Source organism: Cetorhinus maximus, chromosome 16 (assembly GCF_964194155.1).
Source record: "Cetorhinus maximus chromosome 16, sCetMax3.hap1.1, whole genome shotgun sequence".
Taxonomy (NCBI): domain Eukaryota; kingdom Metazoa; phylum Chordata; class Chondrichthyes; order Lamniformes; family Cetorhinidae; genus Cetorhinus; species Cetorhinus maximus.
In genome coordinates, this window is record NC_135894.1 from 43,004,148 (window position 1) to 43,076,236 (window position 72,089).

Below are 72,089 nucleotides of genomic sequence, written 5' to 3' on the forward strand. Positions count from 1 at the left end.
CACGCTATTGCATTCTTGGGCATGTCGGGTGCACGCCCACAAGCAGAGGTGAAAATCTTGCCCATGATATTTTTATTCTCAGGTAATGTGACGTCAAATGGGGTAACCCTCCTGCAGTTTCCATAGCCAACCCAGCTTGTATAATCCCAGTGAATTCTAGGTACTAGTAACATGTCTGATTGGAAGTTTACTATTTTTGGTGGAATGCAAAGATTGGGGTGGGGAAGGTAAGAAAACTTGAATGCTGTACAATTTATACCAAAAGTACCCAAATTATTCCTACATAAAATGTATACAAATAACCCACCATAAAATACAAAATTGCTGTTTCTATGTATCCATTTATTTTACTTTATGGCTACAAGTTGTCAAATATCTGTAAAGTGAAGCAACTGTTTTCAGTTCCATTCGAAACACATATTAAATTTTTTTTAAAAATTACTATTAATATTTACAAACTTCATTCAGTATTCATGACTATTCTTTCCATTGCAAATATTTACAAGATTCTGCTTTTGTCTTTGAAATAGTATATTTTCTCAACGTCTTTTTAAGAACATGTTCATAAATGCATCTCATCAACACCCAGTTAAGATGCCTTTGTCTCCAAGTATGCACACATTCCAGTAAAAATTTTAGTCACTTAAATTTATAATTTTCTTTTCTGATAATTACAGTATCACTGGAATTAACGTGCAAAATGTCAAAACCTTTATCCTTTGAAAATTGATTCATGTAATTTATTCTAACTTGTTGGCACAATCCTAGCCTCAAGTGAAAGGTTGCTGCTGTCAGCTTTCCCTTGTAGCAGAAGTAGGATAGGATACGAGGCATTTTACCCTGCTAAAATCCTGTTCAAGAGGCACTATCGGACAGGTAAGCTGAACTTAAGAAAATGTGATGACCTGCCAACAGCTCAACCATCAGGTTATTAGGTTTCGATACTGGTGTTGTTCTTGACATCCATGTTAGGTGTTTTGCATCTAGTATTTCTCTCTCACATACAAAGCAGATAAATTTGCTGTGATACCAAACAGTTTACCACAGAAATCCCCAAGATGAGCGATGAATCTTAAGTTTTGACGCAATTAATTATTTTCTGTAAAATGTCCCAAAGAAATAGGTATACTTAATTTACAAGACAATTAACTGTATTTTTTTGTCCTACTGACCAGCACATACTGAAGTTACAAAGTTTTTTGTGATTATTTTAGACCTTGCTTGCATGGGCTTTGAAGAACTTTGTCATGTTTGGCACTTATATGTTATAATAGGGCTTTCACATTTTAATGAGTATGCTAAACAGACTTTAACACAATATGAGACTCAAAAATCCCATTTCTATGTTGCTATCAAGGAACAATATAACAGCGCTTGACGTTAACAAACAAGTACACAAATTCATTTATTGTAAACGGTAAATATCCATTGAATGAGGTTTATTACATCTAAATCTACAGTGAATAATTTAGCAAGTTCTACATTTCCTATTCATTTATATGTGACAACTTTAGTGTGTGATTTATCAACATAGTGTTAACATTTGAAAAGGCAATTCAGCCCATTAAACATTTTCCTTCCAGCCAACTGTAAACCCTGCACTGTCATGGATTTTCCCCAAACAAGTTGTGTGATGAGAATAACAAGTAAGCCAACACCCACCCCTGAAAGGTCATCAATGGGGGCAAGACTAGGGTAAGAGTTGATGTAGTATTGGCACTAGAATGAGGAAAAGTGGGGCCCACCTGAGGCCCAAGTTCTCAAAGATTGGAAGGGATTTTTTTTTTAAAAAATGGGAAGCACATTTCTTATCTGCAGCCATGACTCACTGCTTCTTTTTCTGGAAGTATGCATGAATGGATGGGAAAGGAAAACGGGTTTAGCTTTCACATTGGAAAGTCTGCTGACTCTCACAGGCTCACATGTGAATAATGATCACTTTGGTAAGGTATCAGGGATGTCTCCTGCCTGTGGAATAACACCCCAGAAAGAGAATCAATTCCTTCAGAAAAGGGGAACTGGGAAAATTAGAATGAGAGAAAAATAAATTTGTTTAAAAATCTTGTGGCAGAATAGACCTACCCCTACTGAAAAAAAACACCAGTATTCCACAATGTACCTTGGTTAAGTTGTTAAGATAAGATCTAAGCATAGTTAAGCAGATGGCATTTAACTGCCTGGAAGATCATTTTGAGGATACCATAAAGCTTATGTTACTGGTTTTTTTCAAATGTTGCATTTGTGGATAAGAAACATTAATTTGTCTAGAATTTGAATTGAATTCTGATATTCAGATTTCAAAAATATGATATTGAGTAATAATCACTGTCATTCTCAGATCATGTTGGCTTTTTGCACCAAAACTCACGTAGCAACTTTTGCAGGAAATTCAGTTGGAGAACAATAGTTTAGAATTATGTACAATATTATATTTGTATGATATTCCTATGCCAACCATTCTAACCGCTTAAAATAAAGGATGAGGCTTCTGTTTCTGACAGTAGAAAGAGGATTATCACATTGCTATAATAACAAATAGTTTCAAGGTGAATGAGTTTTTCACTCAAAGAAACCATGTAATTTGCATTTTATAAATCGATCACAAATACAAATTGGGAAAATTTGCATTTGCTCTAAATTGACTGAGTGTGCAGAGAAGTGATTTTTTTTTTCTGTATTGCTGAAAAAAGACATTTTGTCAAAGCTTTTCATTTTACACTCATCGGGACAATCGCAAGAATACCAATGTCAGGGGAACAACTTTATACTATATGAGAAGCGAGTGCTGATTGGTTGGCAAGTGGACTCTGATTGGTAGATGTTGCCATGGAGAATGCACCAGTTAATGGTGACTGACAGTTAACTGCCAAGCATTGTTTGAAATTTAAACCAGGCAGCTTGACTCTGATTGGTCAAGGCATTGCCCTGAGGAATGAGTCAGCAAATGGCTATCATTTATTTTGTTTAGCTGAAACAGGCGCAATGTGTGTACATGTTCTTTCTGTCTGCAAAGAACAGAGCCCTGTGTATTAATATATGTAGCTTCCAGCATATGCAAATGTGTCACACTGCGAGCTTGACTAACAATCTTAAATTGGTTGTCAGCATAAAATTTAGCACATTGATGATTATTTAGCAAATGTTGTCCAATCACAGAATCACATCTAATGTTGGACACTGTGTTTTGAGTTCTGGAAGCACGGGCTGGTTGGGTACAGTCTGTACTTTGCCCGTTGCAAACAGCAGAAGGGACATGCTGTTTGATACGATCCGCCAGTCTTTGGGATTTACAGCCTCCAAACCTAGCATCACACTGGCACTGAAATTCATACACAACACTACTCACTTGTGTGATAGGCAGAGCATCTTTTTGCCTTGATGGCAGCATCTTGTTAGTGCCGTATACCACTTGTGTTGCTACTGCAACTGCAAAGACACACATCACAGCTGTTTCAGCTAAACAAAATAAGTGATAGCCATTTGCTGGTTCATTCCTCAGGGCAATGCCTTGACCAATCAGAGTCAAGCTGCCTAGTTTAAATTTGAAACAGTTCTTGGAAGTTAACTGTCAGTCACCATTAACTGGCATTCCCCATGGCAATGCTTCTACCAATCAGAGTCCACTTGCCAATCAATCAGCATTCTCTTCTCTTCAATATAAAGTTGTTGTTTCTCCTGACATCGGTATTCTTGTGATTGTCCTGATGAGTGCAAGATGAAAAGCTTCGACAACAGGTCTTTCTTCAGCAGCACTCAAGTTCTGTACTACCAAATGACAATTTTTTTCAATTCTGTTTGCCGTTCATCTCCAGTTCTACTTCAGTTATGCACACTCAAGGATCGATACAATAAAAAGCTAATGAGTCACAAGTAGCAACTGGAAGTGGCACTTCATTTAGGATTGTTAATACAGTAACCTTCACCCACTGGGGTTGCATATTGTCAAACTAAGGCTACGATCCTGTTTAATTTCCATTTATTAATACTAATGGAATTTGTAAAAATCATGCAACATACGCCTGCAATTTCCTACAATGTCCTCTGGGCAAGTAAGGCTTCATGCTGGGAATCTGCATTCGTTAAGTTTACTGTCAAGGTTCTCTGAAATGAATAGCAGATAGAACCTTAATCATCGCACCACAACTACCTTTCACAGGAATGATAAGCTGCAGAGCTCATCTAAAGATAAGCTTACAATTTATAGTGAGAACCGTATCCAAACAAAATGGATGCATACAAAGAAAATTCTGTGCATTGCCTATTGCACTCTGCAGGTTCTTCTAATCTTAAGATTTACTGGTAGGTTCAGCCCCCTGTTCATGGTCACTGGCATTGTTTGGTTCCAAGGCAGCCTTTTCTGCAGGTTCGGAAGTTTGGCGACAATAGCATATAAAACAAACAAAACGGACGCAAGCTAATAATCCTTCAGAAATGCTGGAGGTGAAAAGTTTTTTACATGGGTGGCAGAACTGGTAAAACACAAGCATAAAAAATATTGCAATACAATACCCTATTAACAACTGTATGACCAACAAAGGAGCACATACATAGGTATACACATCAGTTTTGTAGATGTACCATAAGAGAATAAGAGCAGCATTTTCAATGAATCTTAACATATAGTACACAGCTAGTCTGTACCAATTCTGGGATTTATTAATTAAATCAGGATCGTTTAGCTTGAGCTGAACTGCTGACCAACAGAACATATTAACGCCAGCATAAAGAAATGTAAGGCAACACAATACTATTGTTGTACCTACTCTGGTAAATGTTTTTTCTATGTTCTCAGGGAAAGGTGATTTACTATTCCAGAATAATATCCACGGATACAAAAAAAATGTTAAAAGGTTCAAGAGAACCACTGGAAGGATCCATATCTGCAACACAGAGCTGAAAAGGACCAAAACAACAACTCTGGTGGCAATCTCAAAGCTTCGCCATAGAAATATGCAGATGTAGGCCGCAGGCTTCACATGTACCTCGTATTCATCATACTTGATTTTGATAGCAAGGATATTGCACCGCAAGGCTCCATATACAATGGTAAGCAGAGAAATGACCATGAGTACTCCTGAAAATGAAACAGGGCTTGTAGTATTTTTTTATACAAGAAAGTAGTGTCAAAACAAAGCAAAAATGGTCATGATAATCAATGTTCATATAAATGCATTAAATTATAAACCAGTCACATAATTTAGTAGCCAAGTGAACGGTGGCATTGAATGGTAGAGTGGTATAAATGCGAGGAAAAATGCATTTAGGTTGTTTTTCTGAGATTCCCCCAGTCCTTCTTCAGAAGTTATGATGGACAATTAGGAGAATCGCTATGGAAATTCACCCCTAGATATAAAATAAAGTGTGGCAGCATGAATTGAAAATTCATTAAAGTTCAGAAAACAGAAATTAAAGGTGAATAGATTTTTTTTTGGACTGGATGGATATGTAAAGAGTGGCATCCTTCAGGGGTCAGCCCTTGTTCTTCTCCATATTTATCCTGGACTTGGGAGTGCAATATCAAAATTGACAGGTAACACAGAAATAGTGGATGCAGTAAACTGGGAAGAGGGCTGCATTGGTTTCAGGAGGACACAGACTAGCAGGACAACTAGTAGATAGTGTACATAGATATCAGATAAAAGTTAATGCAGAAAAATGTGAGATGGTACATTACCGAGTGAAGAATAACGTTAGGAAATATACTCTAAATGGTAATACTTAAATATAAAAAGTAACAGAAAGTCTTGGGGGTTCAGATACATCTTTCAAACTTGATCAAAATAAAAACATTCAGGATCCTAAGGTCAGTATAGAGAGGTGTCAAATGCAAAAGCAAAGAATTCATTCTAAAGCCTATACAAATTATTGATTAGACTACAGTTTGAATATTCTGTCCAATTTGGCTAAGGTGTCAAGGCCATGGAGGGGGAGGAGGGAAGGTTCACTAAGCTGATGCCAGGGCTGAGAAGCTTTAGTAATGAACCAAGAAACTGGAGCCGTTCTCATTAGACCAAATTAGAAGGGTTAAAAAAAGTTCTGAAATAGAGAGTTAGGCCGGGAATTTCCAGCCCTGCCGCGGGTGGGACTCACCGCGGGTGGGACTCACCGCGGGTGGGACTCACCACGGGTGAGGCAGCGCCCCAGCCAGAATTCCATTGACTTGTGGCCGGACCGGAAGATCCCGGCGGTGGGCGGGTGTGGAAAATCCCACCCTTAGAAGCCGTTTTGGCAAGGTAAATTGAACTGAGAAACCAGCATGTGCAAATGAATTTCTAGGCCTATGATCCTATTGTTGGGGTGTGGGCTGTCAGCAAGGGAGCAAGCTGAAATAAGGGGTATAATTAGGGCGACACTTTAACAAAATTAATATGAAACTGTTACAAAATAATAGCAATTAACCTGGGACAATGAATAAAAGATGCAAATAAATATTGCAAATGCAAAACACTGCAGATGCTGGAAATCTGAAATAAAAACAGAAAATACTGAAACGCTCAGCAAATCTGGCAACATTTGTGGAGAGAGAAACAGAGTTAACTCAGGTTGATGCTAAAGAGCCTCTGAAGTAGCTAGGATGTGGCCTTAATATGTGATACTGGACTAGCGCAAGATACCTTGGACAGGATTTTTGGGTCCTCGGGCGGGCGTGGTCGGCAGGCCCGGGAGCGGCCGGGAAACGGTCCGCCACCCGCAATCGGCCCCCAACCAGAGTGCAGGCCAATTAACAGGCAGCCAGCGTGAAAGGCGCGCTGAGAAGCTGAGTGCTGCTGGGGTGGGGGCGGGAGGACTGTGAGTGCTAAAGTCTGTGCATGCGCTGGGGAGCTGCCTCAGGGAGCTGAACAATTTTAAAATCAAAAATAAAGATTTTTAAAACCCGGAAAAAAATGTCCTGACATAGGACTCACAACACAAGCAGAATAAAATTCTGCCCAAAAATGTTTATTTTTTATTTAATTATGGAAACCTTATCCTGCCCATGGATGAGGTTTCCTAAAAAATCCAAAGGCTGCCTGGCCGATTCGCCTGCCTATTGAATGGGCAGCGAACAATAGCTTTTAATTAATACATTAATGGTCTTAATAAGCCTCTTTATTGTCGGCGGGTGCGCTGCCGACTCTCGCATACGCCTGCTGGCCGAAATATTGTGCGAGTGCACAATGATGTCGGGACGCTCGCCCAACGTCATCGCGCGCTATTTTACGTCCGATCAGGTCGGGCGTGGGACATAAAATCCTGCTCCTTGTTTAAGTAGCTGGAGTGAGGAACGACCACCTGGATCCTGGTTAAACAGCTGACTGTCACTTAAAATGATTGCTAGCACTCAGTAAGGAGCCAGCATGGTATTTTGATGGCTAGCACTTCAACTAACGCCTTCTCCTACGTGTTTTGGAGTAACTAAAGTGTTAATGTGTATTTCATGTGCTATTTAAGGGCTACATGCCATTTCACGTTATTTGCTGCTGAAGCTTTGAAGTGGATCTCTGAAACACAGCAGGAGACTTTTTGGGTATACTTTGTCAAGGCACCATTTTTTCTAGAAATCTTCACTTCAAAAGAGTAAGTGCTGTGCTACACCATCTTACTGGGCACCTTATAGAAGTCACCAGGAGAAAAGGAGTACTTGGTCATGGGCATCTTGCTAGGTGTTCCCCTTGGGCTGGGTGAGGAATGGGAGGAGGACATGGTGCCAGCAGAGCAGCGCCAGCTACTGCAGCAGAGAGGAACAGGAAGATGAGACAGGCAAAGTGGTGTTCTTCCCCTCTTTGAATACAGGGCATCCCTCCTCTCCTGGACGGAACCAGCAAGACCTCCAGTGCTGCAACCAAGAACCTGTGTGCCCTCTCCCTTCCCTCCTGAGCTATCCTGCAGTGTGCTGCTGTGTGCTAGCCACAGCACTCCACACTTTCAGTGGAAGTGAGTGTGAGGAATTCACATATATTACTGCGTGAAAATTGTGTCTAATCAGCACTTATGAGGGAAACTTGCAGGCTTGGGTGTAGCACCTCCAGGCAAGTTCAAATTAAGGTCATCAGCAATTAGGAGCAAAATTACAGGCTAAATCCAGATTTTCAAACCGGTTTGTCTTATTGGTACTGCACCCATTTTGCATCTGTTTACATCCTCTTGCAAAAATAACTCCTTTTTATTTATTTATAAGGAGATTATTCCAGTCACATAAATATTAAAAGAACTGCATTGGTTCTTTTGAGCACATTGGTGATGTTGCTATCCCTGATGATCAGAGTAATTCTTTGACAATAATAGACTATAGTGTCATTACAAAAATTAAAAGAAAAACTTAGCAGCAGATTCAACAGAAGTAATGCTGATGCCTGGATATAATGGTGATCTAATAATGGACCTTCATCCAATTAGTCTAGATTAACTCAAGCCCAGATCCCAATGATGTTGCACTCGCTTAAGTAACTTTAGGTAAACATACAATTCTAGCAGGACAAAAATACGTACCTCTACCTGGTGTTACAAGCTGTTCTTTTACACTAACATAGAGCTGGAGGGTAAGTTGCGGTGCAGAGCCTATGAAAGCCTGAATCACTGAAGTCCGGTTAAACGCAGATCTGTGCGTGAACATTTTGCCTTCTGCTTGACCCACTTCCTTCTCAATTTCTTCAGAGTAACCATTTTTTCGCATCTGCCTCTTTCTGGTAATACTGACATAAGGTTCTTCAACTCTACCAACATTTAGGTAAATGCACAATGCTTCAAGACACCTAAAGGTATTAAACAGAAAGGAGCATGAAATAAGTATTGTGAAATTTTGTTTAATTAGTGTATCACTTTAAGGTGCCAAATATGTTCTAATTAATACAAACAAAAAATGTTGGACATACTCCACAGGTCAGGTAGCTTCTGCAGAGACAAATAGAGTTAACGTTTTAGGTTGAGATGACTTTTCATCAGAACTGTTTTTGATGAGAGGCCATCGCAACATGAAACGTTAACTCTGTTTTACTCCTCAGATGCTGCCTGACCTGTTGAGCATTTCCAGCATTTTTTGTTTTTGTTTCAGATTTCCAGCATTACTGTTCTAATAAATACTGTGGCTGGCAGGAAGAAACCATTTCAAGCTCAGCTGCTGAATAATCAGTGATACTGAGTTCTGATACTCTTTCGAGTTATCAACAGTCACAGATTGCAACTCTTTTCGAGTACAATCACAGTTCTTGGTTTCCGGGAGTGGGACATGAACCCATAGCCCTCTGATTCAAAGGCGAGGGTGCTATGAACTGAGCCACAGCTGACCCCATTTCCTTACTGACCAAATGACTGTTTATAAAAGGGTGCTTTCTCCAGCAGACTGTCACAAGCCTTTTCATTCCTGCCACTCCGCTAACAATACAGCAGTTTCAAGAGCACTTACCAGTGTCACCTCTAATCCATTTTGTGTGTGCTGTCCCTGAAGGCTGCCCCAAGTACTCCATAAACACATTTTTAGCTGACAAGTGGGGACAAACACGACAACTGCCTCAAGAACATGACTGGTGCCCCCCTTGCACATTCCTATTACATTAAAATTGGTTTCTACCATCTTACTCTACTTCTCTTAGTTAATGTCTGTATACCAGCTGAAGAAATGTGTGAGTTCACTTTGTTAAATTAAGTTATGTATGTGAATGTCGGAATTGTGGGAATTAAAGGGGTGATTCTATGATCTTATGGTAACATGATCTTATCATGTTGATGATAAATCTACATGGTTATAGCCCCAATTCTCTGGCCAAGCTTTCTGCAAGTGAAGTGTCCTAATGGAAATGAGGGATCATGGGATCTCATCCATATATAGATATTTTTTCAGGTTATTCAATCTTAGATTATAAAGAGCCTTAAAACAATTTCAAAATAGAAGCATTACTAGAAATTAACTTGTGCACATGTTTGTTTTCTATTATTAAATCTTCATGCCATTTCTTGTGTGAAGTCCAGTGCCTGTATTTAGCATTAAACATTATTTTAATTTTATATTATTCAATCTACAATTTTACAACAGCATTAATATAAATTGATTGATCGATTTTAAATGAAAAATGGCTCCACTATTGGTGTCTTATTTTTGTGCCAGCTCACTTAGATCTCTCTCACTTTTCAGGTACCATGCTGCAACAGGGCATTGGCGACCATGGACGTCCATGTGTTGGGCCATGGTTATGCTTGGCGAGGTGTTGCAGTGGTTTGCCATTGTCTCCTGCAGGTTCTGCCTGACCAGGAGACTCTCCCACTCTTACCACCTGCCATAGGTGTATTGGAAGGATTTACAAGTTGATACTCAACTTATGAACACACCTTCCTTGGCCACCAGGTCCTAGACTAGGACTTGAGTCTGGAGCTCCTGACGCAGAGGGAGGGGCGCTACCCACTGCTCCACAAGACCTCCATATCACTTAGATTTAGTTCTCATGAACTAAGTTACATTTTCCCAACAGTTATCAATGTTATTTCACTATGTGATCACAATTTGCCAAAAAAAAATGTCTGTGAGTGCTCCTGTGTATTCACTAGTTGGTTACTAGGGTAAATACTTAATTAGAACATGTATTTGTTAGAATTATTTTTCTCTTTATTCTTTCATGGGATGTGGGTGTCGCTGGCAAGGCCAGCATTTGTAGTCCATCTCTAATTGCCCTTGAACTGAGTGGCTTGTAGGCCATTTCAGAGGGCAGCAAAGAGTCAACTACATCAGTGTAAGTCTGGATCCAGACTATGTGAGGATGGCAGATTTCTTCCCCAATGGGAATTAGTGAAACAGATGGGTTTTAACAACAATCGATGATAGTTTCATGGTTGCCATTACTGAGACTAAGGGCAGAATCTTCCAGTGCAGGGGGAAAAATGACGCGCGATGACATCGGGCATGGGTCCCGATGTCACTGCGCGCCATTACGATGTTTTGGAGGGCGGGCGCTATGACTTCTGAGGCGCGCCCGCCATTAATTAACAGGCCACTTAAGGTCCTTGAGGCGGTAATGCACAACGATTTTTCTCAGCCCGTGCAATTTTCAGAGCATCGCATGGGTGCAACGGGCAGGCAGGTAGGCCACATTTTTAAAAACCTCATCCACGTTTGGGATAAGAGGGATGGGTGTGCTTGTGAATGCCAGTAGTCATTTACTTTAGAAACTTACTGCTACTTGCTTGTGTGAACAGGAGAACTTCAAATCTCTTAAGAGCTGCTTTTACAGGATTAACAGGCTTCAGGTCAGGACCCTGAAGGAAACATCATTCTTGGAGCCTTGCACGTTTCAGGAAGCCTTCCCTTACCCTGGGAATGGGAATTGTGCTCTCCACTGGAGGCACCTCCTCTGTGGGGGAAGAGAGGGCCAGAAGGGGGAGGAGGCCAGGAGTCCATATGCAGCCTCCAGGGAAGCCATCTTTCAGAGGACAGGCACAGGCACAAGGGGTGCAGGGCCAGCAGGAAGTACAAGGTGGAAGGGGCTGCAGAAGATGCCACTATCCTGCTGCCAGGATTTACAGGCAGCGAAGCAGCTACCTCAATATGTCTGAGGTGCAGTGCCGAAGGAGGCTCCGTCTCTCAAGGGAGACAGTGACCTCCATCCGTCAGATAATAGGCCCTGAGATCAGCTCCAATTGTGTGGGTGGACACCCCATGCCAGTGGCGTTGAGGGTCACAGTTACCCTCAACTTCTATGCCTCCGGCTTTTTCCAGGGGTTGGTGGGTGATCTTTGCAGAGTCTCCCAATCAACTGTCCACAGTTGTGTTAAATTGGTGACATACGCTCTGTTCAGGCATGCATTGACTTTCATTCACTACCGCTCGGATGAGGCCAGCCAGACAGAGCGAGCCAGAGGCTTTGCAATGACTGCTGGCTTCCCCCGTGTCCAGGGTGCAATAGACTGTACACATGTAGCCATCAAGGCGCCAGCAGGTGAACCTGGTGCCTTCGTCAACAGGGCTTCCACTCCATGAACGTGCAGATAGTGTGTGACCACAGGATGCTGATTCTACAGGTCTGTGCAAGGTACCCAGGCAGCTCCCATGAAGCCTACATCCTCAGACACTCCCAGGTGCCGAGGCTCTTCAGTGCTCCAGCCCGGCTGGATGGATGGCTGCTGGGTGACAAGGGCTACCCCCTCAGAAAGTGGCTCATGATGTCCCTCCGCCACCCAAGAACAGAAGCTGAGCATAGGTACAGTAGGAGCCATGCCTCCACAAGGGCTGTGGTGGAGAGAGCCATCGGTCTTGTCAAGATGCGCTTCCGATGCCTGGAGCGTTCAGGGGACGCACTCCAGTACCCCCCAGATCGTGTGTTGCTGATAGTGGCTGTGATCTTCACAATCTGGTGCTGGAAAAGAGGGACGCAGTGGAGGAAGATGATGTAGATGCAGTTGCTCTGGCGGCAGACAATGAGTCCAGTAGTGAGTCTGAGGATGAGCACGCTCAGGAGAACACTGAGGGGATAGTGCTGAACTGGGCAACCTCTAGGGAGGCAGGGACACCTGGGAGGCTTTAATCCAACGATCCTTCAGTTAGCCCACCGCAGATGGACCTCCAACACTTGCCAGGGCTGTAGGCTCCATACTCGATACCTGACAGCAACATCTGCCTGGTTAGGAATATTAACTATGTGCCTTGTCAATAAAGCTCAATGACAAATAAATCAACCATACACCTGCAGAACTAATGATGCACCCAGAGGCTTGTTAAGAACTAAAATATTTAATGATTGCATACTAGAATATAGAAAGAAAAGTGCATTAAAAGGTGTTGAGCAGCACACTTAATGAAAAGCCACTGATACAGGGGCAAAAGAAAACCACCAGTGAGAAGCCCATGTTGTGCCTAAGGTGATTTACGTTTACGTTTACGGGTGCTCCGTCCAGGTGCTCCCCCCTCACTGGCACCAGCTTTGGAGACAGCCCGCTCACTCTGCTGTCCTGTTGGCCTTGATGACCTTGGCGGGCGTCCTCTGGCCCGTGGAGCCTGTGCTGGCCCCGCCTGGGAGGGAGTGGCCAGTGCCACGGCTGGCATCTCCCCAGTCGCCGCAGCTTTATCAGATGCCACAGCCACTGGCAGAAGGGCGGAGGAGCTGCTGCCCTCATCTGGAGCGCCCTGAGAGGAGCCCGCAGAGGCGACAGGCAGCTCGTGTGCCAATGTGAGGTCGCTTCGGACCTCTCTGCTCACCATTGATGGGTGGGCACCTAGCTGGGATACTGGGTGCCCAGTCCATCTCCCACACAGACACTGAGCAGCTGAGGTCAATGCTACTGTGAGGGCTTGCATGTCCGAGTGCTTCCCCAGGAAACCCTGATTGATCTCCTGGAGAAGCCTCTCCATGAGAGTCGCCACTCTCTCCATGAAGGAGGCAGTGCACTCGGACATGAGGGTCATTGCATTGCTCATGCTCCACACGGACTCCTCCATCACAGAGACCATGGCACGCATTCCCTCATGTATCTCCGCTAGATCCTCCCGCACTCCCTGCTGGACTTCCAGCATCTGCTGCCTCAGGGATCACTCCAGAGGCCCATCATCAGCCACCGACTGAGCATGTTCCTGGTCCCTAGCAGTCCTCCGACTGACAGCACCCCGGGCACTCTGTCTCCACCTGTACCTCAAGCGAGTGTGAAGTGCCCTCACCACTGTGCACCGGGACACCAGCCAACGATCTTATCCCCACCGAGGTGCCGGTATCTGCGCCGCTGCCTACCTGGCTGAGAGGGTGTGATGCTGGTACGTTTATATCTTCTGGGCCCTCAGGGGTCAGCGGCGGTCCCTCTGCCTCCTGAGTGTGGGTGTGCTCCGGAGAGGCTGAAAGGAAGAAGAAGGACATTTGATTAGTTGAAGTCGTTACATTGTTAATGTGCAGGCCTGGCACCCGGATCAGGATGCGCTCCTCCTTCCATTATCAATGGGAAACCCATGATGGATGCTGAAATCTATATACAGTCTACAGTGGAATATTTGCACTGACAGACATTGTGATCTCAGTGCACGGCACTCTTACTTCCCACTGGCACCCCAACCTCACCGTGGCCAGTAAACCTGGGTGCATGGTGTCTCTCCAGCTCGAGAGCCTCCTGCTCGTATCTGGTCAGTATGAATAGGTGGCCCTGCCCTCCGCCAGTCCACATCCGTTCTGCATTATTGTGGGCTGTCTTCTCCTGAAAGGAGAGAGGAGCATTGATTAGTCCATCCTGTACCTGCATTGCCATTGCAGCCTTGCCACCCCCGCCTGAGTGAAACATTCCAGGGCTCATCCGATTCGTGACCCTGGAGCCACCATACACTCACTCCAAGCAGCCAGGGCTCACCCCCTTGCCCAGTTGCTGCCTCCATTACATTTGCCACTCACACTGTAAGACCTTCCAAACCAAGGAAGCACTACCACCTAGAAGGACAAGGGCAGCAGATGGATGGCTGCCCCGTCACCTGGAAGTTCCCCTCCCAGTCAGTCAGCAGCCTGATTTTGAAATGTTTTAGCATTCCACCACTGAGCCTAGATCCAGATCCTGGAGCTCACCCCCAAAACAGCACTGTGGATATACATGCACCACATGCAGCGGATACAGAAGGCAGCTCACCACCACCACCAGGGGCAACTAGGCATGGGCAATAAATGCTGACGGCCACATGAGAAGGCCGTGAATGGATGAATGCAATAACAAAATTTTGAGTTGGGGGGGGCCAACCTAACTGCTGTTAAGTGACCCATGCCAACAAGGTACTTGCCCTTTCTGATCGCAAGAGGCCATTGAACTGTTTGTGGCACTGCACCCAGGTGCGTCTCACCACATTGTGGGAGTTGACCCATACTGCCACCTCCTCCCAGGCACGTTTCGTCATGTGGTGTGTGTGTGTGGGGGGGGGGGGGTGCCTCCTCCTCCTGTCCCTTGGCACTATGATGTTGCGGCATGCTGCCACCTCAGCGACGAGGGCAGCGAGTCACTCATCCAAAAATCTCAGGGCACGCTGCCCTGCCGACCTGCCCTCCCGCCTGGCCTGCTCTCCGAGAGCGCTCTCGGACATCCTCCTGTGCGACATCAGTGGCAGCCTTTGGAAGGCTGCCTGCGCCGTTTTTAAACAGGCCGCCCTGTCGCCATTGGACCCGGCTGTCATTGGACTCCCGCCGCCGCCCACCTGTGCCCGCTCCCAAACAGCCTGCCCGCCATAGGAAAAATTCTACCCTAAGGTTATGCTCCGTGTTATTAACTGAATTTAAATTCCACCAGCTGCCATGGTGGAATTTTAGCCTGCATCACCAGAGCATTAGCCTGGGCCTTTGAATTACTAGTCCAGTCACATTACCATTATCTCAACATGTCCTCAATTGGAATGTGACAAAAGAGTGTGGGGGAAGACTGGAGACTTGGGTCAGGATGGGACAGGGAGGAGCCTCTAATCGGAATCAGTAGACGATCAAGAGCACCATATATCTCAAATGTAAGAACATGTTCCTTTGTGTTGTGATAGCTGCACTAATCACAACCCCAACAGTCAAAACAAGTGATGTAAGGGGGCCAGAAGACCGAACCCTGAGCAACAGGGACATTGTGTCAACCCTATAACTGAGCAATAAGATGGTGGGTGTAAGCCAATGATTAGTCTGATAAAATTCTTGTTTTGAATTATAGAAAGGGGTATCAGAGGGAGTCTTGGCCAGACAGGAGGCATAGAAGACAGCAGAGAGAACTTAGGGAATTTGAGAGACACTCAGAGGATAAACCAGGGGTTCAGGCCAGAGGGTGCAGGTACTTGTTGCTGCAACAACTGTCCAAGGCATAAACAGGGTAATATAACTCTCAATTATACCTTGTAAACTACTCTCAGATACTGTAATAGGAGCATAGGAACAGAAGGCCATTCAGCCCATCAAGTCTGTTCTGCCATTCAATACAATAATGGCTGATTGAACACGTCAATGCCTCTTACCCACACTATCCCCATAACCCTTTACATTAATGTTAATCAGATATCTATCAATCTCTGCCTTAAACATACTCAATGACTGAGCTTTCACAGCCCTCTGGGGTAGGGAATTCCAAAGATTCACAACCCTCTGAGTAAAGAAATTTCTCCTCATCTTATTCCAAGTGGCTTCCTCCTTGTTTTGAAATTGAGTCCCCTGGTTCTAGACTCCCCAACCAGGGGAAACATCTTACCTGCTTCTACCCTGTCTATTCCTTTAAGTATTTTGTAGGTTTCAATGATATCACCTTTCATTCTTTGCAACTCTAGAGAATACAGGCCCTCTTTCCCTAAACTCTCTTCATAAGACAGTCCTGCCATCCTCAGAACAAGTCTGGTGAACCTTTGTTGCACTCCCTCTGTGGAACAATATCATTTCTGAGGTAAGGGGACCAAAACTGCACACAGTACTCCAGGTGCGGTCCAACCAAGCTGCTATACAATTGAAGCAAGACTTCACTACTCATGTACTCAAATCCTCTTGAGATAAAGGCTAACATTCCATTAGCCTTCCTAACTGCCTGCTCCACCTGCATGTTAGCTTTCAGTGACTTATGGCCAAGGACACCCAGGTCCCTTTGTACATCTACACTTTCTAATCTCTTACCATTTAGGAAACACTCTGCACATCTGTTCTTTCTGCCAAAGTGGATGACCTCACATTTTTCCACGTTATATTCCATCTGCCATGTTCTTGCCCACTCACTAAGTCTGTCCAAATCCTCCTGTAGCCGCTTTACTTCCTCACAACACACAATCCCGTTTAGCTTTGTATCATCCACAAACTTGGAAATATTACATTTGGTCCCCACATCCAAATCATTGATATATATTGTGAACAGTTGGGGCCCAAGTACTGATCCTTGCAGCACCCCACTAGTCACAGCCTGCCAAAGCAAGAATGACCTGTTTATTCCAATTCTCTGTTTTCTGCCTGTTAGCCAATCCTTAATCCATGCCAGTACATTGCCTCCTGTCCCACATGCTTTTATTTTGCTAATCAACCTCCTGTGGATGACTTTATCAAAAGCCTTCTGAAAATCCAAGTATACTATGTCCATTGACTCTCCTTTATCAATTTTGTTAGTAACATCCTCAAAATACTCCAACAAGTTCGTCAAATATGATTTCCCATTCGCAAATCCATGCTGACTATACCCAATCAGATCATGATTATCCAAGTATCCATTTATCACATCCTTAATAATAGATTCTAGCATTTTCCATATTACTGATGTTAAGCTAACAGGTAATTCCCTCTCTGAAGAAGTATTGTTCTGTTCTCCGACAGGATTTCCGCCTGTCTCTTCTGCCCTGCTCACCTTCATTGCTTTCCATTTCTCTCCTGGTGTTTGACAAGGTGTTTACTAAAACCCGCTTTCACAGCCATATCTCCTTTCTCAGTGACTGTCTCCATCTCCGACTCACCCCACGTGGATTTCAACTGAAATTCCATCCCTCTTGTTTCGAACCCACCCAGGATTACAGGTATCTCCGGGACATAAAACGTTTCTCGGACTGCTGTTCCCGTCGCATTCTGAGATCCACACTCAGTGCCATGCGCCGCCATATGAACACACTCGACCTCTCCCTCCAGCAGCACCGCCGCACCCTTTTTCAAAGCTGCGCGTGCCCCCAGTTTCATTTTATTCTTCGCCTCATCCGTCGCCTCAACAAGAAACTTTTTCTCTTTCTCTCAAGTGCTAAGGAACGCAAGCTCCAACAACTCATCGACACCAACACCCATCTGGGACCCTCCACCCCTGCTTGTCCCTCCGTCCCCACCCCATCTTCCAATCCCAGCCCCAGCCGCGTATTCACTATACCCCCTGACCTTCCCCTCTCCGATGCTGAACGTTCAGTGCTCAGCAAAGGATTTAGCTTCATATCCTTACACCCTCATCTCAATGAATTTCGGGCTCGGCATGATGCTGAACTCTTCTTCCGCCGTCTTCGTCTCCATGCTCACTTCTTTGGGCAGGAGTCCTCTCCCCGTTCAACGGATCCTTTTACCCACCTCCAATATTCTCCCTCCACCTGGACCCCTCCCTCTGGATTCTTACCTTCTCTTGATCTTTTCATTGAGAACTGTCGGCGTGACATTAGCCGTCTCAATTCCTCTGCTCCTCTCACACATTCTAATCTGTCTCTCTCTGAACTCACTGCACTCCGTTCTCTCAGGTCCAACCCCAACATTGTCATCAAACCCGCTGACAAGGGTGGTACTGTTGTTGTCTGGCGCATTGACCTCTACCTCGCGGAGGCTGAGCGTCAACTCGCAGACACTTCCTCCTACCTCTCCCTGGACCATGACCCCCCACAGAACATCAAGCCATTGTTTCCAGGGCTGTCACTGACCTCATCTCCTCTGGAGATCTTCCTCCCACAGCTTCCAACTTGATAGTCGCCCAACCTCGGACGGCCCGCTTCTACCTCCTACCCAAAATCCACAAACAGAACTGTCCTGGCAGACCGATCGTGTCAGCCTGTTCCTGCCCCACGGAACTCATTTCTCGTTATCTTGACTCCCTTCTCTCTCCCCTTGTCCAGGCCCTTCCCACCTACATCCGTGATTCCTCTGACACCTTACGTCACATCAACAATTTCCAGTTCCCTGGCCCCAACCGCTTCCTCTTCACCATGGATGTTCAATCCCTCTACACCTCCATCCCCCACCAGGATGGTCTGAGGGCCCTTAGCTTCTTCCTTGAACAGAGGCCCCAACAATCCCCATCCACCACTACTCTCCTCCGTCTGGCTGAACTTGTTCTCACACTGAACAATTTCTCCTTTAACTCCTCTCACTTCCTCCAAATAAAAGGTGTGGCTATGGGTACCCGCATGGGCCCCAGCTATGCCTGTCTCTTTATGGGGTATGTGGAACATTCCTTGTTCCAGTCCTACTCCGGCCCCCTCCCACAACTCTTTCTCCGGTACATCGATGATTACTTCGGTGCTGCTTCATGCTCTTGTCGGGACCTGGAAAAATTTATTAATTTTGCTTCCAATCTCCACCCCTCCATCATTTTCACATGGTCCATCTCTGACACTTCTCTTCCCTTCCTTGACCTCTCTGTCTCAATTTCTGATGATAGACTGTCCACCAATATCCATTACAAGCCTACCGACTCCCACAGCTACCTCGACTACAGCTCCTCACACCCTGCTTCCTGTAAGGACTCCATCCCATTCTCTCAGTTCCTTCGCCTCCGTCGCATCTGTTCTGATGACGCTACCTTCAAAAACAGCTCCTCTGACATGTCCTCCTTCTTCCTTAACCGAGGTTTTCCATCCACGGTCGTTGACAGGGCCCTCAACCGTGTCCGGCCCATATCCCGCGCATCCGCCCTCACGCCTTCTCCTCCTTCCCAGAAACATGATAGGGTCCCCCTTGTCCTCACTTATCACCCCACCAGCCTCCGCATTCAAAGGATCATCCTCCGCCATTTCCGCCAACTCCAGCATGATGCCACCACCAAACACATCTTCCCTTCACCCCCCCTGGCGGCATTCCGTAGGGATCGTTCCCTCCGGGACACCCTGGTCCACTCCTCCATCACCCCCTACTCCTCAACCCCCACCTATGGCACCTCCCCATGCCCACGCAGAAGATGCAACACCTACCCCTTCACTTCCTCTCTCCTCACCGTCCAAGGGCCCAAACACTCCTTTCAAGTGAAGCAGCATTTCACTTGCATTTCCCCCAACTTAGTCTACTGCATTCGTTGCTCCCAATGCGGTCTCCTCTACATTGGAGAGACCAAACGCAAACTGGGCGACCGCTTTGCAGAACACCTGCGGTCTGTCCGCAAGAAAGACCCAAACCTCCCTGTCGCTTGCCATTTTAACACTCCACCCTGTTCTCTTGCCCACATGTCTGTCCTTGGCTTGCTGCATTGTTCCAGTGAAGCCCAACGCAAACTGGAGGAACAGCACCTCATCTTCCAACTAGGCACTTTACAGCCTTCCGGGCTGAATATTGAATTCAACAACTTTATATCTTAAACTCCCCCTCCCCCCATCCCCACCCCGTTTCTCCCCCCTCCCTTTTTTTTCAATAATTTATATAAATTCTTCTTTTCCCACCTATTTCCATTATTTTTAAATCTAAAACTAAAACTTTGTTAGTCTTTCCACCCCCACTAGAGCTATACCTTGAGTATCCTGCCTTCCATTCTTAATTAGCACTTTTCTTAGATAATATCACCACCTTCAACACCTCCTTGATCCTTTTGTCTGTGACATCTTTTGATTATCTGCTCCTATCACTGCTTGCTTATCTCCACAATCATCCCACCCTCAACTTCTCTCTCCCCCCGCCCCCCCACCTTAAACCAGCTTATATTTCACCTTTCTCCTAACTATACTCAGTTCTGCCAAAAGGGTCATGAAGACTCGAAACGTTAACTGATTTCTTCTCCACCGATGCTGCCAGACCTGCTGAGTTTTTCCAGGTAATTCTGTTTTTGTTTTGGATTTCCAGCATCCGCAGTAGCTTTTAGCTTTTTGTTTTTAGGTCTGTAGTTCCCTGTTTTCTTTCTCCCTCCCTTCTTAAATAGTGGGGTGACATTTGCTACCTTCCATTCTTCAGGAACCATTCCAGAATCTATAGAATTTTGGAAAATGATCACCAAGCATTCGCTATCTCTATAGCAAGCTATTTCAGCACTCTGGGATGCAGAATATAAGGTCATGGGGACTTATCAACTTTCAGTCCCATTAATTTCTCCAATACAACCTTCTTATTTCTACTCATGTCCTTCGACTCCTCATTCTCTCTAGTCCCTTGGATCTTGAAATCTGGGAGATTTCTTGTATCTTCCTCAGTGAATACAGACACCAAGTAATCATTTAGCTTCTCTGCCATTTCTCTATTCCCCATTATGAATTGTCCTTACTCTGCTTGTAATGGACCCACATTTATCTTTGCCAAATGCTTCTTTTTTACATACCTATAGAAGCTTTTACAGTCCGTCTTTATGTTTTTTGCTAGGTTGCATTCACATTCTATTCTCCCTTTCTTTGCCAGTTTCTTGGTCTTCCTTTGCTGTATTCTGAATACCTCCCAATCCTCAGGTTTACTACTTACTTCTGGCAACTTTATAAGCCTTTTCTTTTAATCTTATACAATCCTTAACTTCCTTCTAGTAAGGGGATAAACTAGCCATGATTAACCAGGGAAGCTAAGGATAGTATCAAATTGAAAGAAAAAACATTCAATATGGCATTCATTTTTGAAAGGGCAGTGAAATATCTTTGCAATTTTTTGGAAACCTCATCCATGGGCGGGAGGAGGTTTCCAAAATCAAATAGAAATGAAATACAAACTTTAATTTTTAATTAAAAACATGTCCCTGCTCTTGTGACAGAGTCACATGAGGGGACGTTTCATTAAATTTTTCTGTTGTTTAATAATCTTTCCAATATATTCTTCATCTCGAGGCAGCTCGGTGCCTCAGGAAGATTATTCAGCGCTCTTTCACGCGCATGCCTGGAGTTCGCGTTTGGTCTGCTCGCCCTCCTCCCACTGCCCAACAGGCAGTGCTCAGTGCTGCTGCTCGCGTCTCAAGAAATCACGGTGTGCTGTCGATCGTGGGCAGCGGTCGGCTTCCCAAACGCTCCTGCCTTCCCCCACCAATCCCGCACGGCAAGTGCAAAATTCTGCCCATAATATGATCAAGCAAAGTCAACATGGCTTCATGAAGGGGAAATCATGCCAGGTAAATTTATTAGAATTCTCTGAGGAGGTAACAAGCAGGATAGATAAAGGGGAACCAATAGATGTAATATATTTGGATTTCCAAAAGGCATTCGATAAGATCCTGCACAAAAGGCTACTTAATAAGATAAGTGCCCATGGTGTTGGGGGTAGTATATTAGCATGGATAGAGGATTGGCTAACTAGCAGAAGACAGAGAGTTGGGATAAGAGGGGCATTTTCAGAATGGCAACCTGTAACTACTGGAGTGCCACAGGGATCAGTGCTGGGGCCACAATTATTTATAATATATTACTGACTCGGATGAGGGAAGTCAATGTACTATCACCAAGTTTGCGGATGACACAAAAATAGATGGGAAGGCAAGTGGTGAAGATGACACAAGGTGTCTACAGAAGTATATAGACAGGTTAAGTGAGTGCGTAAAAACTTGCCAGATGGAATATAATGTGGGAAATGTGAGGTTATGCACTTTGGCAGGAAGAATAGAGGAGCTGAATATTATTGAAATTGAGAAAGACTGCAGAAAGCTGCAGCACAGAGGGATTTAGGGGTCCTCGTGCATGAATCATAAAAAGCTAACATATAAGTTCAGTAGGTAATATGGAAGGCAATGGAATGTTAGTCTTTATTTCAAAAGGAATGGAGTATAAAAACAGGGAAATCTTGCTAAAACTATACAAGGCACTCGTTAGACCACACCTAAAATACTCTGAACAGTTTTGGTCCCCTCATCTAAGGAAAGATATAATGGCATTGGAGGCAGTCCAGAGAAGGTTCACTTGGTTGATCCTGGGTATGGAGGAATTTTCTTATGAGGAGAGGTTGAGTAGGTTGGGCCTGTACTCATTGGAGTTTAGAAGAATGAGAGGCAACCGTATTGAAACATATAAGATTCTTAGGGGGCTTGACAGGATAGATGCTGAGAGATTGTTTCCCCCTGTGGGAGAGTCTAGGACCAGAGGGGATAATTGCTGAGTAAGGGGGTCACCCGTTTAAGACAGAGATGAGAAGGAATTTCTTCTCTCCTATGGTAGTCAATCTGTGGAATTCTTTACCACAGAGGGCTGTAGAAGCTGGGTCATTAAGTATATTCAAGGCTGAGATAGAGAGATTTTTAATCAGTAAGGGAATCAGGGTTATGGGGAAAAGGCAGGAAAGTGAAGTTGAGGATTATCAGATCAGCCATGATCTCATTGAGTGGTGGAGCAGGCTCGATGGGCCGAATGGCCTGCTTCTAAATAGACGCTTCAAGATAATTTTAAGTGTAGCACCCCCCGCCCCCCTACATTTTTCTTGAATTCCAGGGCATATGGGTTACAAAAGGAAGATTCTCAGCGAAGTGTGATTTTGATATATGCAACACTTAATACATTGGAATCGAATTAATTTGTCTGCTGTTTTATTGTTTAACATTTACGCCACGCTATTGACTATTTCAATTGGCGAAAGATGCTTTAAAATATATTTATTTAGCCAGGCTAAGAGGGTTCTACATGGCCAACAATGCTGTGCTCTCCCGATATGGTTAAACACATTTTGCACTATCTGCTCACCATTCTCTACAGCCACAATCTACTGCTGCTGCACTGAACATGGTAAAAGATTAAAAACAAAAAACTGCGGATGCTGGAAATCCAAAATAAAAACAGAAATAACTGGAAAAACTCAGCAGGTCTGGCAGCATCAGCGGAGAAGAACAAAGTTGACGTTTCGAGTCCTCATGACCCTTCAACAGAACTAAGTAAAAATAGGAGAGGGGTGAAATATAAGCTGGTTTAAGGTGGTGGGGGTGGGGCGGGGGGGGGGAGAGAAGTTTGGGGGCGGGGTGGTTGTAGGGACAAACAAGCAGTGATAGGAGCAGATAATCAAAAGATGTCACAGACAAAAGAACAAAGAGGTGTTGAAGGTGGTGATATTATCTAAAAGAATGTGCTAATTAAGAATGGATGGCAGGACACACAAGGTACAGATAGCTCTAGTGGGGGTGGGGTGAAATAAGATTAAAAGGGCATAAAAGGTGTAGATTTAAAAATAATGGAAATAGGTGGGAAAAGAAAAATCTATATAAATTATTGGAAAAAACAAAAGGGAGGGGGAAGAAACGGAAAGGGGGTGGGGATGGAGGAGGGAGTTCAAGATCTAAAGTTGTTGAACTCAATATTCAGTCCGGAAGGCTGTAAAGTGCCTAGTCGGAAGATGAGGTGCTGTTCCTCAGTTTGCGTTGAGCTTCACTGGAACAATGCAGCAAGCCAAGGACAGACATGTGGGCAAGAGAGCAGGGTGGAGTGTTAAAATGGCAAGCGACAGGGAGGTCTGGGTCATTCTTGCGAACAGACCGAAGGTTCTGCAAAGCGGTCACCCAGTTTGCGTTTGGTCTCTCCAATGTAGAGGAGACCGCATTGGGAGCAATGAATGCAGTAGACTAAGTTGGGGGAAATGCAAGTGAAATGCTGCTTCACTTGAAAGGAGTGTTTGGGCCCTTGGACGATGAGGAGAGAGGAAGTGAAGGGGCAGGTGTTGCATATTTTGCGTATGCATGGGGAGGTGCCATAGGTGGGGGTTGATGAGTAGGGGGTGATGGAGGAGTGGACCAGGGTGTCACGGAGGGAACGATCCCTACGGAATGCCGCCGGGGGGGGGTGAAGGGAAGATGTGTTTGGTGGTGGCATCATGCTGGAGTTGGCGGAAATGGCGGAGGATGATGCTTTGAATGCGGAGGCTGGTGGGGTGATGAGTAAGGACAAGGGGGACCCTATCATGTTTCTGGGAGGGAGAAGGCGTGAGGGCGGATGTGCGGGAGATGGGCCAGACACGGTTGAGAGCCCTGTCAACGACCGTGGGTGGATCTTCCTTAACCGAGGTTAACACCACTCCTCCATCACCCCCTACTCATCAACCCCCACCTACGGCACCTCCCCATGCATTCGCAAAATATGCAACACCTGCCCCTTCACTTCCTCTCTCCTCACCGTCCAAGGGCCCAAACACTCCTTTCAAGTGAAGCAGCATTTCACTTGCATTTCCCCCAACTTAGTCTACTGCATTCGTTGCTCCCAATGCGGTCTCTTCTACATTGGAGAGACCAAACGCAGACTGGGCGACCGCTTTGCAGAACCTTCGGTCTGTCCGCAAGAATGACCCAGACCTCCCTGTCGCTTGCCATTTTAACACCCCACCCTGCTCTCTTGCCCACATGTCTGTCCTTGGCTTGCTGCATTGTTCCAGTGAAGCTCAACGCAAACTGGAGGAACAGCACCTCATCTTCTGACTAGGCACTTTCCGGACTGAATATTGAGTTCAACAACTTTAGATCTTGAACTCCCTCCTCCATCCCCACCCCCTTTCCGTTTCTTCCCCCTCCCTTTTGTTTTTTCCAATAATTTATATAGATTTTTCTTTTCCCTATTTCCATTATTTTTAAATCTACACCTTTTATGCCCTTTTAGTCTTATTTCACCCTTCACCCCCCCCACCCCCACTAGAGCTATCTGTACCTTGTGTGTCCTGCCATCCATTCTTAATTAGCACATTCGTTTAGATAATATCACCACCTTCAACACCTCTTTGTTCTTTTGTCTGTGACATCTTTTGATTATCTGCTCCTATCACTGCTTGCTTGTCCCTACAACCACCCCCCAACTTCTCCCCCCCCACCCCCCCCCACCACCACCTTAAACCAGCTTATATTTCACCCCTCTCCTATTTTTACTTAGTTCTGTTGAAGGGTCATGAGGACTCAAAACGTCAACTTTGTTCTTCTCCACCGATGCTGCCAGACCTGCTGAATTTTTCCAGGTATTTCTGTTTTTGTTATGGTAAAAGTTTAACCGGGAGCATGAACGTCCCTTCCAACATGGGCAGCTCAACGAAATAAAACAGAGGGGAGTTGCATGATTAGACACGCCTGGACCGACACACAGCGATGGCTGCCTGCACCAAACGCACAACTTGCAGGTTAACACGATCAGAAACGGGGGAAATGTTGCTAAATTAGAAATTTTTCAAGGATCACTAATGAAATATCATGATTTTACATTGCTGTTTAATTTCGGCGCAAACCCCACCCCCACATCTTCCGTGGCCTTTTATAGAAATGCCTATCGTTTAATAATTCGATGGGGTTTTTTTTTTCGAATAAGCAGGTTCAGATACGCAATAAACTGATTTCATTGTGATGTTATTTGGTCTTTGATCACGCGTGGGTTGCCAATTCCTGTATGAGGGCAACGGCCTTGCTGCTCAAGCTCCATGATGTCGGGTTCCTGGAAAGCTGCGTGGAGAGCAAAGCTATGTATCCCTCGCAATATGGAAGAATGAGAACTGATCCCTGAATTCTCAGGCTACCAGTCAAGGGCGGCGGCTGCAAGGGGAACGTCCGTGTTCTGTGCCGAGCTCTAAGTTTCAGTTTGGTAATGGATCACTTTGGAACCTGATCATTGTGCAGACTCCACAACCTGTACAAATGCCCAGGTTGCACTTTCCGATTCATCAGGTCTGCTTACAGGGATGAAGGATGAACAGTGGCAAATTATTTCATCAATGGGTGATGTTGCTGTTAAAATACTTTTACCCAGAGATGATTTTCTTCCTAGTTGATGCAAACTTTAATACACAAATGAGCACACGCCCATCCCTCTAGCTGAATAGTGCTGGAAAAGCAGGATAATTTGATGCAGAGTTGATTTGTGGGTCTTAGAAGCTGTAGCAGGCTCAAAGAACTGTCCCCTGTGCGCATGTATCTACAATACCCGGCTTCAATCTCGCCATCAATCTCCAACAAGGACGATATTCCTAATCCCCCAAATGCTTGACATACATTATGTGCAGAAAGAGGACAAAGATGACCCCCTCTTTTTGCAAACATTTCCTCGGTTATAAGCAGATTTTACACCCCTGGTGTTTTGCAATATTTGCCCTGCTATTTAAATCCATTATATCTCTCAGAAGCAAAACAAAATCGGAAATGAGAACGCTGTGTTGTTAATGCACCCAAACTGCACGAAATAGCTTCGGGTTACCACCTATCAACACACCTTTTATCCAATAGCCCCCTCACTCCCCCCACCCCCAGTTTCGAAGGCAACATCTAATTCGTTACACTGTCGGTTAAAGCGGTGGTCGGGCCGAGCTCAAAACTGATATGCACAAGCGATCCCGTCTTAACATTAACCCACGTCCCCCACCCTCTCTGTTCACCACTGAGACACCCGAGGACAGGGGACGTTTGTTCCCTGAGAAATACAACCGCAGTCAGTATCGTGCACAGCATTTCGTCAAATATCCTGGCGAGATTCCTCATCCATCTCCCCATCTCCCAGTCACTTCACTGGACCCGAACAGCACCAACTGGGAGCTGCCTACCTGACGAATGGTCCCAGCTGTAAGAGATGAAGGAACAGCACCAGGGGTCTATCCCTGCTCACATCCCGGTGGATGAAGGTTAGAGTGAACTGGACCAGGATTGATGGTACCAGCACGAAGACCAGTGTCAGCCCTTGCCAGATCCTGTCCCCAGCAGATCTGTAGGTGCTGCTTAGATACAGGGCTGCCACCAGCTCAGCAGCGAAGAGAAAAACAGACACCAAGATGCCGCCCGGGGGTTTCATCCTCAACACGTTGGCTGGGTAAAAAGAGGGTAAGGGGATGGTTCAATAACCGCGAAAAAGGCTTAATGCACCCATTGCATCTGGCGCTTTGTCGCCGAACTGCTGCAGACAGAGGAGGTGGTTCGACTATTCCACTAGGGGGAGATTTAGAGCTCTCACTGTGGAGAATCTACAATCTCAGGTTTTGCCATCCTCACCCCAATCTCACCCATTATTGACAGGGGCTGCGCCATGTGGAAGCTAGGGTTTTATATTTTACAACAATCAATTATTTGATTAGAAGTGACAATAAAAAAGACCAGAGGAATAGCATGTATAACACAACATGGCAAAAAAAAGAGAAGACTGCAGACAAATGGCAGATTTCAATGCCATCAATGCTGGATTTCTAAACTACTTCACAAAGATTTAGCATATTACTTCGGTAGGGGTTGAGAGGAGTGTTATTGCTTCTTATCTAGTCAGGTTGGATGATAATCCACATTGTTTTACAGATGGCTTTGTATTTACTAATCTCAATGAGCGGGTGTTCTGAATAATACATTTAAAAAGGATTATTAATCTGTAAATAATTGCTAATACAATCTCCACATGTATCTGAAGTGGCCAATAGCTTCTCTTCCATTCACAATGTCGCCCCCAGAGGTCCTTAAGGACCGTTCTTCGCCCCTATCTTTATTTACACACTGCCCCACATACATCATCATCCACAGGTCGAGGGTCAACATGCTGATGATGTCCAGTTCTATTCCCACCACTTGCCTCACACATGGTCACCTCTGTAATGTTAGACTGTCAGACTGACATTACCAGGAATGAGCCACAAAGTATTTCAAGTAAACTTTGGACAGATTAAAGCCAACATTTTCAGTCCCCACTGTAAATTCTGGTTTCTTGCCGCTGACATCTCCCTCTTCTTAGCTACTAGTTCAGGCTAAAGTAGATTGTATGAAATCTCAGCATTATGTTCAACCCAGAGTTGACATTCAAACTCATACTCTATGTAACCAAGATTGACTTCTATTTCTATGGCATTGCCTTGCCTATACTCTTATACCTCCTGTTGCTGAAACCCTTATAACACCTTTATTAGCTTGATGGTGTACGTAGAAATTAATTCTTATTGTATCTGTTTTCTAGATCAAAAATGGGGAAAGAAGTGACTAATTATACAGGACTGTGTACTTCACCCCCAAGGACATTTGAAAAACATCCAAAATTACATATGGGCCTCAGCCGATTTCAGGAGTCTGGGGCAGCCACTTTAAACAGGGGTTAAGCCCCTTGTAAGTGCTAATGAGGGGTCTAACCCATGTTTGAGATCCCCTCTGGGGTATTGAGCTGTCCTGAGTGAAGCAAGTAAAGTGTTTTCTGAGTTGGCAAGTGTTCACCATCAAAAAGCTCCACAGCAGTCCCAAGGGCCACAACTAACCCACAATCACCTCCACTCCCCTGCCCCTTCCCCTCATTTTTCTTTCCCTCTCCTCACAAATTGCCAATGAGGCAAGCAGCTCAAATTCTTCTGCCTGATATCAGTGCGCTTTCTCTGGAGGTGCACCAAGCATCGCCAGCTTGCTTAAATAATTGAAATGAGATGCAAGATCCAATTTCTCATGCTCTATGGACCTGAAAATGGACAATAGCCAATTTTCACCATGGTTTTTCTTATATCCTTCTTCCCAGCCCCACTTTCCATCCTCCATAAACTCCAATGCATCCAAAATTTCACTGCACACTTCCTACACCTTGATCACATACAGTGATATCCTTCTTTATAAACTACATTAGTTCCCTGTCCATAATTTATCCTCATCTTCAAACCCACACTATGTGTGCAACTGTGGCTTTAGGTGGTGTCCCTGGAGCCTACAATTTAAAATTACTGCCAGCATCTGGAGGCCATTGCGCCATTGACCAGTCCACTGCTGGGGCTGTGGGTTGTGGGTTTTAAGTCTGATGATGTGAATCAAGTAGTCAGGATTTAATTAGGATATTATTCAACATGAGAAACTGTGTAATCTGAAGAAAAAGATCAAACAGTAAAAATGGTGAGAAAGATTCATCCTCAGCAAATTTGACAGGTGAAAATGAGGGAAGTTAGTTCAGAAGAAAATAAGCCAGAATGGAGGTTTTTTTCTCAGTACTTTATATTTCCAGGGATATATATATATACTGCTCAGATTATACTTGAGGTTAACATTATAAATAAGGCACAATGCTCCTTGCACTGTTGTAAAGTGTTGAATTTAGCTGAACCTTTATTTTAATCAAGCTTTAATGTTAGGAACACTTTAGACATGAATACCCAGTGAACAGAATCAAAGAAGTAACACAAGTGACAAAATTGTAATTGATTTATAATGTGGTCCTGCCAGTTGGACAAATAGTGTATCCAATAAATCCCTGACCATGTTTGTTTCAAATAATTTAGCTTAGAGAGTCAGAAAATGAAAACCAAAGCTAACCGGCAGCTTCAAAATGCCAAACTTTGCATAGCTTATCTGCAATGCATCAGGGATTGCATTGTAAGAAAATGGGTTGCTTGATGTTGAAAATTGGAGGCTCCTCAGCTGTCCACTGATGTCCAATTGCTGACTGATAGATTTTTCAGGTGGTACAGGCATAAGACATTTTAAATGTGCAAGTAGAGGTCCTAAGTTTGATTGTAGGACCCCTGATTGCAATTTTCAGGTTCAAATAGGTGGAGCAGGTGCCAGTGCATGATTTGCTCAACTGTACCAATGTGTGCAGCCTAACCAGCAATCCTTAAAAGAGACCACTGGAGATCCCTCAGAAAATAGTCCAAGGAATTTTTATTTTTCACTTTTGTTGGTCCAGACGAAGCAGGACTGCCCATTCGGTGCACCTCCAGGATCATTTTCACTCTCATTCCTTCAAACCTGATTGCTGGATAGCTCAGCATGGAGTCCAAATCATTTATATCCCTTCCCAATCAGTGAGCTGAACTTGGGTGCTTGCTAGCAACATTTAAATGAGACCCAAACACACATATGATTAATGTAGCAGAAGAGTCTGGTATATACGGGGTTAAGATGGGACTGAGTACAATACCGCCCACACAGTGATGTAAGAAGGCACATGACCTAGGCCTAGGGTCAGTGTGGTGATGGCCAGAGATGTGTTAAGACTTGGGGCGAAGATAGCTCCTTGCCTGTACCCTTTACTGTAGATTTGTATATAGTTACAAGCAGTGAATAAAAGTTTGCTTTAACATGCAGAGGACTACAAAGACTTCTTTAATGGATATGTTCTGTAACAAACACCATACCAACATGGTGACAGCTCCAAATCAAAAACCCTCATCGTCACAGAAATGCTGAAAGACTAAGAAAAAAGACATCTTCAACGGATTCTGAACTGAAAGACTCTCCCAACTGAAGCTACAAATGCTGAGCAAATTTGTCAGAAAAAGCTCCAAAGGGAAGAGCCTGGAAGCTAAGTGCAGAAGTTTTACTGCGGCGGAAGATTCCACACAATCTCCCTTGGAAGTCCAGATTCAGCATGCAGAGTTCATTGCTTGCAAGGGTGAGCTAATCATTTTCACTTCCAGGCTGCAGCCAGTCATGAGAAGCCCTTTCATTAATTCAGCCAGAATTACCACTTTGAACGAACCTTGTTGCTAACCCCGATCCCTGATTCCAAGCTTCAACACGTGACCGTCTGGATGCTTAAAAAGAAAGCCTGTGGTGTGTTTATTTATATATTTGTTTATTTATCAATTATTTAATTAATTTTATTTTGTTTTATTTTATTCATTCACAGGATGTGGGCTTCGCTGGCTGGGCCAGCATTTAATGCTGATCCTTAGTTACCCTTAAGAAGGTGTTGGTGAGCTGTCTTCTTGAATCGATGCAGTCCATGTGGTGTAGGTACACCCACAGTGCTGTTAGGAAGGGAGTTCCAGGATTTTGACCCAGCGACAGTGAAGGAACGGCGATATATTTCCAAGTCAGGACGGTGAGTGACTTGGAGGGGAACTTCTAGGTGGTGGTGTTCTGATCTATCTGCTGCCCTTGTCCTTCTAGATGGTAATGGTCATTGGTTTGGAAGCTGCTGTCTAAGGAGCTTCAATGAATTCCCGCAGTGCATCTTGTAAATGGTACACACTGCAGATACTGTGCATTGGTGGCGGGAGGGAGTGAATGTTTGTGGATTTGATGCCATGACCAGAAACTGAACTGGACTAGCCATATAAATACTTTGGCCACAAGAGCAGGTCAGAGGCTAGGAATCCTGTGGCAATTAACTCACCTCCTGACTCCCCAAAGCCTGTCCACCATCTACAAAACACAAGTCAGGAGTGTGATGGAGTACTCTCCACTTGTCTGGATAAATGCTGCTCCCACAACACTCAAGAGGCTTGACACCTTCCAGGACAAAGCAGCCTGCTTGATTGGCACCACATCCACAAACTTCTTCTTCTCGAAGAGCAGAGCTGCCATTTTGCAAAGACCGCCAAAACTGGCAAGCGTGGGAATTCCATTGTTCTGCTGTGAACAGCGACACCATCTTGGACGCCTGTAAGCTCTTAAAGCTGCACTGACACTTTTAAAATCTTCAACATGGATCATAATTTCACGTGCCAACTCCATTGGGACTCACCCAAGGCCCCCGACCAGTCACAAAATTGGAGCCTTTGGAGGAAAAGATTTTTAAGATACAGCATTGCTTCATGTTAAAATAAAATATCAGAAACTGAATAAGTAAATACACTTCTTTACTCGATAGGGCTAATTGCAAATACATCATTGCACAACAAGATATTGATAAGTCATCCGCCAAATTTGAGGAGGGTTTAAACTCCTTTGATGTTTATTTCAACTTGAGATCCAACAAAATATTGGAAGGAGCTAAATTCAATAAGAGAGTCCAACTGCTGGGAAACCTGTTAATTCCTTCATAGATTATCTCTACAGGATGGCACGGGTGTGTGAGTATGGAGATTTAAAGCCTGAGCACATCTGCGACAGAACCGTTGTAGGTTTTGCAGACAATTCATTCTCTGGCCTCCTACCAGCTAAAGATTATCTTATCCTAGACAGTACCCCTGAAGGTCACCGCTCCACTCAATTTTTTTGCCTGTTGATCATTCCAGGGATCCACAGGGACCTATGCAGGATTTCACAGTTATTAACACATAAATGTATCAAGAAGGTGACAGATGCCCTCTACTGTAAGGCTCATCATTATGTGAAATTCACACTTGATGAAGCTGGCCAGGCTGCGAGGTTTATGGGGTTTGCAGCTATCTCAGGCTTCCCTAGAGTACAGGCTACAATCGATTGCACACAGGTGGCTTTGAGACCTCCAGAGCAGCAGCCCCTGATGTTCATTAACAGGAAAGGGATCCACTCCCTGAATGTTCAACTGGAGTGCATTTGTGCCAGGTACCCTGGGAGTTCCCATGACCCATACATCCTGAGTCACTCCCAGGTGCCTCACATATTCGAAAGGCCTCAGCGATTACAGGGCTGGCTGCTTGGGGATAAGGGGTACCTGCTCAAACGATGGCTAATCACAACAGTGCGCTGCCCTCAGTGCCTCGGAGGAGAGGTACAAGGCGGCGCATAGCTCGACACAATCCATCATCGAGAAGACCACTGGCATTCTGAAGATGTGCTTCCTATGTTTGGACCGCTCAGGTGGGGCAGTAATCTCCAGAGAGGGTGTCCTGCATCATCATGGCCTGTTGCATCCTTCATAACCTGGCACTTCAAAGGGGGATCCCTTGCCAGGGGGAGACATGGAAGACGCTGAGAATTTCTTGGACGATGAAGGCCAGGAAACTGAAGAGGGAGATGAGGGTCAGCTTCCATGTGAGGATGCCATTGAAGAGGCACGATGTGGAAGATGTGCCCATGCCACACTGATAGCCACAAGATTTCAAGTGGAGTAAGGTGCAGGCAGCAGGACACAGCCACATTCCTTCTGTCCCTGAGTGCCATGCCAGTGCACTGAAAGGCCTTTACAGCCAGTAACATAGAGAACAAGTTCAGTATTTGGACTTATACTTTCAGCCCTCATGATTCACCAGGCCCTAATCTTTGGAAAGGTCAGTGGCAATTAGGGATGGGCAATACCCACACCCCATGAATGAATAAAAAAAAAGGGGTGCCTGTGGGCACATGTGCACAAATCATTAAAGATGCCAGGCTGATTGAACTGGTCTGAACTTGTAGGATCTGGTTTTATTCTGGTCTGAGCTGGATTTTATTGGAGGTGACCAATTAACTGGTAATTCTACTGGACTTATCAAAAATCCAGTAGGGACTCCCAGTTGCTGAGTAGGCATCGGTAGTTTTCAGCTGACTTCAGCTGGAGCCATGGCATTTCTTGTCAATTTTACTAGGGGTCAGAGAGGGACTCAATGCCAGTCCTGGGGCATAAACCCTCAGTCAGCGGGTTACAGGGTCTGAATGGTTTAGGAGTGAACTAGATCTCTCCCCCTTAGCCTGTCAGTGGGTACGTTACCCCAGAACCCCCTCCCTCAGCCTGTCAGTGGGTACGTTACCCCAGAACCCCCTCCCTCAGCCTGTCAGTGGGTACGTTACCCCAGAACCCCCTTCCTCAGCCTGTCAGTGGGTGTGCTACCACAGACAGCCCTCCCTCAGCATGTTAGTGGATGGGTTATCACAGATCTCCCTCGCTAAATCTTTGATTGAGTTGCACTCCATCACTGGAAGTGTACAGTATGACGGGTTTGTATAGGGCTTCATTGCCTTGATGTGTTGCTATGTGGTGTTGGCATTATGGAGCTCATGCTCTGATACCTCTTTCACTTTGAGGTTGATGTTTCTGGGGTTCATGTTCTGATATCCCTCTCTGTCAACTGCAGCAACTCAACCCCAGCTCCCCCTACCACTGCCTGCAGAAAGTTCACCCCCCCCCACAACAACTGCCTACAGTAAATCCCCCCCACCAAGCTCGCATCATTTCCCCCACTGCTGGGAGTAACTCCCTCCCCTGCTTGGAACAGTTCCTCCCAGTGCTACTTGCAGTAATTCTTCTCCTCCACCCCATTTATAGCAATTCCCACCTCCCATTTGTGGCATTTCCCCACCCCACCTGCATGCAGCAATTACCCCACCCCCCGCTGCTTGCAGCAATTACCCCAGCCCCCTGCATGCAGCAATTACCCCACCCCCCGCTGCTTGCAGCAATTACCCCAGCCCCCTGCTTGCAGCAATTACCCCACCCCCCTGCTTGCAGCAATTACCCCACCCCCCCACTTGCAGCAATTACCCCACCCCCCGCTGCTTGCAGCAATTACCCCACCCCCCCCGCTTGCAGCAATTACCCCACCCCCCCGCTTGCAGCAATTACCCCACCCCCCCGCTTGCAGCAATTACCCCACCCCCCGCTGCTTGCAGCAATTACCCCACCCCACCTGCTTGCAGCAATTACCCCACCCCCCCGCTTGCAGCAATTACCCCACCCCCCCACTTGCAACAATCACCCCGCCCGCTTACAGCGATAACCCCCTCTTGCAGCGATTATCCCCCTTTGCAGCAATTCCCCCCCCACCTTGTAGCAATTCTCCCCTTCTTGCACTCAGTTCCCTCCTTGCTTGCAGCAATTCCCCCCCCTCTCAATTGCACCAGAATCCCTCTGGAGCCTTCTCCTGCTGGCGAAGGCATCTGGGGGTGGGGGGGCTGGAACCTAAATGACATCAGAGGTCATAGAGTGCAGTGCTCCAATGGTCAAGCAAGGCACCAATTTTAAACAGTAAAAAATCACCTAAGAGAACTGTGAAAAAACTGGAAACTGGCTGTGAGAAACACAAATGAGTGACACAAATTTGAGTAAGTGAAATGTTTGCAAAAGAATCAGGACAATGGTGCTGGTGTTGGAAATTTTTGGAGGCCTCCACTTGGATTAATTTTTTGTTGTGATGAGGGGAGATGAAGAGGGGAATGAGCAGTGATTGTGTGTGTGAGAGAGAGGATTAATGGGGGGAGGAGAGACAGAAAGAGGGGATTAATGGGCATGAGATAGAGAGAGGATTAATGGGGGGAGAGAGAGTGTGTGAGAGACAAAGAGAAAGAGGGGATTAATGGGTTTTAGAAATGCAACGCTGAACTAACTAACTGGCTTGCTATAGACATGTGACTCTGCCATGAGACACTCTGCCTCTGGAGACAGACATCTTAAGATCAGTTCAATACTCTCACAGACACACACTAAATAATACTGCTGTCCTTATACTTGAAACATGGTGTAGAGAAGTTAAGAAAAACAGATTTTTAAACCCTGCAAAAGGAGCAGAGAAGACACTGAGAACCCAGGAACTCAAAGGTTCAAACATGCAAAAAAAAAGCTAATGAAAAGAACAAAGGAAAACAGACAAAGGCTGCAAATGAGACAGCCCAGAAAGGCACACAGTAAAGTACAAAGCTGCAAAACAAAAGCTGCGGAGAAAAGGACAAAAGAAAAGCACACACAGGCGGCAAGTGAAATTACTGGCTGCAGAGAAAAAGGACTAAGTAAACACAGACAGAGGCTGCAAGTAAAAAATACTGAGTGAGTAAACAATGGCTGCAGTAAATTTTCCAATGCTATCTCCAGTAGCATTGAAAAATGATGCATGGCAAAACTGGCAGATTTTCCATTCACAATGGCAAAACTATGAGATTGCAACAGATTTAATGAGCAAGCCAGAACCGTTAAGAGTAGCTACTAATGCTGCTGGGGAAGGACTGCTACAAAGTGTGTACCTCCCTAAATCTAATAGATGGGCAAAGAAAAAAGACCATTTTAAATATTTTTAAAGCCTTTGAATGCACATTTTGAACCCCGAATGAATGTTACGTATGAACAATATATATTCAACGCTAGAGTTCAGAGTGAAAATGAGACCGTTTAACAATATGTCATGGTAGTAATGCAGCTAGCAGAATCATGTGAATTTGGACAGCTAAAAGATGATCTGATTAAAAATAGATTGGTCCTAGGCGTGAGAGACCCCTCAGTGAGAGCAAGTCTACTGAAAGATGAGAAATTGACGTTAAAGAAAGTGATAAATGTGTGTCGAAATGAGGAAGTTGTGAAACATTGGCTAGAGCATATATATAGCAGAGCAGACCAGGAGTTATATTATGCTGAGAGACAGTCCAAGCCAAGAGAGCGGAGCAATCACAGACAAAGGGCAGGATGCATATACTGTGGAGGTCAGCATGCACAGGAGAAGAAAAATTGCCCAGCATGGGGAAAGCAGTGTTTTAGCTGCAAGAAGCAAAATCATTTTGCCCACAAGTGCTTGGCCAGAAAAAAGTAAAACAAGTTGATGCAGATGGCCACAGCAGAGATATCAGCAGATGAGTCTGATGAAGAACTATGCACAATACAACAAGTTGGCTCTGTCAAGTCTATAAGAGACAAATGGTTTGTAACTGTTACTCACCTGAGGTCATCATTGTATCAATCGAATAAGAAATGTCAGATAGACACTGGTGCGTCATGCAACATCATCACCTTCACAGACCTGTGCGAAGTAGCTCAATGTGGTGATCTGAAAATAAGCCCTCTAAAATAAGATTGAGGCTATATGATGGCATGATACTCATTCCAAGAGGACAAGTGAGTCTGACAACCCAATGTAATGGCAAGAAGGAAGATCTGGAGTTCCAGATCATAGGGACGCAATGGTCACTCATTTTAGCTGAAGCAAGTCTGAAGCTTGGACTGGTAACCCTAAACATGCCAACAGAGATTCACAAAGTGTCACAGCACACAAAACCATTGACGGCAGAACAGATCCTAGGAGAGTGCAAAGATGGGTTTACAGAGTTGGGATCTTGACAAGGTGAATGTCATCTAGAAGTAGATGAGAGTGTAAGACCAATTCAGCATCTGTCAAGAAGAGTTCCAGCTGCCCTCAAGTCAAGCCGAAAAGACAAGAGCTGGAAAAGAGGGGACTAATAATAAAAGTGACAACTCCTACAGACTGGATTAGCTACATGGTAGCAGTAAAACAACCTGGAAAGCTGAGAGTATGCTTAGACCCAAAGGATCTAAATAAAGCGTTGAGGAGATCTCACTACCGCATGTCAATGATCAAAGGAATTTTGCTGCAACTTGCCATGGCAAAGACCTTTACTACCTTAGATGCGAAGGATGGTGACTGGTAAGTGAAGCTGGATGAGAGCAGCAGCTTTCAAATGACATTTTGAATGCCGTTCGGAGATACAGATGATTGCATATGCTGTTTGGCATTTCTCTGGCTCCAGAAGAGTATAAATGCAGACAACATGAGGTAGTCAGTGATATTTCTGGAGTAGAAACCATAGTAAACAATCTACTAATCGATGGATGTGGAGACACAATGGAAGAAGCCATAGCTGACCATGATCAGAATTTAATATGAGAGCTCGCCAGATGAATCAAGCTGAACAAGAAAAAATTGCAATTGAAGATGCCTGAAGTCAAGTACATTGGTCATGTATTGGCGGCAAAAGGTCATCGTCTGGATCCTGACGAGGTGAGAGCTGCAGCAGCAACGCAGCAAGTGACAGACATGAAAGTGGTGTGATAGTTCACAAATCCAACAAATTATCTAGCAAAATTCTTACTTAATTTGTCAGCAGAATGTGAACCATTACGCGAGCTCACGTTCCAGGAGGTGCTATGGTATTGGGGCATAGAACAAGAAGCAGCATTGACTAAAATCAAGCAACTAGTGATGACAATGCCAGTGTTGAAATACTATGATGTCAATGAGGATGTCACCTTGCAGTGAGATACCAGTGAGACAGGTCTGGAAGCAATTTTGATGCAGCAAGGACAATCGGTCACATTTGCATCCAGGGCACTAACGCAAACTGAACAGCGCAACGCTCAGATTGAGAGAGAGTGCCTGGATTTTGTTTTTGCCTGTGAGCATTTTCATCAGTACCTGCTTGGAAGAGACAAAGTAACAGTGGAGTCCAACCACAAGCCCCTTCAGAGCATTTTTCACAAACCGCTACTATCTGCCCCAAAGTGACTGCAAAGAATGTTACTTCATTTACAAATACATCATCTGGACATGGCATACAAGCAAGGAAAATAGATGTACATCACTGACATGCTGTTGAGAGCAGCGCTCCCCATGAAGAAAGTTGAGGATGCTACAACAGAATGTGACATCTTCCAGATTCATCGTGAATCAGCAGCTAGACATGATCTGAAAGCCATCAACCCAGCAGAAACATTGAATCTGACAGACAAGTGCCTTGCTCCAATCAAGCGAACTACCTAACAAGATGCAACTTTACAAGCACTACAGGAAGTGGTGTTGAAAAGATGGCCTGAGAGCATCAAGGACAAACCTATGGTCACAAGAGCATATTGGGTATACTGGAATGAATTGACAGCTCAAGGTGGCATCTTGTACAAAGGAAATAGAATCATCATCCCTAGGAAATGGGAGGAGAGATGCTGAAGCGCATAATTGCAAGCCATCAAGGAATTGAATCGACCCTGAGAAAGGCAAGAGATGTGCTTTACTGCCAAACATAAGCAATGAAATTAAAGACCACATCGGCCAGTGCAGTGCATATAACGAGTACCAAGCTAAATAAGCTGGAGAGCCATTGATGGCCCGTGACATCCCAGACAGACCATGGATGAAGCTGAGAGTAGATCTTTTCACTTTGGCAGGAACTGATTATCTTGTCACTGTAGCCTACTATTCTGACTACCGGGAGTTAGATCAGCTGACTTTGACGACAATGAGCAAAATAGTAGAATGCCTGAAAGCACATGTCAGTGGGTACAGCATTCCAGACATTGTGATGAGTGACAATGGCCTTCAGTTCACAAGTGAAGAATTCAGCTGCTTTACAAAGGATTGGGAAATTCAGCACTACACATCGTTTCCGCACTATCCCCAGTTGAATGGAAAGGCTGAAGCGGCAGTAATAATCGCCAAAGGACTCGTCAAGGTATTGAGCAACTCTAGCATTGACGTAAGCAAGGCAATCCTTGAGTGGAGAAACACGCCGACTGAAGGCATGGAAAGTAGTCCTGCCCAAGTCTGATGTCATGCCGCATGCAAGCTACTCTTCCAATTGCAAAAAAGCTACTGAAACTGGAAGTAGTAACAGGCGAGTGAAAAGATCAAGGTGAAACGACAGCCAAATTTCAGTTTGACTTGACTGCTAAACCATTGCCAGAGCTAAGCAGTGGACTGCCAGTCAGAGCGCAAATCATCAATGCTCTCAACAGGAGTCAACCCATGTGGAAACTTGACATGAGTAGAGAAATTGTCACCTTGATCGTATGTAATGGAAGTGAACGACCAAATATACCGGTGCAAACACAGGCATATCCGAGCAACTAGTGAAGCTGTTCCTTCACAGCAATCGAGTGGTCAGGAAGAAGGGATCTCACCAGCTGTACTGAGTACAGAACTAACATCAATCCCAGAGATCTACAAATCCCTAACAACTGCAGTGGAACAACAACAGTCACCAAGGCAACAAGTGCCATGGGAACGACACTCTGTGGACAAGGGACATCACCCAGATGAACAGCCAATGTCAACATGCACATGCTCCATTCAGAGACCTGCATGGTTTAAAGACTATGGGTGGAATTGTTCCAGATTTGCACTAAGTGCAATAGTGGGCAGGAAAAAGGACGTTTTAACCACCGGTTGTAATGGCGGCTTTTCACACCGTATCATCCCAGTCCAGGTCCCGCCTCATTAATAATTCATTGCCAGGCAACATGCTGGGTCACGGGCGGTGCGGCCTCTGATTCACCCGCCCCACCATCACCTCATGCCTTCAGTAAACTGGGAGCCATATTTAAAGAATGCCCCTGCATAGAGCCAGCACTCTTCAAGGGATTGGCCAGCTGCTGGGACTGATGGCTGCTAAAGGGAGAAAACGTGCTGCCCCCAAGTTTAGTGACGCCCCCCTTGAGCACCTACTGGATGTAGTAGAAGCCTGCCGAGATGGCATCTACCCCCATTCTGGGCAAAGACCAGCAAACAAGGTCACCAATCCAGCATGGGAGGCAGTGGCAGTGTTGGTCAGCATCAACACCCTGCAGAAGAGGACAGCCATCCAGTGCCAAAAGAGGATGAATGATCTCCTCTGTTCCGCCAGGGTAAGTCACTCTTCCCATCACTCTCAACTCTCACACTCACAAACCCATCACACATCCACAAGGATCTCACTCACTGCCAGTTCAAGTGACATCACCATTCACTCTCTCTCACACGCCTTCATTTGCCCTGCAGCTCATGTCCTTAGCCCGTCCATGGCACCACTCGCCATCCACACGTGCCAGGCATCCTTGTTTTCTGGCCTGGCAGGTGTCCGGCTTACACACTTTCCATTTCTATTCATGCAGGACAAGCTGGCATACAACAACAGGGAGAGGTCACAGACTGATGGAGGAATGCCCAACATCAAGGTCCTCACGGACTTTGAAAATAGAATTACTCAGCGGGCCAGCAATGACCTGTACCATTCCTGTGCTGACAGTAAGGTCGGCGGTGCTCAACCAAGTGAGGATCTAGCAGTGCAACATCCATCAGACAACCACGCTGTGAGTGAGTTCCCCTGTTCCGCAGTCCCTGCCATGCACTAATTATCTCTCCTTGCTTTCACAGGCACTTCTGGGAAGCAGCCAAGGGGATCCATGAGCCAGATCCTCGACTCAAGCCCCGAAGAGACCTTGGAAGACGTATTCTGATGACACTCTTTGAAGACCCATCGTAGCGCTCACCCACATCCTCCACCAGCACAGAGACACACACCTTGATTGGACCTAGTTCTAGAGTTGCCTCAGGAGCATAATCTGGTGAGCACATCACGCTGTCTGATCCACAGCAGGCGGCAGCAGGCACTTCCCAGGTGTCTGGCACTCGGAGGACTGCTGAAGGCCAGAAATCTGCTGAGTCTGAGTCAGATGAGGAGCTCCTGGACTTGGTTATACCTCAGTTGCTGGAGCTGCAAAGGAAAGCTCGGGAACATCAGGAAAGGGTGTCCACTGCACTCCTCAGATTGCAAGGTACGATGGAGGAGTCCGTCTGCCTTCAGTCTGAGGGGATTGCGCCGGTATGCCAATACACTGACGTCAACAATGGTAGGATGGCGGCCGCCATGGAGACCTTTGTGCAGAACATTGCTCCTGCATGGGCTGAACTCCATCACTGACGCCATAATTGGCCTCCAACAGTGTCAACGCGAGAGGGGTGCAGGGCAGCTCCCCCTTCTTAGGGAGTCAGCCAAGGGCTCTCAGGCACCCTTAGGGAGGAGGATCAGTAGGTGCTCACCGTGGGCCCATCCATCCAGGTGACTCCGGGAGTGTCTGGCCCATCCGAATCCCCTCTTCCTGTGACCCCAGCAGCTCCAGCTCCACAGCTCAAGGAGGGTGCCACTGCCACACAGCAGAACCCTGAAAGCAGGCCGGGGCCCTCCAAGTCTCTGCCCTCCAGAGGATGCCCGTCAAGGTCATCACAGTCAGGGCGTAGCAGTCAGCAGGCTGCCCGCATCTCGGCTGTGGATGTTGGGGAGGCACCAAGATGTAGTGACAGGGTTAGGAAGGTTATGAAGATGTAACTCTTTCGAGTACATTCACAGTTCTTGACTTTTTTTTTGTTCAAAGTCCTGGAATGGGACATTAACCCACAACCTTCTGACTCAAAGGTGAGGGTGCTATGAACTGAGCCACAGCTGACACCTCGGTTATGAAGATGTAGTTGCACTGCGTGGCCACGGGTGTTAATCACTAGTACATAATGTTCACTATTGTAAATAAACTCCCAAGAATGTCTTCTTGCCTATGGCTCCTTGTTCTGATGAGCAGTGTTCATGTCACCTAGATCTGAACCCTTGGTTCCTGCACAATATAGAGGCAGGGGTCTCAGTCCAGGGCCTCTTCCTTGTGCTTTGTGCAACTTTCCCAGCACACTGATGGTGCGCCTTCACAGTCACTGGACACATCAGTTATGATTGCACCTCAATGGGGCTTATCATTGCTACCAGAATGTCCTGGACCAGCGGCACAGAGTTCCATCATTCTCTCTGTGCTCTCAGCAGCTTTGAGCTGTGGCTGGCCCCCATCTCATCAGCATCTGTATCCTTTGACTGTGTGGTCCTGAAGGGTTCACCTCACAAAGGATGCCATAGGATTAGGAGAAGTTAAAGTTTCCCCGCTGCATCTCCATGATATGACCCTGTTCACAGAGCGCAAGCAAGCTGCCATCAGCCAGACAGGCGTCAAACATTCATAGATGCAATGTGAGGATCGATGGAGTCTCCTCACTGCATGTCGTCATCATCCTTCACGAATCTAGCTGCTTTGAGGGCCTCCCGAGTGCACCTGCCTTATCTGGCCAGTGGCCTTGTCACCGCCATCCTCGCCTTCGAGGACCTCATCACCCTCATCCCTGTCGACGTCCTCCTCATTGGAGTAGACATGCAGCTCCTCCCCTCGTTGCAGTGCCAGGTTGAGAAGGGCGCAGCCAGTGATGATGATGTGTGACACCCTCAGCGGACTGTATTGCAGGGCTCCAACAGACTGGTCCAGGCACCAGAACCTCGTTTTCAATATCCCTATGGTTTGCTCCACCAAAGTGTGAGTTGCAGCATGAGCCTCGTTGTACCTTCTCTTTGCTGTGCTCTGAGTCCGCCACATGGGTGTCATCAGCCACATCCACTGCGGGTAGCCTTTGACCCCGAGGAACCAACCCTGCAGGCTCTGTGGACCCTGGAATCTGAGGCCTACTGAGAGTGTAGGAGCCATGGATGCCCCCTGGGAACCATGCGCAGACCTGTAGGGTGCGTTTCTGGTGGTCGCACCCCAGCTGGACTATGAGCGAATGGAAGCTATTGCGTTTGACGTGGTTGACAGCTTGTGTTTTTTTCTATTCATTCATGGGATGTGGGCTTCGCTGGCTGGGCCAGCATTTATTGCCTATCCCTAGTTGCCCTTGAGAAGGTGATAGTGAGCTGCCTTCTTGAACTGCTGTAGTTTGTGTAGTGTAGGTACACCCACAAGGTTAGGAAGTAGTTCAAAAATTTTGAAGCAGCGACAGCGAAAGAACAGCGGTATATTTCCAAGTCAGGATGGTGAGAGATTTGGAGGTGAACTTACAGGTGGTGGTGTTCCCATCTACCTGCTGCCCTTATCCTTCTAGATGGTAGTGGTCGTGGGTTTGGAAGGTGCTGTCTAAGGAGCCTTGGTGAGTTCCTGCAATGCATCTTGTAGATGGTACACACTGCTGCTACTGTGCGTCGGTGGTGGAGGGAGCGAATGTTTATGGATGTGGTGCCAATCAAGTGGGCTGCTTTGTCCTGGATGGTGTCAAGATTCTTGAGTGTAGTGGGAGCTGTACTCATCCAGGCAATTGGGTTAGGGTTAGGTTTAGGGTTAGGGTTAACCCTAATTCCATCACACTCCTGACTTGTGCCTTGTAGATGGTGGACAGGCTTTGGAGAGTCAGGAGGCAAGCTACTCATCACAGGATTCCTAGCCTCTGACCTGCTCTTGTAGCCACAGTATTTATATGGCTAGCCCAGTTCAGTTTTGGGTCAATGGTAACCCCCAGGATGTTGATAGTGGGGGATTCAGCAATGGTAATGCCAAAGAACATCAAGGGGCGATGGTTAGATTCTCTCTTGTTGGAGATGGTCATTGCCTGGCGAATGCTACTTGCCACTTCTCAGCCCAAGCCTGGATATTGTCCAGGTCTTGCTGCATTTGGACATGGACTGCTTCAGTATCTGAGGAGTTGCGAATGGTGCTGAACATTGTATAATCATCAGCGAACATTCCCACTTCTGAACTTATGATGGAAGGAAGGTCATTGAAGAAGCAGCTGAAGAGGGTTGGGCCGAGGACACTACCCTGAGGAACTCCTGCATTGATATCCTGGAGCTGAGATGACTGACCATCTTCCTTTGTGCTAGGTATGACTGCAACCAGTGGAGAATTTTCCCCCTGATTCCCATTGACTCCAATTTTGCCAGGACTCCTTGATGCCACATGCAGTCAAATGCAGCCTTGATGTCAAGGGTAGTCACTCTCACCTCACCTCGGGAGTTCAGCTCATTTGTTCATGTTTGAACCAAGACTGTAATGAGGTCAGGAGCTGAGTGGCCCTGGCGGAAACCAAACTGGGCATCAGTGAGTTTATTGCTCAGCGAAGTGCTGCTTGATAGCACTGTTGATGACCCCTCCCATTACTTTACTGATGATCGAGAGTAGACTGATGGGGCAGTAATTGGCCAGGTTGGACTTTTTGTGTACAGGACAAACCTGGGCAATTTTCCACATAGCTGGGTAGATGCCAGTGTTGGAGCTGTACTGGAACAGCTTGGCTAGGGGCACGGCAAGTTCTGGAGTCTTCAGTACTATTGCCGGAATATTGTCAGGGCCCATAGCCTTTGCAGTATCCAGCGTCTTCAGCTGTTTCTTGATATGACGTGGAGTGAATCGAATTGGCTGAAGACTGGCATCTGTAATGAAGTTTAGAAGAATGAGAGGTGACCTTATTGAAATAAATAAGATTCTTAGGGAGCTTGACAGGGTAATTGCTGAGAGGTTGTTTCCCCTTGTGTGAGAGCTTAGGACCACGGGGCATAGTCTCAGAGTAAGGGGTCACCTATTTAGATGAGGAGGAATTTCTTCTCTCAGAGGGTAGTCAATCTGTGGAATTCTTTACTACAGAGGGCTGTAGAGGCTGGGTCATTAAATATATTCAAGGCTGAGATAGACAGATTTTTAATAAGTAAGGGAATTAAGGGTTATAGGGAAAAGGTAGGAAAGTGGAATTGAGGATTATCAGATCAGCCACGATCTCATTGAATGGCGGAGCAGACTTAATGGGCTAAATGGCCTACTCCTGCTCCTACGTCTTGTGGTCTTATGAACTTATGTTGGGGACCTCTGGAGGAGGCCGAGGTGAATCACCCACTTCAGCTTATCTTTTGCACTGATGTGCTGGGCTCACCCATCATTGAGGATGGGGATATTTGTGGAGCCTCCTCCTCCAGTGAGTTGTTTAATTATCCACCAACTTTCACGACTGGATGTGGCAAGACTGCAGAGCTTAGATTTGATCCGTTGGTTGTGGGATTGCTTGGCTCTGTCTATCATTTGCTGCTTATGCTGTTTGGCACAGAAGTAGCCCTGTGTTATAGCTTCACCAAGTTGACACCTGATGCCTGGTGCTGCTCCTGGCATGCCCTCCTGCACTCTTCATTGAACCAGGCTTGATTCCCTGGCTTAATGGTAATGGTATAGTGAGGGATATGCCGGGCCATGAGGTTACAGATTGTGTTCGAGTACAATTCTGCTGCTGATGGCCCACAGTGCCTCATGGATGCCCAGTCTTGAGTTGCTAGATCTGTTCGAAATCTATCCCATTTAGTACCGTGGTAGTGCTAAAACTCTGTTTCCCTCATCTCAAGTGCTGCCGAGTGTTTCCCACCTTTTCTGTTTTTTTTTTCCCATTTTGAGAGTTGTTCCAATGGATCAACAACAGTATATATTGAATACACATATATGTATATATACATCGCTTTCATTGTAAAGTATTCTTGGCAGAATGATGAGTACAGAATTTACTCCCTGAAGTATTAAACAAAAGACTTAAGAGACAATGAATGCTTTTAAGAGGCATTTGGTATGCTGACTTTCTAATGTATATTATGCTTTGTTTTCTGATATTTCTGTACAGTTGGAAGTAGCTTTGTTTAGACTATGCTTTTTAAATACAAAGGAATTCTAACATTCTCAGTAGATCAGAAGGACCAAAGAATATACTTATGTGCACAGCGCAATGTAATTACAATACTTATATCAATACTGAGCATCTCAACTATCAGCTTCCTCTATCAGATTTACATGATTTCATTTCTACCAAATTTCTATGTATGTTAAATGTAATGGAACCAAAACTTTAATGGCACACAAATTGTCAAGTCCCCGTATAATTACAGCTTTAAGCTTCTGTTCACAAAGCGTTTACAAATGCACATCAAAACCTCCTTTTCTAACAGAAGCTATACATACAAAAGACAATGCAAGATTTGTAGGTAAGGCAAAAGAGAGGTTGGAAGCATGACTCCTTCCAGGAGATATTTTGCAAGTCTCCAATCCCAATAAAGAGTTTCACTGGAGGCAATTACTGACCGGAGAATCAGTTATGAAGATCAGTAAACCCAACGCACGCTCCCAATTTTCTGGTCTCCACATTAGATAAAGCATTAATCTGTCTTTTCTCTTTTGGATACACATGTAGTTGCTCTGTATTTCCAACCTGTTGCTGTCCTTATCTAATTTTCACACATGTGTACTTGCAACAGTGGTTGCTGAATAATAATTAAGAACAGGAATCCTGTCTGATCTTCCCTTCCCTAACCAATGGCTGCTGGGGTCAATTGTAGCATCGCATTGGGATTAGATTAACTCAGGCTGGGGTTGGTCCATACCATTCAACGACTTAATACATTGACTTTTCTTTATTTTTCAATTTCTTGCTGCAATTATTACCTTAAAAGTGAAAAAACAGTAGAGCATATCTTTCTTGTATGGTGCTGGAACAGCTGATTTGCCAGCTCAAAACTGACAAGCATCTGCAAATCCAGCATAGTACATGTTGAATGTTACACCAGATTGCTACTGTGTACACTATAATAATACTGAATCAGTGATGTACTTTCATTTTTCTGTTCAAGAACATTGACAGGACTAAAGTGCTGTTTTTAAACGTTTACTTCTGTAAAATTACATTTATATTTGCATTTCTTAAGTTATCTGTCCACTTCTAAGTAATAGCTGGGAAATTCTTCAGGGCACCCTCCCTGGACCTGGACAAACCCCCCGCCACCACCCTTCTCCTGATTTATGTCCAGAGCCCTTCCCCCTCATCAGTTACCCGACCAATCTTCCCATTGAATATTCTTCTGTCAGGTTTCAATAACTTTCTGGTTGTAGCAATATGTAGGCTAATGTAACTGGCTAACTCAATAGAAGATGTGCAATTAGAAGTGCTGTGTAAGGCATGTTTACTGATACAAACTGATTACAAATAAAGTGCAAAGCCTTTCTTTATGAGAATGCGTTGCAGATTGGGAATTTAGTGTACTCTGGTTGAAGAAAATGCTGTACAGTTTGATTGTGGCTTTGTCAGACTTATAGGTCTGTATTTTTTTCTGGGGTTGGGATTCTGGCATTGGGTGAATCCCTGAGTTTTGACCCTATGTTGTTTTGGTTCCTGATGCAATCTGTGACCAGCAGACCAATTAGTGGCCAGGGTATGTGCTTGCCATTCTGCAGGGCTCCTGAGACGGGAAAGCCAATAGGAGGCCCTCCAGCAATGACACTTTGACAGCCCTCATCCAAGATGGGAGCGGGCGGTGCAGTTAGAGAGAGAGAGAGACTGCCTCACAGTAGAGCTGCCCTCTGAAGAGATTTTTAAAACTTTCACCATTAAAGAGACCATGTTGGTGGAGAGGCATCTCTTCCATTGGACGGACTATGGCCACAGCTGGCCATGGTAGGTGTGGGTGGGGGGGTTTTCCTAACAGGATGGAGCACTGCCTGGTTTGTTGCTGGGAGGCTGCCTCTTGACTGTCCATCTCTTGACTGTCGATTTGGAAGGTGGCATCATCAGAACAGATGCGACAGAGACGGAGGAACTGAGAAAATGGTTTGGGGTCCTTGGCTGAGGACGGGATGCAGGAGCTGGAGGTCTCCTCCGATGAGGAGGATGCCGATGGGGACGAGGGCAAGGAGTTCCTCAAAGGCAACGATGATGGGGATAAGGCCCTTGCTAGAAGAGGCAGGTGTGCTCGGAGGCCCTAATAGCTGCTAGATTTGTGGAGGATGATGAGAACATGCAGTGAGAAGACACCATAAGATCCTCACATTGCATCTATCAACGTTTGACTCCAGTCTGGCTTACACATGGATGATGTGTGACACCCTCTGTGGACTGTATTGCAGGGCTCCACCAGACTGCTCCAGGCACTGGAACCTCATTTTCAGCATCTCCATGGTTTGCTCCACCAAGGTGTGAGTTGCAGCATGAGCCTCATTATACCGTCGCTCTGCTGCAGTCTGAGGCCACCGCATGGGTGTCATCAGCCACGTCCTCTGCGAGTAGCCCTTGTCCCTGAGGAGCCATCCCTGCAGCCTCTGTGGACCCTGAAAGACGTCAGAGATCTGTGGCCAACTGACGATGTAGGAGTTGTGCACACTCCCTGGAAACTGTGCACACACCTGCAGGATGTGTTTGTGGTGGTCACACACCAGCTGCACATTCAGTGAATGGAATCCCTTGTGGTTGACATACTTGACCACTTGTTGCCATGGAGATCTGAGCACCGCGTGAGTGCAGTCGATCGCACGCTACACCTGTGGAAAACCCGAGATCTGGGCAAATCCAATCGTTCTTGCATCCTGGCTCTCCTAGTCCCGGGTGAAATGCACAAAGTTGTGTGCCCTCGCGAAGATGATATTCGTGACCTCATGGATGCATTTGTGGGTGGAGGCTTGTAAGATCCCACAGAGGTCACCTGTGGAGCCTTGAAAGGAGCCACTGGTGTTGAAAATGAGCGCCACAGTCACTTTCACGGCCATTGGCAGTGTATGCCCTCCATGCCCCCTTGACGCCAAATCCTGCAGTAACTGGCAGATGTGACTGACCAGTTCCCTAGACATGCACAGTCTTTGGCGACACTGGTTCTTGGTCATCTGCAGGAATGAAAGGCGGCGTTTATAGACCCTGGGTTCATGGCATCTCCTAACTCATGCTGCATGGCTGAATTGTTAGCTTGAACTACGGGGGAGACTGGTCCAAACGGGGATGCTAACATTGTAAGGGGCTGTGAGTGCCCCCACCAGTATCTGCTCCATGGCCAGCTTTAACAAGGAGATTGTACAATGTGCCCAGTCGTCCAACTGTTCTGCAGTCCACTGAAACGGTCATTACTTTGCAGTCTATGCCCGAGAGGTGAAAAGCTCAGGAGCACTTGATGGCACTTTGATGCCTCTGCTTTGCTGGAGTGGGCAAAGAAGCTAGAGCCCCAACTCCAATCATATTCAATGTGGCTGTACTTGAGCTGTCTGCAGAGGAATGGTCACTTTATACAAAGTTTCCCTAATGCATGGCTGCTTCCCTCATCCACCACCCCCCTCATCCCGCATGTGCTCATGCGCTACCCTCAACCGCAGGCCAGCCCTTGCCCCCCACCCCCCCCCCCATCCCCCCAACGCGCCTCAACCTTGAAGTCCAACAGGCGACCCGGGCGAGTGCTCCACAATGTTACTGTGTACTCACCTCTGAGTTCCCCTCAAAGTGCAGCCTGCTAAGTGCACGCTTTTTATGTGCTGTTGTGAAACATGTCGGTATGCAATCACGCAGACATGGGCGGACGATCCAGCAGGGGGAGGGACGATTCCGGCGGGCCGGGCTTATATTGATATGCAAATGTATTACAGTGAGGTTCCTGACATCCGATGATGTGAAACGCGGCCTGCCATCGGCGGGTGGAACAGGTAATCGTAAACTGGCTTCACGGCGTCATGAAACTGATTTTTGGCCTTCTTGCCATATTGTTCGCTCACGCCATCAAACACGCCTGATGCCCGGGCCCACAGACGATTCCGCCTGTTAACTCTGTTTCTCTTTCCACAGATGCTGCCAGACCTGCTGAGTTTTTCCAACATTTTCTGTTTGTATTTCAGATTTCCAGCATCCGCTGTATTTGGCTTTTATTTTATTTTGCTTTTCTAATTACTTGCTGTACCTGCATGCTTAAATTTTGTGATACATGCAATGTGGGAAAGGGAATTATATTAATTGCACAGCCCTTCAATAGAGCATCAGTGATTGCCTTAATGCAATGGTAAGTAGCTCCCTAACTAATGTGACAAATGTTACCAGCTACTGACTGGAAAATTCTAGTTGCAAAGAGATTCAGGGCAGCAGTGACTTTGATTGGTACAGACAACACTGGCTATTGCTCTTCACCCAGAATTGACCATTTCCACAACAACCTCCAGAGAATCACACAGCCTTCTAAGACATGGATTGTAAGAAATGCCAAAGGAAGACATTTTTGGTTTGTAAACCCTGATGAGTGGATACGTGTGGATAAGGAAGAAACACCTTCTATGATGCCCCCTTTTCACAGCATAAGAATATGTTTCAATATTGAGAAATCCATGTCCCCAGTGTAGATCAGCACTTTGAGCAGAGTAAAACTATCAGCTTGGGCTGCATGGTGATAGGGAGGGGCAAGACTAAGGAGGAATTTAAAGGAAAGGAAAATTATTTTAAGTTTGGGCTCTTTGGAACCAATATAGGTTGGTGCAGGATAGGATATGAGCAGCAGAGTTTTGGACCAGCTAGAATTTATGGAAGGTCGAAGACGGGAGACTGATAAACAGGGTATTAGAGTAATAGTTAGGAGGCAATGAAGGGACAGAGAAGCTCCACTGATTGTATAGTGCTCAGACAGGTGTTGCAGATAACATGAACAAAGAGGCTATAAAAGTATTCTGATGTGCAGTATGAATACAAAAAGAGAAACAGCTACTGTTCCTTCTCTACAGACTGTTTCCTGCACTCAATAACTGCTCGACAAATTACATAGATCTTCTAATTGCTCAATATGTATGCAAAATAAATCATTTGTTTAACAAAATGTTATCTTGACAAACTGTATTACATTACTGGGATGGGTTATAATGGATGTGGTTCTGCAAGATAAATGAAATGTGAGAGACCCCAAAGTCTGCATTCGGTTTGGGTGTGAAGTAAAAATGTTAAAAATTTCGAACCTCACCTCAAACCTGCCTGCTTCAGGTTTTAATAAAGGTGGGATGACCACAGGAGGCAGATTGTTCCTTGAAACCTTTTAAGGAGGCAGTTTCTTTCTATTTTTGCATGGTTTATATTTTTTACCACTATTGTCTGCTTCCCTGCAATCATTCTCTCCCCCCCCCCCTCAACAATCGCTCAATGCTACCCCCACTACAATCTATCTATACATCCTCACCCACCACAATTTCTCCCTTCACCCACCACCACTGCTAAACCTACCTACAGCCTTTTCTGAAACTCATCCTCAGGCAGCCAACCCTGGCAATCAGGCGGGCTTTCAGGACAGGGAACCTGGAAAAAGAAATCATATACCTCATGGAATGAAAATCTGCACTTTTGGGTTACCCAACCATAATTCCAAGATTCACCCCATTCACCCCGACTTTGAAACCCCACCCCAGTAAACATCAGGGATGTAGCGTCAGTTTGGGTGGAGATGAGGAATAGTAGGGAAAGAAGTCAAGAGTGGGAGTGGTCTACAGGCTCCCTAATAGTAGAACAAATGTAGGACAAAGTATACAAGAAGAAATATTGGGTGCTTGTGATAAAGGGACAGCAATAATCATGGGTGATTTTAATCTATATATAAACTGGAAAAATCAGATTGGCAGTAGAAGCCTGGATGAGGACTTGATGAGGATTGAATTTTACATCCAGTTTGAAAGGGAGAAGAGTGGGTCGAAGACTAATATTTTAAACTTAAATAAGGACAACTATGTGGGCATGAAAGCTGAGCTAGGTGAAGTGAACTGGGATACTAGGCTAGGGGATAGATCAATAGAGAAGCAATGGCAGACATTTAAGAGGATGTTTCAGAATACTCAGAATTAGTATATTCCTACTATGAAGAAAAATTCTAAGGGGAGGACCCACCATCCATGGTTAACTAAAGAAGTTAAGGAAAGCATCAAACTTAAGGAAAAGCATATAACTGCGCCAAGGTGAATGGCAGATCGGATGGTCAGAATATAAGGGAATGACTAAAAGGTTAATCAGGAGAAAGAAATTAGAGCATGAGAGGAAGCTAGCTAGAAATGTAAAAATGGATAGCAAGAGTTTCTACAGGTACTTAAGCAGGAAAGGATCAAGTAAAGTGAGTGTTGGTCCTCTAGAGAGTGACAGTGGGGAGTTAATAGTAGATAATAAGGAAATGCCGGATGAAATGAACAAATATTTTGTTTCTGACTTGAATATAGATGATACAAAAAACATTCCAGTAATAGCTGTAAATCAGGAGGTGGAAGGGAGAGGGGAACTTTGTGAAATTACAATCACTAAGGAAGTGGTACTGAACAAACTGATGGAGCTGCAGGCTGACAAGTCTCTGGGTCCCGATCGACTTTGTCCAAAGGTCTTAAAAGAGGTGGCTAATTTGTTACCAGATGCGTTGGTGTTAATTTTCCAAAATTTGCTTGATTCTGGAAAGGTTTCATCAGACTAGAAAGTAGCAAATATAATCTCTCTATTCAAGAAAGGAGGGAGGTAGAAAACAGGAAACTAAAGGCCAGTTAGCTTGTCATGGGGAAGGTGTTAGAATCGACCTTTAAGGAGGTGATAGCTAGGCACTTAGAGAAACTCAAGGTAACCGGGAAGACTCAGCATGGTTTTGTGAAAGGGAAATCATGTTTAACCAATTTATTGGAGTTCTTTGAAGGAGTAACATGCGCCGTGGATAAAGGGGAGCCTGTGAACGTGCTGTACTTGGATTTCTAGGAGGCGTTTGATAAAGTGCCACATCAAAATTTATTGCAGAAAATAAAAGCTCATGGTGTAGGGGTAACATATTAGCATGGATAGAAGATTGGCTGGCAGAAAACAGAGAGTATGCATAAATGGGTCTTTTTCTGATTGGCAGGATGTAACAAGTAGAGTCCCGCAGGGCCTGTGCTGGGGCCTCAACTTTTTACAATTTATATCAATGACTTAGATGAGGGGAGTGAAGGCATGGTGGCTAAATTTGCAGTTAACACAAAGATAGGTAGGAAAGTGAAGAGGACATAAGGATGTTGCAGACAGATATAGATAGGTTGAGTGAGTCAGCAAAAATCTGGCAGATGGAGTATAATGTAGAAAAATGTGAATTTGTTCACTGACAAGAGGAATAAAAAAAGACTATAACTTAAATAGAGAATGGCTGCAGAATTCTGAGGTGCAGAGGGATCTAGGTGTTCTAGTGCATAAGTCACAAAAAGTTAGTACACAGGTACAGCAAGTAATTAAGGAGACTAATGGAATGTTACCCCTTATTACAAGAGGAACTGAACATAAAAGTGAGGATGTTATGCTTCAGTAATACAGGGCATATTGTGTACAGTTTTGGTTTCCTTATTTAAGGAAGGATGTATATGCATTGGAGGCAGTTCAGAGGAGGTTTATAGTACAGAGCAAGTTCTTCACAGACCTGCAATGGGAGAAATGTATTGAGTTTGATCTTCCCACTGATATAGTGAACCCAATTTAAACCTCAATGGTGATAACTTTATTTTTGTTGTTGCCAGCACCCAGCTGCACTTCAGAATCTTTATAGAACATAAATCTTTGTGCCTCCAATGTCACTGGGGACAGATTTCTTACTTTAAAGAGTTCCATTTGTGAGTTTTCTCAAGTTGGAGGCTATCCTGTAAAGTAAATAGTGTCAGTTTAAAATGGAGCCATTGGTCTGCACTGGTTGAGTGCAAACTGTCCAACAGAGGCCTTCAACTTCATAATGCCAATCTTTATTCCAATATTTTTAAATAATAGGTTTCAAATTTACTCTGCTATTCTATCCTCCACCATGGTTTTAAAATTGGCCATTCTACACTTACAAAATCGTACATGCAAGTAACTAATGCTGATTGCATGAAAATAATTATGGACTTTCTATTGTGACACTGAAAATAAGCAATTGTTTGTTAATAACATTATTCTATGTTAAGTAGTTAGCATAAATATATTTCAAACAAATGCATTTATGTAACATCCATAAATTGTTTTGAATTGTTAGTATTCAAATATATAAAGCTTGAATTTTACTGATCATTCCACAGGGCTGTTTGACAAATTCAGGAGCGAAGCACTCTGCACTCAAAAGCAACTGGATGGAAGCTACTTAATCTCAAATGTGTAGAATGAATACACTGCAAAAAAAAAACCTCACAAACAGATAAGCTCGTTTATCATGTGACTGACTTCATGTATAATTCTTTAGGAATTACAAAGTACACACTATGGTGTCTGCTATTGACACTAAAGATCAAGCATGCATACAACACCACTGGTGGAGACTAGCAACTAAGGAGTGTCTACTAATTGGTACAGGGCAACTGAAGTAAGAGATGTGGTGGTACCTGCTAAAGTGGAGAAGGCGTTTTACATTTCTGCAGGCACGTGATTGTAGTTAGGAGCAATGACAACATATACTGTAAGATCCTTAAACAGAGTAAGGTGTAAAGGGTTATCTGTGCAACTGTAAGTTTAGATGGTGAACAGTGTGTTAGTGCTCAAAGAAACAAAGGGAAAGTAGCTAGTGTGTTATGTTACCTGCTCTAGTCATTGTGTTGAACTCCTTAATCTCTTAAATTTGGGTGTACAGGTAACAATTTCAGAATTGCAGATGACACAAAACTTGGAGGTATTGCAAACTGTGAGAAGAATTGTGGTAGACTTCAAAAGGACATAGACAGGCTGGTGGAATGGGTGGATAGTTGATGATGAAATTTAATGCACTGTAGCTGTACCTACACCACATAGACTGCAGAGGTTCAAGAAGGTGGCTCACCACCACCTTTTCAAGGGCAATTAATGATGGGCAATAAAAATGCTGTCCTAGCCAATGACACCCCGTCCAATGAAAGAATTTTAAAAAAGTGTGAAGTGATGTATTTTTGTAGAAAGAATGAGGAGCGCGATATGAACTAAAGGGTACAAATCTAAAGGGGGTGCAAGAACAGATCATTGAAGATGGAAGGGCAGGTTGAGAAAGTGATTAAAAAGGCACATGGGATCCTGGGCTTTATAAATAGAGGCATAAAGCAAGCAAGTTATGATGAACCTTTATAAAATACTGGTTTGACCTCAACTGGAGTATTGCATCCAATTCTGGGCACCACAGTTTAGGAAGGATGTGGAAGCTTTAGAGAGGGTACAGAAAAGATTTATGAGATTGTTCGAGGAATGAGAGACTTCAGTTACCCATACATGGATAGATTGGAGAAGCTGGGATTGTTTTCTTTTCGAGAAGATTCAGAGGAGATTTGATTGACGTGCTCAAAACCATGAGGGTCTGGACACAGAGTTGATAGAAACCGTTCTAATTGGCAGAGGGGTCAAGAACCAGAGGACACAGATTTAAGGTGATTGGCAAAAAAACCAAAGATGACATAAAGGAAAACTTTACTCAGCAAGTAAACAATCTGGACTGCACTGCCTAAGGGTCTGATTGAGGCAGATTTAAGTGTGGCTTTCCAAAGGGAATTGGAAAAGCACTTGAAGGAAAAATGAATTGCAGGGCTATAGGGAAGGATGAGAAGTGGGATTAGCTAAATTGCTTTTGCAAAGAGCCGGCACGGGTTTGACTGATCATGCAGCCTCCTTCAACGTTGTAGCCTTTCTATCATCTCTGATTCTTTTGATGTGACTTTAATCAATGGGTCACATTCTGGGTTGCATGCACTTCGGGAAAGTAATGGGTGCAGTGATCGTGATTGTTTGATGGTATCAGCTTGCCAATACATGGGGGCTAGAACTCCAGCAGCTCCTTTGTGCAGTCAAGTCAGAATGATAAGCTTAAAGGGTTAGGAGGCAATCAGGGTGTTGAAGGGATGGGCACTAAACAACTAGCATTGGATGGAAGGATTTTTGCAGCTAGAAGGAGCATTAAATAACATGAAAGCGCCATTGGGAATTATAGTCTTGCCTTTAATTGGCATTTCTGCTATGCCCCATTTATAGTGCAGGGAGAACTTGGCAAAACTGAACAATGGCGCATGTGCACGACCTTTGGTCAAAGGCTTCCCTGAAACAATTATCATGGGGCAAGCTTGTAAATGTAGTAATTACAAATATCCATTAGAAAATGTATTATTCTGGTTACAAAACTTCTCCAGCACTGGAGAAAGTTCTACAGGCTGGCATTGGAAGCAAATGTGCTGTTGGCCTGCAAAGATAGCTAGGGCACAATCTCAAACGCACCATGTGCATTTTGCTTGGGAAGAGGGAGTCAAACCCTCTCCTAATATGGGTGTCTGTGTCCCAGGATTAAATACGTTTCAAGTTGAAGCATTGCAACAACAAAAGGGAACAAAATTACCATTCAGTGGATATAAATTAACTGAGACTATGAACAAATAAGCCAATGGCCTGATTTCTTTGGTCTCATTCAGAGGCAAAAATGTAATATTGCCCATGTGTGCAAATTGGGATTATTTGCATTTTTTTCTGGGCTTATTTTTGCAATTGTGTGTCAATGGAGAGAAGAGAAGCACTGCTATCAAGCACAATTTCTTTTGCAGTGTGCGCTGCATTCTGGAAATGTTTTGTCCCACATTACATATTATCATTAGACATGTCACCTTGTTTCTGTCAGCCAAAAATGGTGGGTGAGAAGTTCATGGTCTCTGGTGATTTAAAGTTTGTGTGGCCTGGCCTGGCCAGGCAGGGTAAGAATATATTTTTTGTTTATTTGATTGTGGAATATGGGCATAGTCTGCAAGGCCAACATTTAGTGCCCAACCTAATTGCCCTTGAGAAAGTGATGGTGAGTGGCCTTCTTAGACGGCTGCAGTCCATGTCGTGGTCTGTTAGGTAGAAAGTTCCAGGATTTCTAAGATGCTGAAAGAATGGCGATATATTTCCACGTTAGGATAGTGTGTGACTTGGAGGGGAATGTGCAGGTGGTGGTGTTCCCATATGTCTGCTTCCCTTGCCCCGAAGATTGCAGATTTGGAAGTTGCTGTCAGAGAAGCCTTCGGAAGTTGCTGCAGTGCATCTTGTAGATAGTGCACAACCCACAGCGGTGGTGGAAGGAGTGAATCTTTAAGGTGGTAGATGGGGCACCAATCAAGCCAGCTGCTTTATCTTAGATGGTGTGGAGCTCCTTGAGTGTTGTTGGAGCTAGACCTGCTTCCTAGCTAGGGAGCTAGGAAGCAGATTAAAAAACAGGACCTCAAAGGTAGTAATCTATGGATTACCTCCGGTGCCACGCGCTAGAAATAGGAGGTTAGCCCAGCTGAATGTGTGGCTGGAGAGATGGTGCAGGAGGGAGGGCTTTTAATTTCTGGGACATTGGGACTGTTTCTGTGGGCAGTGGGTCCCGTACAAGGCGGACAGGTTGCACCTGAACTGGAATGGGACCAACATCCTTGTGGGGAAGTTTGCTAGTGCTGTTGAGGAGGGTTTAAACTAATTTGGCAGGGGGATGGGGTCCTGAGAGGAGGTTCAGCAGGGGAAGATGCGAAACCAAAATTAGAAGAGAGAGCAAGTGAATCTGGAAGGCATAGAAATTATAGGTTAAGGCACAAGGGAATTTGGCAAGGTTAGATGGTAATTATTTTAATGCAAGGAGTCTGACACATAAGGCAGATGAGTTGAGGGCACAAATTAACACATGGAAGTATGATGTCATTGCTGTCACAGAGACATGGTTGAGAGAGGGGCAGGATTGGCAGCTCAATATTCCAAGATTATAGAGTCTTCAGACGAGACAAGGAAGCAGGTAAAAGAGGAGAGGGTATTGCAATATTGACAAAGGAATCAATTACAGCAGGAGGGAGGGATGACATCTTAGAAGGCTCCTCAAATGAAGCCATACGGGTAGAACTTATAAACAAAAAAGGAGCAATCACATTGCTGGGAGTGTACAATAGGCCCCCAAACAGTCAGAGAGAAATAGAAGAGCAGATATGTAGGCAAATTTCACTGAAGTGTAAAAATAATAGGATAGTAATAGTGGGGGCTTTCAACTTCCCCAACATTAACTGGATTAGTCATAGTGTGATAGGTTTAGAGGGAGCAGAATTCTTAAAATACATCCAGTAGAGCTTTTTAAGTAGAAGGTCCTACAAGAGAGGGGGCGGTCCTGGACTTAATTTTAGGGAATAAAGCCGGGAAAGTCGTAGAGGTATCAGTGGGGGAGCATTTTGCAGATAGTGATCATAACTCCGTTAGAATCAAGGTTGTTATGGAAAAGGACGAGGGTGGGCCAGAAATCAGAGTTCTAAATTGGAGAAAGGCCCATTTTAATAAGATCAGATATGATTTTGCCAGAGTGGACTGGGAGCAGCTACTTTTAGGTGAATCTGCGTCAGAGCAGTGGGACTCATTGACGAAAGGAAATAGGGAGAGAACAGGGCCAACATATTCCAGTAAAGATAAAGGGCAGAATTTTGCCCTCGGATGGCGGGCGGGCTCCACCGGCTCGGTGGTGGGCGGACAGCTGACCTCCACCACCGAAATGGGGCCCACCGCCATTTTGAGTGGGCGGGCCAATTAAGCGCTATGCGTTTCCTGTTCCGGGGGGAAGGGGTTCCCCATCTGTCAAAGTGCACTCTTTCGTGCATGCGCACAAAAGAGTGCACTGCTCTCTGAGGCAAAGTCCTGTCTCAGGGAGATTCGTTTCAGGTAAGTAAAGTCTAAAAATAGATAAATATTGAAATTATTAACATGTCCCCCTCATGTGACAATGTCACACGAGATGGGACATGTTAATAATAAACACATAAAATTTATTAAATGTTTAAAAAACGGACATGAAACTTCATATCGCCAGTGGATGAAGTTATATAAATAATCAGAAGCCCACTGGGGCTCCTGGCCTGCCCGCCAGCCTTAAGGTTGGATGGGCAGGGTCTTTAATTATCTTAATGAGCCTGTCAATGGCCTCAATTGGCCATTGACAGGTCGGCAGGCGGACAGCTGATTTCGCTGTCCGCCCGCCATCTAAAAATTTAGAGGGACCGGGATGACGTCGGGGATTCCTCCCGACGTCATTTTCCCCTCGGCGAGCGGGCCCCACCCTAAAATCGCTGAGGGGAAAATCCTGCCCAAAGGGTGGGACCAACAAATCCAGGGAACCCTGGATGTCGAAGGATATACAGGATTGTATAAAGAGAAAAAGGGAGGCTTATGGCAGATACCGAGGGCTCAAAACAGCGGAAGCCTTAGAGGAGTATAGAATGTGTGGGGGGAACTTAAAAAGGAAATTAGGAGAGCAAAAAGGAGGCATGAAGAAACATTGGCAGGTAAAATAAAGGAAAATCCAAAGTTATTTTACAAGTACCTTAGGAGTAAGAGGATAACTAGGGAAAGAGTAGGGCCCATTAAGGACCATAGTGGCAATTTGTGTGTGGAGCTGGAAGACGTAGGTAGGGTTCTAAATGAAAACTTTGTGTCGGTGTTCACAAGTGAGAGGGACGACGTGGGTATGGAAATCAGGCAGAAGGACTGTGACATAATTATAGAAAGGGAGGAGGTTCTAAGTGGTCTGGCACTCTTAAAAATAGATAAATCTCCAGGCCCGGATGAAATGTATCCCAGGCGGTAGAGTGAGACAAGGAGGAGATAGCTGGGGCGCTGGCAATAATTTTCAATACCTCCCTGGCCACAGGAGAGGTACCAGGGGACTGGAGGACATCCAATGTGGTACCGTTATTGAAGAAGGGAGGAAGAGATAAACCAGGGAACTACAGACCAGTCAGTCTAACCTCAGTGGTGGGGAAACTATTGGAAGCAATTCTGAGGGACAGAATTAATCTACATTTGGAGAGACAGGGATTAATCAAGGACAGTCAGCATGGTTTTGTTAAGTGGAGGTCATGTCTGACCAATTTTATTGAATTTTTTGAAGAGGTGACCAGGTGTATGGATGAAGGCAATGCATTTGACGTAGTCTACTTGGACTTCAGCAAGGCTTTTGATAAAGTCCCGCATGGGAGACTGATAACTAAGGCAAGAGCCTATGGGATCGAAGGCAGTTTGGCAAATTGGATCCAGAATTGGCTGAATGGCAGGAAGTAGAAGGTGATGGTCGAGGGGTGTTTTTGTGACTGGATGCCTGTGTCCAGTGGGGTTCCACAAGGGTCAGTGTTGGGTCCCTTGCTGTTTGTGGTATGTATAAACGATTTAGACTTGAATGTAGGAGGGTTGATCAGTGAGTTTGCGGACGACACGAAAATTGTTGCGTGGCAAATAGTGAAGAGCATAGCCTTAGATTACAGGAGGTTATAGACGGGCTGGTCAGATGGGCTGATCAGTGGCAAATGGAATTTAATCCGGATAAGTATCAGGTGATGCACTTATAAGACATAGGAGCAGAAATTAGGCCAATCGGCCCATCGAGTCTGCTCCACCGTTCAATCATGGCTGATAAGTTTCTCAACCCCATTCTCTCGCCTTCTCCCCGTAACCTTTGATCCCCTTACCAATTAAGAACCTATCTATCTCGGTCTTAAAAACACTCAATGACCTGGCCTCCACAGCCTTCTGTGGCAATGAATTCCATAGATTCACCACTCTCTGGCTAAAGAAGTTTCTCCTCATCTCTGTTCTAAAAGGTCTTCCCTTTACTCTGAGGCTGTGCCCTCGGGTCCTAGTCTCTCCTACTAATGGAAACATCTTCCCCACGTCCACTGTATCCAGGCCTTTCAGTATTCTGTAAGTTTCAATCAGATCCCCCCTCATCCTTCTAAACTCCATCGAGTATAGACCCAGAGTCCTCAAACGTTCCTCATACGTTAAGCCTTTCATTCCTGGGATCATTCTCGTGAACCTCCTCTGGACCCTCTCCAGGGCCAGCGCATCCTTCTTGAGATACAGGGCCCAAAATTGCTCACAATATTCTAAATGTGGTCTGACCAGAGCCTTATAAAGCCTCAGCAGCACATCCCTGCTTTTATATTCTAGTCCTCTCGAAATAAATGCCAACATTGCATTTGCCTTCCTAACTACCGATTCAACCTGCAAGTTAACCTTAAGAGAATCCTGGACTAGGACTCCCAAGTCCCTTTGCACTCCAGATTTCTGAATTCTCTCCCCATTTAGAAAATAGTCCATGCCTCTATTCTTCCTACCAAAGTGCATGACCTCACACTTCCCCACGTTGTATTCCATCTGCCACTTCTTTGCCCATTCTCTTAACCTGTCCAAATCCTTCTACAGCCTCCCCGCCTCCTCAATACTACCTGTCCCTCCACCTACCTTTGTATCATCTGCAAACTTAGCCAGGATGCCCTCAGTTCCTTCATCTAGATCATTAATGTATAAAGTGAAAAGTTGTGGTCCCAACACTGACCCCTGCGGAACTCCACTAGTCACCGGCCGCCATCCTGAGAAGGACCCCCTTATCCCCACTCTCTGCCTCCTGCCAGACAGCCAATCTTCTATCCATGCTAATACCTTGCCTCTAACACCATGGGCTCTTATCTTACTGAGCAGCCTCCTGTGCGGCACCTTGTCAAAGGCCTTCTGGAAGTCCAAGTAGATAACATCCATTGGCTCTCCTTTGTCTAACCTACTCGTTACCCCCTCAAAGAATTCTAACAGATTTGTCAGGCATGACCTCCCCTTGATGAAACCATGCTGACTTTGCCCGATTTTACCATGCACTTCCAAGTATTCTGAAATCTCATCCTTAATAATGGGCTCTAAAATCTTACCAACGACCAAGGTCAGGCTAATTGGCCTGTAATTTCCCGTCTTTTGCCTCACTCCCTTCTTAAACAGGGGGGTTACATTAGCGATTTTCCAGTCCTCTGGGACCCTCCCTGATTCCAGTGATTCCTGAAAGATCACCACTAATGCCTCCACTATCTCTTCAGCTATCTCCTTCAGAACTCTGGGGTGTAATCCATCTGGTCCAGTTGATTTATCCACCTTCAGACCTTTCAGTTTTCCTAGCACCTTCTCCTTGGTAATGGCCACCATACTCACCTCTGCCCCCCGACTCTCTTGAACTTTGGGGATGTCACTCGTGTCTTCCACTGTGAAGACTGACGCAAAGTACCTATTCAGTTCCTCCGCCATTTCTTTGTTCCCCACTACTACTTCTTCAGCATCATTTTCCTGCGGCCCGATGTCCACTTTTGCCTCTCTTTTACCTTTTATATATCTAAAAAAACTCTTGCAATCTTCTTTTATATTACTGGCTAGTTTACCCTCATATTTAATCTTCTCCCTCCTTATTTCTTTTTTACTTGTCCTCTGTTGGTCTTTGTAGGCTTCCCAATCCCCTGGTTTCCCACTGCTCTCTGCCACATTGTATCCTTTAACATTAGCTATTATGCTGTCCCTGACTTCCCTTGTCAGCCATGGTTGCCTCGTCCTCCCTTTAGTATGCTTCTTCTTCCTAGGGATGAATTTTTGCTGTGTCTCCCAAATTACTCCCAGAAACTCCTGCCATTGCTGTTCCACTGTCTTTCCTGCTAGACTCATCTCCCAGTCAATTCTGGCCAGCTCCTTCCTCATGCCTCTAGTTGCCTTTATTCAACTGTAATACCGTTACATATGATTCCAGCTTTTTCCTCTCAAATTGCAGGGTAAATTCTATCATATTATGGTCACTTCCTCCTAAGGGTTCCTTCACCCTAAACTCCCTTATCAAATCTGCGTCATTACACATCACTAAGTCTAGAATTGCCTGTTCCCTAGTGGGCTCCACCACAAGCTGCTCCAAAAAGCCATCTCGTGGACATTCCAAAAATTCCTTTTCTTGGGATCCACTACCAACCTGATTTTCCCAGTCTACCTGCATATTGAAATCCCCCATAATCACTGTAATATTGCCTTTCTTACACACCTTTTCTATCTCCTGGTGTATCTTGTGCCCCACATCCTGACTACTGTTCAGAGACCTGTACATAACTCCCATTATGGTTTTTTTACCTTTGCGGTTCCTCAACTCTACTCACATGGATTCTACATCATCTGACCCTACATCATTTCTTGCTATCGATTTAATTTAATTTCTTATTAACAAAGCAACCCCACTCCCTCTGCCAACCTGCCTATCTTTCGATAGGATGTATATCCTTGGATATTTAGCTCCCAGTCCTGATCCCCTTGCAGCCATGTCTCCGTAATGCCCACCACATCATACCTGCCAATTTCAATCTGCGTCACAAGCTCATTTACCTTATTTCGTATACTGCGTGCATTCAGATACAACGCTTTCAGTCCTGTATTTCCCGTCCCCTTTCTCATTGTCGTCCCTTTATCTGATGCGCTTGAAGTTAGATTCCTAGCCCTTTCCAAACACTCTGTCCTATTTTGTGTTCTGGAGACTTTAATAGCCTCTCCTGGGCTCTCCTTTCTTTTCAGTTTTTTCATAATTTTCCATGAAGTTGAATCCACCCCCCCATGCACTAACCTGCTGCTTTGTTTCCCATTAGTCATACTTCTTGGAGTTTTACCCTTCCCTTCCCCCCCACTTTCTAGTTTAAAGTCCTGTTGACCACCCTATTTACCCTTTTTGCTAGAATATTGGTCCCAGATCGGTTCAGGTGGAGACCGTCCCAACGGTACAGACCCCTCCTGTTCCAATACTGATGCCAATGCCCCACGAAATGGAACCCCTCTTTCCCGCACCACTCCTTTAGACACATGTTTACTTCCCTTATTCTCACGTCCCTATGCCAATTTGCACGTGGCTCGGGTAGTAATCCGGAGATTATAACCCTTGAGGACCTGTTCTTTAATTTAGTTCCTAGTTCCTGATAATCCTCAAACAGGTCCTCTTTCCTAGTCTTACCTATGTTATTTGTCCCAACGTGGACCAAAACAACTGGATCCTCCCCCTCCCTCTCCAATACCCTTTCAAGCCGGTCAGAGATGTCCCTCACCCTGGCACCAGGCAGGCAACATACCATGCGGGACTCTCGATCCTGCTTACAAAAGAAGCTATCAATTCCCCTAATTATAGAATCCCCTACAACTATCACTTGTCTTTTTGCTCCCCCCTCTTGAATGGCCTCCTGTGCCACAGTGCCGTGGTCAGCTGGCTCATCCCCCTACAGCCCTCTTCCTCATCCACACAGGGAGCAAATACCTCGTCCCTGTTGGACAAGGTCAAGAGCTGAGGCTCCTCTGTTCCTGAACACAGGATCTCTCTACCTGCCTCACTTGCAGTCACACCCTGCCGACCCTGACCACTGACCGGACTTGAGGTACTTAATCTACCGGGTGTGACCGCCTCCTGATACAAAGCGTCCAGGTAATTCTCCCCCTCCTGGATGTGCCGCAGCATCCGGAGCTCGGACTCCAGCTCATCAATTCTGAGCTGGAGTTCCTCCAGCAACCAACACTTGCTGCAGATGTGGTCACTGCGGCTCGCAATGGGATCTGCCAGCTCCCACATCATACAGCTACAGCACATCACCTGCCCAGCCATCTCTACTTAGATAATTAATTTATTAATTAGCTTTGCAGTGTTTTTTTTTCAAATTTGATGCAGATTTCCTGCCAACCAATCAGGTCACAGTTTTCCTGTGATGTCACTTTTTCAGTTTTGGCTTCAGTTACTCTGTGCCCCGAGGTCACCGCTCCGGTCCTCCTCCATCCAAGTCTGCTCCCTAGAGACAAGGCCGCGAATCCCCGAGGTAAGCTAGATTTATACTCACCGCTCCGGTGCTCCTCCCTGGAGACAAGACCGCGAATCCCTGAGGTAAGCTAGATTTATACTTACTGCTCCGGTGCTCCTCCCTGGAGACAAGGCAAACTTTTCTCCTTTCACATTCAAAGTCTGGTGGAATTCACTTAGGCAGGACAAACAAGGCACAAAAAAACACGATGAATGGTAAGACCCTGGGAAGTACCGAGGATCAGAGGGACCTTAGTGTGCATGTCCACTGGTCCCTAAAGGTAGTGGGACAGGTAGATAAGGTGGTTAAGAAGGCATGTGGGATACTTTCCTTTATTAGCCAAGGCATAGAATATAAGAGCAGGGAGGTTATGCTGGAACTGTATAAAATGCTGGTTAGGCCACAGCTAGAGTATTTCATGCAGTTCTGGAATCTGCATTATAGGAAGGATGTGATTGCACTAGAGAGAGTGCAGAGGAGATTTACCAGGATATTGTCTGGGCTGGAGAGTTTTAGTTACGAGGAGAGATTGGATAGGCTGGGGTTATCTTCCTTGGAGCAGAGGAGGTTGAGGGGGGACATGATTGAGGTGTATAAAATTATGAGGGGCATAGATAGGGTAGACAGGAAGGAACTTTTCCCCTGGTGGAGGGATCAATAACCAGGGGCATAAATTTAAGGTAAGGGGCAGGAGGTTTAGAGGGGATGTGAGGAAGAATTCTTTCACCCAGAGGGTGGTGGGAATCTGGAACTCACTTGAAAGGGTGGTAGAGGCAGAAATCCTCATAACATTTAAGAAGTATTGGATGTGCACTTGCCATGCCATGGCATACAAGGCTATGGGCCTAGTGCTGGAAAATGGGATTAGAATAGTTAGGTACTTATCTGACTAGCGCAGACTCGATGGACCGTAGGGCCTTTTTCTGTGCTGTAGACCTCTATGACTCATCCAGGCAAGTGGAGAGTATTCTATTACACCTCTGACTTGTGCTTTGTGGTGGACAGGCTTTGGGAGTTAGGGGGCGAGTTACTCACCACAGCATTCCTAGCTCCTGACCTGCTCTTGAAGCCACAGTATTTATATGGCTAGTCCAGCTCAGTTTCTGGTCAATGGTAACCCCCCAGGATGTTGATAGTGGGAGATTCAGTGATTGTAATACTATTGAATGTAAAGGGGAGGTGGTTAGATTCTCTTTTATTGGAGATGCTCCAACATTACCTGGCACTTGTGTGGTGCAAATGTTACTTACCACTTATCAGCACAAGCCTGAATGTTGTCCAGATCTTGTTGCATGCGGTCATAGATGGCTCCATGACCTGAGGAGTTGTGAATGGTGCTAAACACTGTGTAACCATCAGTAAACACCTCCACTTCTGACCTTATGATGGAGGGAAGGTCATTGATGAAGCAGCAGAAGATGGTTGGACCTAGGACACTACCCTGAGGAATTTCTGCAACAATGTCCAGGGACTGAAATGATTGGCTTCCAACAACTACAGCCCATCTTCCTTTGTGCTAAGTATGATCCCAATCAGTGAAGAGTTTTCCCTGTAATTCTTTTTGACTTCAATTTTGCTATAGCTCCTTAATGCCACACTTGGTCACCAGCTGTGCTGGTGATAAGGGCAGTGACTCTCACCTCATCTCTGGAATTCAGCTCCTTTGTGCATGATTGTACCAAGACTGTAATGAGGTCTGGAGTTGTCTGGCCCTGGCAGAAGCCAAACTGAGCATTTGGAAGCAGGCTATTGCTGAGTAAGCTCTGCTTGATAGCCCTGTCACTGACCTTCCATCACTTTGCTGATGATCGAGAGTAGACCGATGGAGTGGTAACTGGCCATATTGGATTGGCCTGCTTTTACGGGACAGGACATACCTGGGCACATTGTTGAGTAGATGCCAGTATTGTAGCTGCACAGTTTAACTAGATGCATGGTGAGTTTTGGAGCACAAATCTTCATTAATACTGCCGGAGTGTCCTCAGTGTGAAGATGGGACTTCATCTCCACAAGGACTATATAGAGGCCACTTTTACCAATACTGTCATGGATAGATGTATCTGAAACAGGTAGATTGAAAACTATGAGGTCAAGTAGGTTTTTCCTTCGTGTTGGTTCTCACATTAATTGCTGCAGGCCCAGTCTGGCATCTATGTCCTTCAGCTTTGGGCAGCTTGGTCAACTATGGTGCCACTGAGCCACTCTTGGTGACAGACATTGAAGCCCCCACTGTGAGTAAATTCTGGCTCTTTGTTATACTCAGTGTTTCTTCTAAGTGCTGTTCAACATGGAGAAGCACTGATTTATCAGTAAAGGGAAGGTGGTAAGTGGTAATCAGCAGGAGATTTTCTTGACATCTTTAACCTGATGCCATGTGACTTCATGGTGTCCAGAGTCCAATTTTTGGATTCCCAGGGCCATTCCATCCCAACTGTATACCACTGTACTACCACCTCTGTCGGTGGGACAGGACATAGTCAGGGATGATTGCACAGATAAGTCAGGGAACTACAGGCCAGTGAGTCTCATGTCAATGGTAGGGAAACTGTTGGAGAAAGTTCTGAAGGAGAGTATCTACCTCGACTTGGAGAGGCAAGGTTTGATCAGGGATAGTCAGCATGGCTTTGTCAGAGGAAGGTCATGCCTAACAAATTTGATTGAATTTTTTGAGGAGGTGACCAGGTGTGTAGATGAGGGTAGTGCAATTGATGTAGTTTATATGGATTTCAGCAAAGCCTTTGACAAGGTCCCACATGGGAGACTTATAAAGAAGGCAAATACACATGGGATACAGGGTCATTTGATGAGGTGGATTCAAAATTGGCTTATTTGTAGGAGGCAGAGAGTGATAACAGAAGGATGCTTTCGTGACTGGAAGCCAGTGTCCAGTGGCATACCACAGGAATCTGTGCTCGGTCCCCTATTATTTGTCATTTATATAAACGACATAGATGACTATGTCGGGGGTAGGATTAGTAAGTTTGTGGATGACACAAAGACTGACCGGGTGGCTAACAGTGAGGTTGAGTGTCTTGGGCTACAGGAAGATATAGATGGGATGGTCAAATGGGCAGATAAGTGGTAGATGGAATTTAACCCTGAAAAGTGTGAGGTGATACACTTTGGAAGGAGTAATTTGACAAGGAAGTATTCAATGAATGGCATGACACTAGGAAGTTCTGAGGAACAAAGGGACCTTGGTGTGTGTGTCCATAGATCTCTGAAGGCAGAGGAGCATGTTAGTGGGGTGTGAAAAAGGTATATGGGACACTTGCCTTTATCAATCGAGGCATAGATTACAAAATTAGGGAGGTCATGTTGGAGTTGTATAGAACCTTGGTGAGGCCACAGCTGGAGTACTGTGTGCAGTTCTGGTTGCCACATTATAGGAAGGATGTGATTGCACTGGACAGGGTGCAGAGGAGATTCACCAGGATGTTGCCTGGGATGAAACATTTAAGTTATGTAGAGAGGTTGGATAGACTTGGGTTGTTTTCGTTGGAGCAGAGAAGAATGAGGGGGTGACCTGATCGAGGTGTACAAGATTATGAGGGGCATGGACAGGGTGGTTAGGGAGCAGCTGTTCCCCTTAGTTAAAGGGTCAGTCACAAGGGGGCATAAGTTCAAGGTGAGGGGCAGGAGGTTTAGGGGGGATGTGAGGAAAAACTTTTTTACCCAGAGGGTGGTGACGGTCTGAATGCGCTGCCTGGGAGGGTGGTGGAGGTGGGTTGCCTTACATCCTTTAAAAAGTACCTGGATGAGCACTTGGCACGTCATAACCTTCAAGGCTATGGGCCAAGTGCTGGTAAATGGGATTAGGTAGGTAGGTCAGGTGTTTCTCACGTGTCGGTGCAGACTTGATGGGCCGAAGGGCCTCTTCTGCACTGTGATTCTGTGATGACGATGATGAAGGAGTCTGGGACATTGTCTTTATGGTATGATTTGGTGAGTATGACTATCTCAGACAGTTGCTTGACTAGTCTTTGAGATAGCTCTCCCAATTTTGGCACAAATCCCCGGATAATAGTGAGGAGGACTGCAAGCTGACTGGGCTATATAAGCTTTTGTCATGTTTAGTGCCTGGGTTAATGCCGGATTGCCCGTCTGCTTTTATTCTTATTGTTTTGAGCGGTGAGTGGGGATGGGGTTTGGGGACCAGAAAACAGCAGAAAGAAGGATAAATGAGGACAGAGAGACGTGAACAGCAGGAACATTTGAATGTCCCAAAAGTTGCAGGAACAAGTTTGAGAAAAATAGCAATAGTGATGAAGCATATATTAAATTGCATACACGTCGTTGCCTGTAGTGCAACTAATAAAAGACTGGTGGAGCTGAAGGCACAAATTGCTACATGCGATTATGATGTTGCTGCATTAATAGAATCATGGCTCAAAGAAGGCCAGGACTGGCTTCTTAATTTTCCTGGTTAGTAGGTATTCAGGAATGATAGTGACAGAACAACAGGACAGTGTGTGACAGTATTGTAAGATTTTGAGTTAGAGAGCCACAGATACCTAAGATAGCCAGTTGAGTATTTATAATAATTTTACAGTAGTGTACTGAGTTTATTAAGAAGCAACAATTTAGACTTGATGCATTAGTTAAGTAGGCAAGAAAGGCATATGACCCATGACAGATGAGATTAGTTCACTGATTCCAGAGGATGAACAGACGGTTGGCACAGTTGATCTCAGTAGCTTGTGGTGGCAGCATCCTGCTGCCTGGTCAAAGTGTTAGGATCTCTTCCCTTGGTCTTCCTCCATCTTCATTGGTCCATCTTCCACCTGACTGCCTGACAAGGACTGTAGTATAATGGGTTAATAGAATTTTTTTATTCATTCATTTATGGGATGTGGGCATCGCTGGCTAGGCCAGATTTTTATTGCCCATCCCTAACTGTCCTTGAGAAGGTGGTGGTGAGCTGCCTTCTAGAATAGTTATGATAATGAGTGAGGATATCATGCTGTAACAGTGACATCAGTAGTCATATGCTAGAGACTCTGTAGGCACATGGAATGGTCTGTACTCAAGAGGGATGTGCCTACCTTGTAGATCATCATGTATATAGTTTACATAAATCCTTTTGCAGTAACACTGTATAACAGACCACAGTTAGTCAAGACAAGATAGACCTCACAACCAGTGTACAAAACATGGTAGCAATGATGGTGACATCAGTTGAACGAAAGGTTGGTGCCATCGATGGAATAGCCACAGCACAAAACTGGAAGAAAACCTGGTTGAAGCAAGAATCTGCAAACGTACCTAAGGAAGAGACAAACTGGAAAGCGGTAACAATATCAGTCCTAGGTGAGCAGGCACTGCTCCTATTCTCTCATTCAAAAGTCTCAAGGGCCTGCACAGAGGCCAACATTGGAAGTTCCGGAGAGAAAACTTCCTCAGGTATTGAGCAGCATGAGTCTACTTACCAAGAGCATAAACAACAGGTTAGTTCATTCCTCTACACTGTAGGATCTACTACCAATGATATCCTTCTGAGACAGGGAGTAGAAGAGACCTCCGCAGACTTTGAAACCATCCTAAAAGCCTTTGATGCGTATTTTATTCCAAAATGGCACCTCATCATTGAGCGAGCACAATTCAATTAGAGATCCCAAAGAACAGGGGAACTGTTGAATCGTTCCTTACTGATCCATACAGGTTAGCTCGTTGTTCTGAGTATAGGGCATTGAAAGATGAACATATTCACGAACGCATTGGCGTCAGAGTCCGCAATGCAAAGCTGACATTTTTTTATGGATGAAGGATGACCTCACACTTGACCGAGTGCTTCAATACGTTAGGCAGGCTGAGCTTAGGAAACAAGTTCAGCCTCTCATCCACCGACACACTGAGGCCTTTGGTCTGCTAGTAGCTTAGGCCCAAATGGATAGCCCTGCCCACTCAAAAGCCTGCGAAAAGGGTGGTAAACCCTACAGTAGCCATCTTGAAGTGCTTACGCTTCAGGGCAAAGAAACAGCACAGACCCCAAGTTTGCCCAGCAGAGGGCGCAGACTGTTTCCAATGTGTGAAGACAGGGCGCTTTAAGGGGTTCTGTAAATTTAAAAACTCCACTCTGGGAAGAAAACAATAAAATCGTTATGACACACAAATCATTCTAAATAATGAACATAGACAAATATGTGCCATCATAGATTTCCTTGGAAAAGTAAAGGACTAGGAACAAGAGTTTTGGTCCATCACTTTTGAAGTTAAAGGGTTTAGAACTGACTTTAAGCTTTTTAAAAATTCATTCACAGGACGTGGGCTTCGCTGGCTGGGCCAGCATTTTATTGCCCATCCCTAGTTGCCCTTGAGAAGGTGGTGGTGAGCTGCCTTCTTGCACCGCTACAGTCCATGTGGTGTAGGTACACCCACAGTGCTGTTAGGAAGGTAGTTCCAGGATTTTGACCCATCGACAGTAAAGGAACGGCGATATATTTCCAAGTCATGGTGGTGAATGACTTGGAGGGGAAATTCCATGTGGTGGTGTTCCTATCTATCTGTTGCCCTTATCCTTCTAGATGGTAGTGGTTGTGGGTTTGGAAGGTACTGTCTAAGGAGCCTTGGTGAATTGCTGCAGTGTATTTTGCAGATGGTACACACTGCTGCTACTGTGCGTCGGTGGTGGAGAGAATGAATGTGGGTGTGGTGCCAATCAAATGGGCTGCTTTGTTGTGGATGGTGTCAAGTTTCTTGAGTGTTGTGGGAGTTGCACTCATCCAGGCAAGTGGGGAGTATTCCATCACACTCCTGACTTGTGCCTTGTAGATGGTGGACAGGCTTTGGGGAGTCAGGAGCTGAGTTACTCATCGCAAGATTCCTAACCTCTGGCCTGCTCTTGTAGCCACAATGTTTATATGGCTAGTCCAGTTCAGTTTCTGGTCAATGGTAACCCCCAGGATGTTGATAATGGGGGATTCAGTGATGGTAATGCCATTGAATGTCAAGGGGTGATGGTTGGATTCTCTCTTGTTGGAGATGGTCATTGCCTGGCAATTGTGTGGCGCGAAGGTTACTTGCCACTTGTCAGCCCAAGCCTGGATATTGTCCAGCTCTTGCTGCATTTGGACATGGACTGCTTCAGTATCTGAGGAGTTGTGAATGGTGCTGAACATTGTATAATCATCAGCGAATATCCCACTTCTAACCTTACGATGGAAGGAAGGTCATTGATGAAGCAGCTGAAGATGGTTGGACCGAGGACACTACCCTGAGGAACTCCTGCAGTGATGTCCTGGAGCTGAGGTGACTGACCTCGAACAACCACAGCCATCTTCCTTTGTGCTAGGTATGACTCCAACCAATAGAGTTTTCCCCGTGATTCCCATTGGCTCCAGGTTTGCTAGGGCTCCTTGATGTCACGCTTGGTCAAATGCGGTCTTGCTGTCAAGGGCAGTCACTCTCACCTCACATC

The 72,089-nt window shown here is 45.3% G+C and overlaps 1 protein-coding gene across 1 annotated transcript; it reads right to left on the reverse strand.

Moving 5' to 3' along the window:
• Positions 1 to 329: 329 nt before the first annotated feature.
• On the reverse strand, positions 330 to 27,271 carry xk (X-linked Kx blood group (McLeod syndrome)). Its single transcript, XM_078559773.1, has 3 exons — positions 27,027 to 27,271; positions 8,470 to 8,732; positions 330 to 5,074 (listed from the first exon to the last, which is right to left on the reverse strand). The coding sequence occupies exons 1-3, from the start codon at positions 27,269 to 27,271 to the stop codon at positions 4,287 to 4,289; spliced, it is 1,296 nt and encodes a 431-aa protein (XP_078415899.1). The 3' UTR covers positions 330 to 4,286.
• Between the last annotated feature and the right edge of the window lie 44,818 nt (positions 27,272 to 72,089).

Excerpts from the sequence above, each read along its gene's own strand:
- xk (XM_078559773.1), bottom strand. The coding sequence starts at position 27,271 with ATGAAACCCCCGGGCGGCATCTTGGTGTCTGTTTTTCTCTTCGCTGCT. Across the intron at positions 8,733-27,026 it reads CAGCTGGGACCATTCGTCAG|GTGTCTTGAAGCATTGTGCA; the intron begins GTAGGCAGCTCC and ends TAATACCTTTAG. Across the intron at positions 5,075-8,469 it reads GCTTGTAACACCAGGTAGAG|GAGTACTCATGGTCATTTCT; the intron begins GTACGTATTTTT and ends TTTCATTTTCAG.